The sequence below is a fragment of the Seriola dumerili genome, unplaced genomic scaffold (assembly GCF_002260705.1).
Source record: "Seriola dumerili isolate Sdu_G_001 unplaced genomic scaffold, Sdu_1.0 BDQW01000533.1, whole genome shotgun sequence".
NCBI lineage: Eukaryota > Metazoa > Chordata > Actinopteri > Carangiformes > Carangidae > Seriola > Seriola dumerili.
In genome coordinates this window covers 2,918,956-2,990,550 of record NW_019174788.1, presented here as the reverse complement: position 1 = coordinate 2,990,550, position 71,595 = coordinate 2,918,956, and the positions used below count along the sequence as shown (strand labels likewise).

General features: G+C 40.6%; 5 protein-coding genes across 7 annotated transcripts in view; 2 read left to right on the top strand and 3 right to left on the bottom strand.

The window, feature by feature from the left end:
• The first annotated feature begins 15,895 nt into the window (after positions 1-15,895).
• On the top strand, positions 15,896-19,338 carry dnajc28 (DnaJ heat shock protein family (Hsp40) member C28). Its single transcript, XM_022764349.1, has 2 exons — positions 15,896-15,978; positions 17,748-19,338. Exon 2 carries the CDS (start codon positions 17,761-17,763, stop codon positions 18,913-18,915), a length of 1,155 nt encoding a protein of 384 aa, XP_022620070.1. The 5' UTR covers positions 15,896-15,978; positions 17,748-17,760; the 3' UTR covers positions 18,916-19,338.
• Positions 19,339-19,388: 50 nt separating this feature from the next.
• On the bottom strand, positions 19,389-19,876 carry LOC111235731 (potassium voltage-gated channel subfamily E member 1-like). Its single transcript, XM_022764246.1, has one exon. It carries the CDS (start codon positions 19,809-19,811, stop codon positions 19,389-19,391), a length of 423 nt encoding a protein of 140 aa, XP_022619967.1. The 5' UTR covers positions 19,812-19,876.
• Positions 19,877-22,351: 2,475 nt separating this feature from the next.
• Positions 22,352-26,310, bottom strand: LOC111235730 (sodium channel subunit beta-1-like). Its single transcript, XM_022764244.1, has 5 exons — positions 26,268-26,310; positions 25,060-25,226; positions 24,053-24,287; positions 22,704-22,863; positions 22,352-22,397 (listed from the first exon to the last, which is right to left on the bottom strand). Exons 1-5 carry the CDS (start codon positions 26,308-26,310, stop codon positions 22,352-22,354), a joined length of 651 nt encoding a protein of 216 aa, XP_022619965.1.
• A 5,016-nt stretch (positions 26,311-31,326) lies between these two features.
• gramd1a (GRAM domain containing 1A) lies at positions 31,327-59,851 on the top strand. Of its 3 annotated transcripts, none has more exons than XM_022764327.1 (20): positions 31,327-31,810; positions 41,489-41,708; positions 42,724-42,744; positions 43,028-43,112; positions 43,339-43,442; positions 43,668-43,763; positions 44,128-44,208; positions 45,123-45,241; positions 45,785-46,100; positions 47,636-47,789; positions 49,092-49,238; positions 50,361-50,482; positions 51,214-51,356; positions 53,254-53,357; positions 53,856-54,086; positions 55,276-55,360; positions 55,928-55,939; positions 56,812-56,919; positions 57,782-57,902; positions 58,102-59,851. In XM_022764327.1, exons 1-20 carry the CDS (start codon positions 31,695-31,697, stop codon positions 58,201-58,203), a joined length of 2,487 nt encoding a protein of 828 aa, XP_022620048.1. In that variant the 5' UTR covers positions 31,327-31,694; the 3' UTR covers positions 58,204-59,851. The 3 variants fall into 3 exon arrangements, with proteins under 3 accessions (XP_022620048.1, XP_022620047.1, XP_022620049.1); XM_022764326.1 differs by lacking the exon at positions 31,327-31,810 and adding an exon at positions 33,251-34,146; XM_022764328.1 differs by lacking the exon at positions 31,327-31,810 and adding an exon at positions 38,610-38,926.
• Positions 59,852-65,211: 5,360 nt separating this feature from the next.
• The window catches only part of LOC111235805 (sodium channel subunit beta-1-like), a 13,032-nt gene continuing 6,648 nt past the window's right edge, over positions 65,212-71,595 (bottom strand). Inside the window, exons 2-4 of the mRNA XM_022764361.1 lie at positions 69,614-69,780; positions 67,967-68,201; positions 65,212-65,357 (exon numbers count right to left, since the gene is read on the bottom strand). Of these exons, the coding sequence (XP_022620082.1) occupies positions 65,212-65,357; positions 67,967-68,201; positions 69,614-69,780 (548 nt within the window). The remainder of the gene's footprint in view (positions 65,358-67,966; positions 68,202-69,613; positions 69,781-71,595) is intronic.

Genomic DNA, 71,595 nt, shown 5'->3' with positions numbered 1-71,595 from the left:
GTGGTACTTTCTGCCATGGTATTTGCTGCTGCAGCTGAGGATTAAGCAGCTGAAAAAATAAATAAAAAATGGGAAGTTAAGAACAGGGTATTGTGGTGTTCTTTGACTTTAAACACATCTCTGTTGTCACATATTCAAATGATAAAATGTCTTTATTTAATGATCCAAATGCTCTGTCCAATGCCTACGTCAATTTGACGTAGAACTTTGACAACAGGTGTGGTGCTGGTCACGAGCAAAGCCCATTAGCTGCTAAACGCTACAATGTCGTTTGACGTTACAGTAACAATTAACGTCCGGTGCCTGCTTGGTATCTGCATTTAAGTTAATTCAGTTGACACGTACATGTCAAGTTTTGTCCAGCTTTAGTTTCCAAGGTTAAAAATGGACTTTGACGCTCAATTTCGATTAGTTTTATAGTCTCCTCACAGCGTTACCTGCAGTTTCTACTGAGCAGAGAAGAGCTACAGAAGTGAAGGTAAATTCAGACAAATGACAACTGGTATAGTTTCAGTTTGAAAAGCAGAAATCAACTTATGTTCGCCTACAGTGCGGAAAATCATTATTAGCTGTACTTAAACAATATCGACTCAGTGCATACACTGCTGGTGTTCATGCTGGACGTGGAAATAACTCACCGGGTGTGTCTCTCTCCGCCTTCCTGTTTGTCCGGTTGTTTCAATTTGTGAAGGTTTGACAACATATCAAAGTTTAAAATCCTCCAACATTTCTTCTTTAGGCTCCTTCAGTGCCCTGAAACAGATGTTTGCAAGTTCATTTCCGTTGCAGGAAGTTCTGGTTTGTTTTCAGTTAAGTTAAGTGTATCTCGATATCTCCCCCGCCTCTTCGTGACACTATGGAATCATCGGAATGCCATAAAAAAGGATTATTAATATTAATATTATTATTTTTAATGATAACGATTGAACATTCAGGACTGAACTAAAAGCAGGAGAAACTATTGAATTCTTTTTGTGCTTGACTGTTGCTAACCAGCTTTTATAATTTACAATTATAGAATGTGGTCAAGAAAAGTGGAAATAAAAGTTCCTATCATTAGCTTATCACAATGATAGGCCTTGATATGAGAACGAACAATGAGATCATTTCATTTTAAAACATTTAAAAACATTATTGATATTTTTATTTAAACATGTTTGTTTCTGCTGTAAAGTTGGGCATTTTAACATGAGAGGAACATATGTAGATCCTCAAGTGGCCATTTGAAGAACTGCAGTTTGGCTTCATTTTTCAGCCCCGGAGGTTGCCGCTTGATAATAACCTGATACTAATGAGGTAATATCGGTTGATGTTTTCACAACATTCTAGGATATCGATATCAGCGTAACACCTTAAAAATCTAAATTTGTCAAATACCATATAATAATGCTGAAATGTTTCCTCCCTTATGTTCCAAAACTTCCTTTTTGTTTCAAGAAAATACCGGACAAATTATCATTTTAATGCTGTGACTTGTTACCTGGAACATGTGTGGTAGTTTCTGTGTAATAACCATGAAAGGCAGCAAAATGCTAAACTTCCTATTTCTAAGTGTTGTACACAAGGTGTTGTAGTACCAAGTTATTGAATATAATTCCTGCTAAAAAAAATCCCTTCTGTAAAAACACATTTTTTAAACTAATTGTTGCATAACTAACAGTCACAGCAGCGTAAACACACACAATCAGCAAACAGGTGAATCACTCCTGTGGTGCCTGTGGACCAGCACTCAGCTCCACTAACACGCCTTCCCCGGGAATATATTCCTACTGTGTGAGTATGATGCACACAAACACATGCTCGCTCGCTCCCTCTCCCTCTCTATATGTAGATATATGAAAAACATAACAGAAATGAAAAGAACAAGCAAACAAACATGTAGTTGCACATTTGCAATTTACCATTATGCATTGCAACTTTCTACCTGAATGTTCATACATTAGAGTTTCGGTACGACATTACACACACACACACACACACACACACACACACACACACACACACACACACAGTAGCAGTACATGTGCACATGTCTGATGGTGTTAATGCTGACAGGTTCAGGCTGGCAGCAGCCTACAGGTTATGAAAACACACTTCTTTCTAAAAGCTTGCCAGTTAAAAACTCACTCACTCTCCTCTACTTCAACATTTAATGTTGCTGTGCCCACGAGCAAGGCACTGACCCGGTGTTTACTTTGCTAGTCAACATTAGATAATTATATGAATAAATACAGTTATAGACTTAGTCGATAAAGCACCCTTTAAAACAAAGTTACAAGAGGCTACACATGGGAAAATAAACACAAACAATTCAGAACTACAAGTGGCAATTTAAAGTGCAGGAAGGACAGTACAGGAAGGTAAAAGGGAATGACAATGAATATTGTTGACATATCATAACCAAGAAAATAGAACTCAGGTGAGAGGTGATAGAGATGCCACCTTAAGTATTTATCAGGGACTTAGGAATATAACTAGACATAAGCCCTTAAAGCAATTGATATGTAATCAGTAAAATCTTAAAATCATCTGTAAACCAGACTGGATACTGTTAAAGAGAAGAAAGATCAGGGGTGGTGTCGTCTCTCTGATGCTTTTTAAAAGCCTAAAACAGCTGTTTTTCACCAAGTGAAGGTGTGAGATGCAAATACATGACAATGTTACAGGACGCTGCTAAAAAAAAAATAGTGTGTGTTCATCAAAGTTGCATAAGAGAAAAGTGACGTAATCAATAAGGCGACCTGGGTTGGAAGAGTCTGTACCTGCAGTCACTGCTCTTTACATGAAGTTAGGAAAGTAACACACAGAGCTCATAAATGAGACTGCAGTGTTTCAGGGTGACCACACGGGGGCAGTGCTGCTTAAACGTTATAATCTACAGCATTGTAGTGGTTTCCTGAAACGCTGGTGTTTTAACAGGGGAAGGTGTCTAACTGTTCTCAAAGTGAAGGTAAGAAATGGTGAGTTGTGTTTTCTCTCCTTTTTGGGGCCACTAGTATAAGGCACACAAGGAGTCTTGTGCAGTTTCTAATCATGATAATACTTGTTACTTATTGAAAACATGGTGTTACAATGAGATTAGTTGAAAATGTGCTACCACTGTTGTTTTGAGAGTGAAAAACAATGATTACGAATAAGGATCAGTAATGTAGTTTTGTACGAGTATGGAGCTGGACAATGTTGTATTTCAGTAAAATCTATTCATAAATGTATTCTTTGTTGTGATATTAAAATAAAAGATCTTTAATCAAGTAAAATATCAGCAGAGGAAAATGTTATGTCTTCAGAGTCGACTGTCAACTTTTTCTACTCTAGTAAAAACATGTTTTTCCAGTTACTGCACAGTCTCTACAGCTTCGAGAAAGCAGCGTCAGACATGCATCATCACCTGCATGATCTCAGCAGTGAAATGACCGAGCAGAGGGTGGAGGGTCTGGGTAAGGTAACACTGATGTATCTGACTGCATTTCTACCATCTGTTCCAAACTTCATCTATCTGAGTTTGCTTTTCTTGAGGGCAAGACACCGGGACAGTGATATTAATCTGACTTATCTGTTTAAAATAATTAAGAGTTGCTTAACTGATTAAGCATTTCTGGTATTAACACATTTACTCATTACTTGTTCAAGTGTGTGTGCGTGCGTGCGTGCGTGCGGCCTCCGAGAGCGAATTAAAAACAAAGGGGATGTCTCTTATAGAAGCTAATATCAAAAAGGTAAAAGACTAAACCATAACAGCTACACAAAAGACTCATAAAATTAAATACACTCTATGGGGTCAAGTATCTGTACAACAACTAATCCATTGTCTCACTGCTCATGACAGAGCAACAGAGTTTAGCAACATACGACCATACATGACATTTTATATTGGTAATGAAATGATAAGCCAACACTGGAAATCAAAGGGCGCATTATCAGCTAGTTGACATTGGTTACAAACTAGCTAAAATTAGTTAGCTAAACTGTAAATTACAGTTAAAGGTGAAGTAAAACAACTGCAAGGCTGATGGGCTAGACCTGTTTTTCAAAAGATTTAAAAGGGGGAGTCCAAGTCAGTTTAAACAGCACACAAACTCTCAACCATCTTCCACTCATACCCCTAATGATGCCAATGATACACCCTCTCCTTGTACCAATTCACAAGTCATATCAGGAATAAACACCTTCACTTTATCTGAAACCTGCGCAATTAGAAAGAATTTGATGAAAAGTAAGAAGTTTGTATTCGCCTATTCCATCATCTACGATGTCCAGTCAGCCAATCAGAAGAGAGGCGGGGAGACCAAGAAAAGACGCCCTGTTATTGCCAGAGCTCCAGACAGAGGTGTGGGAGATATGTAAAACTATATTGAGATGTTTTTTTGGTACTTTAAACCACAGATATGTAAATCTTCTTCCTTCACTGTGTACTAAATTACATACAAACCATCTGATCATCTTGTGATATTTCACAGGCCCAAACAGTGTCTTTATAAAGATAGGAGTGATCATTATCTCTTATATAAGTCCAGGCAGAGGAGGTGGCCGAACAGAAGCGGGGAGCGGCGCCGGAGTGAGGGGGGGGGGGCCAACAGCACTGGATGGGGGGCCGTGCTGTTCATTGTCTGGAGGAGGAGGAGGCAGACCCCTGCTGGAGGGCCCAGGCTGCTCCTCCAGGACACTCAAGTTAAAGGGCTGTCCTTGTCCCACCTGTACAAATGAGTCTGGCCAGCACCTGGAACACAAACAGATGATTTAGGACTTTTAGCTTCCATGAAAAGATAAATCACAGAACAGATTCCAACACACCAACAGCTTTATGACAAACTCTTACCACTGAGTCAATTCAAAAAGCTGGATGTTGGTTCTGAGTCATCAACCTCTGACTGGCCAGCACTGTCTCTCTAATGGCCACAGAATCTTTGAGAACAAATGACCACCGAGTCCTCACGGTCGCTCTGGACCACATGGCCACAGGGTGAAGAAGGCAGAGCTGGTTGCAAACGGCCTCCATCAGGTAGCTGAAGACAGCTGAAAGATAAGATCAGAGAGCAGTGTGTGTCAATATAGATCTGATATTCATTAGTGGAAACTGTGATATTGGAAGTGAATCTCACCTCTACAGACTCTCCTTCCCAGGACAGGAGGCAGAAGTACTTGGCAGTGGCTTGAGGAAAAAGGTTTTGGACCAAAAGTGAAATTTATGTTTGAATGAACTGATAATACACAATATAATTGATCACAAGCTATGAGACACATGCATGTACCTAGGGTGAACTGGTTAAGGTGGAAATCAGGAGGTTGACTCCTCTTTGTCAGCCTACGAGTCTCTGTGTACAGATGCACAACCGGTGAATCCTGAAAGCAGCCGGGGTGTCGCCTGTGTCTCCATATGTCCCGGATGCAGAGAGAATCCAGCAAAGAGACTGTAGCCCCAACACCATGTTCCGCTTGTCCATATTTTTTTCACCAATAAAGAATAAATAAAAAAATGCTAATGCTAGCTAGCTGCTAATGCTAGCAAGCGAGCCCCCACCCCACATTATGCTTGTCCATGTTATTTTCACCAATAAAGAATCAATAAAAAAAATGCTAATGCTAACTGCTAATGCTAACTGCTAATGCTAACTGCTAATGCTAACTGCTAATGCTAACTGCTAATGCTAACTGCTAATGCTANCGCCCACCCCCATGTTCTGCTTGTCCATGTTTCTTTCACTTATAGAGAATAATTTTAAAAAATGCTAATGCTAGCTGCTAATGCTAGCAAGCTAGCCCCACCCCACGTTCTGCTTGTCTGTGATTTTTCACCAATAAAGAATAAAAAAATGCTAATGCTAATGCTAGCTAGCTGCTAATGCTAGCAAGCTAGCACCCACCCCCATGTTCTGCTTGTCCATGTTTCTTTCACTTATAGAGAATAATTTAAAAAATGCTAATGCTAGCTGCTAATGCTAGCAAGCTAGCACCCACCCCCATGTTCTGCTTGTCAATGTTTTTTCACCAATAAAGAATCAATGAAAAAAAAAAAAAAAAATGCTAATTGCTAATGCTTAGCTGCTAATGCTAACAAAAACGGGCGGCTAGCTCGCGCCTCCCCCCAGCACAGGGCATTCGCCCAGCAAGCAGAGCTAGCCGCCCGGCGGCTAGCTCGCGCCCCCCCCAGCACAGCATTGCGCCCAGCAAGCAGAAGCTAATGCCGCTCCCCGGCGGCTAGCTCGCGACACCCCCCCCAGCAACAGCGCATTGCGCCCAGGCAAGCAGAGCTAGCCGCCCGGCGGCTAGCTCGCGCCCCCCCCAGCCACAGGCATTGCGCCCAGCTAAGCAGAGCTAGCCGCCGGCGGCGTAGCTCGCGCCCCCCAGCACAGGGCATTTGCGCCCCAGCAAGGCAGAGCTAGCCGCCCGCGGCTAGCTCGCGCCCCCCCAGCACAGGCATTGCGGCCCAGCAAGCGAAGCTAGCCGCCCTGCGGCTAGCTTCGCGAACCCCCCCGCAACAGGCATTGCGCCCCAGCCAAGCAGGCTAGCCGCCCGGCGCTAGCTCTCGCCCCCCCCAGCACAGGCATTGCGCCAGCAAGCAGAGCTAGCGCCCGGCGGCTAGCTCGCGCCCCCCCCAGCACAGGCATTGCGCCCCAGCAGCAAGCTAGACCGCCCGGCGGCTAGCGTCGCGCCCCCCCCAGTGCCGGCCTTGCGCCCAGCAGACAGAGCTAGCCGCCCGGCGGCTAGCTCGCGACCCCCCAGTGCCGGCCTTGCGCCCAGCAGACAGAGCTAGCCGCCCGGCGGCTAGCTCGCGACCCCCCAGTGCCGGCCTTGCGCCCAGCAGACAGAGCTAGCCGCCCGGCGGCTAGCTCGCGACCCCCCAGTGCCGGCCTTGCGCCCAGCAGACAGAGCTAGCCGCCCGGCGGCTAGCTCGCGACCCCCCAGTGCCGGCCTTGTCTACCCGACTTAGCCCCCGACTTAGCCCCCGACTTAGCCCCCGGTTCAAAATCATTTTGAGCTTATAAAGTCATGTTTACAAATAATTCCAATATTTGTAGTTGCAAATCAACCTTTATAAACCTGGAAAATAAATCTGCATGAGAAATTCAAGTTTGTGCATATGAAAACAAATTGTGCTTGTGGTAAAGAGATTTGTCTTTGTTGAGAGTGTGAATGAAAACTCAACAAATCAGTGGTGAGGTTCAACAAAGACACAGGGAAAGAAGAAATGCTTGTTGACATCTGTGTACAGAGATAAAAAGCAGAAAACTGCAAAACTCAGTGTGCAACATTCCCACTGTGTGACACTGTGGGAACTTTTGACCAGAGTTCTCCAGTTTTCTGCTCTGTATCACAACACAGATGTCAACAAATCCATTTCTTCTTTTACAGTGTCTTTGTTTAACCTCAACACTGATCGTTTGTTCAGTTTTCATTCAGACAAATACAAATCTCTTTGACACAAGCGCAATTGTTTCACATTCGCAAACTTGAATTTCTCAAGCAGATTTATCTCACAGGTTTACAAAGGTTGATTTACAACTACAAACATTGCAATTATTTGTGAACATTACTTTATGAGCGCAAAATCATTTTGACCCTAATTTGAGCCTAGGTACATAGAGCTAGTAAACAACAGTTTTTTTTTTGTTTTTTAAAAAAAAAAAAAAAAAACAACACACATCTGCTAGTAGTTCCTCATTAATCCTTCACAATAAATCATCAACCAATCAGACACAGCAAGTTTCCAAACAAGTATTTTAATCGTATTCAAGCCAAGTATATTAATCATCACATCTACGTTGTTTTCTGATGCATTTGACATGACAACTTAAATGTAATAAAAACAATATCATTTTAACTCATCTTAAACATTAGACTATGATCTGTGTGGACTAATAAATACAAATCTCTTCTACACATGCACAAACTTGAATTTGTCATGCAGATTTATTTTACAGGTTAACAAATGTTGATTTACAACTACAAACATTGGAATTATTTGTTAAGGTCACTTTACAAGCTCAGTCATTGTGACCCTAATTTCAGCCCGTATACACGTATGGGGTGGAGTAATGTGCATGACTTACCGTTTCTTGCAGGTATGGTTCTGGCCCGAGGTGGATTCTGTCATCCCTATGAAAACACAAAAGGAAAAATAAGGACATGTCAAGCACCTCCTCTTGACTATGAAATGTTTGAAGCAGTCTAAGGACTTCAGAACACAAAAGATTTATTAATCATTGACTTAAATCTCATTTAGCATATACTGTAATAACAACAAGACTTAATAAATCTAAACAAATGTACATGAATTTGTAGAAGAGATTCATATATATAAATAAAAAGAGCATACACAGTAGTGGTGAGGCAACACAGACACTGGAAGAGGACATGTAGAAGGAACATGTGATAGGACAATTATATTCAAACATGTTAGGTCTGTTGTGTGAGTATAATAAATCGTGAAGATAGATATGAATATGTAAAAATACAGTATGATTATTATGTAATGTGAATGCAAGGAAATGAAGTGAAAACAACTAGAGGTGTGGTAAGAATTCAATGGACACACACACTATATAACCAACAAATTCAGTAGTACAAATATGGATATACTGTAAAATACATATCAATATAGGCAGTGGTATATACAAGTCTTACTTTTAAAAGTGAATGTCAGCATGTTACTCACCTAGACTCTCCCCTCACTGTGTCTGGACTCTCAACTCCGTTGGTGAGACAGGTGGAGGTGGTGTTGCATCTGTACTGGCTCAGGTCCTGATAAAGACAGAGGTATGCTGAAATCTCCTGAGAAATGTAAAGAACTAGTGCACTTTCAATCGTGGCTGATCTAACAGTAAAGTGGTTACAACATGGTGAACTGATCGACCTGTCTTCACTCGGTCTAATCAGTTACAAAATGAGCCTAAAGTTACTGACGTAACTAACTGTACAACAGCCGAGAGCAATAGACACAATCCTAGTAACCGCTAAAACGTCTGTCGACAACGTCAATATCACCACCTGAAATGTTTGTCGGTAGGGTTTGTCAGTCCTTGCACTAATTATACGTTTAGCTAAGGAGCTAACACTGACTGATGCTACTCACCGGGCTAACAGGAAAGTTGCGAGCTCGGCATCAAACCACATCTCTTTACTCTCAGGAGCCAACTCCGGCGGTGGAAAGGCACATCGACATTTACTCGTGTCGCTTCTTTTCTTTGCCGTTGAACGTGGTTTCCTGTCCGGAGCGGTCCTTCGGGATGCAGATGAATATCGCCTTTTACGAGGTTCAGCCATTCCTGTGTTTCTGTGTGCGCTGCCGGAAGTCGTTCTTCTTCGTGGGACTGAGAGCAGACTTGACGCGCCGCTGACTCACACAGCGTCTAGTGTCACAAAGTGGCATTACAACACAGCACAGGTCGGGGCTGGCTGGTGCGCATGCTCATTTCAGTAGATGACTGAAATACAACAGATGGAGATCTTGATCGTGACATCACTCACACACTGTTGATAGTGTTAATTCATTTTTTGAGCATTTTATTTTGAACTAAACTTCTGGCCACATCTTATATTGCACCTTTACAGCACAACCAAAGCTGACATTTAAGTAAAGCTACATGTTCTTTGCCCACATTGCAAACCAACTTACAGTTTTGACACTTACTTAAAACAAAGACATTGAGCTTAACTTCACTGATATTGACACATTTGATGCATACAAAACATTTTTATTTGCTTTTACAGAATATAAATCTATGTTTTGAATATAAAATACAATCATGCTTTCAACATACTTACATTCAATTTGTGATATACAAATGTTTCTATTTGCCAATTTTGCATTCAGGCCAGTAGATGTTGCACTGCTCACATGAAGCATAACGATATGAACACTTTGTAGAACCACTTTGCTGAGAAAATAAAACCTCCAACGCTGTGGGACTCACATCCAGTACCAGGCAGTTGATTTCTGCAAGCAAAGAGGATACAACAGCCTGGGAAATTTTACTCACCGAGTATTTCACTTACCGACTGTGGACTGCTCACAGAGCCAGGTTTCAGTTCACAGCTGCCATGTTGGTTTCTAGCATCTGTATAAGAAGTCATGGGCTGTCTCCCCAGTCACCATATGTTGGCAGTCTTTATGTTACGACCCAGCTAGGGGAAAAGGGAAGCAACATAAAACCAGGTGTTAGTGGTAAATCAAATTTACTGTTTTAATTTATTGCGTAACCAGGGCGGTAAATAATTAACCAAAATACAAACAAGGCTAGAGGATAAATCAAGCAGGGGAACAGGAGCCAACAAAGAGCCTAACTATGCGATTCTAACCAACCCAAAAGAAAGCAAAAGAAGCAGCACCCCTCTTCCTAATGTGTCCAACAGTCTTTTTCTAAGGGTGTGATGCACAACCAGAATTTTAAACCCAGCCCAGTCCCAAACAATCACTACCAGCATCTCCAACCAAATCACAAATTACACACAAATGTTCACAAATGCGGTAGAGAGGCGAGCTGCCTATCATGTCAGCCGCCACTAACGAGGTGCGAGCCGGGCTTTTAAACTCTCTTTCTCTGATGCTTAAACGGAAGCAGCTGTGGCGAGGACCGGTAGGATCATTGCTGCACCAATAGGAGAAGCCGTGGAGTCGGAGGCTCCTCCTCTCTGCCCTGACAGGGACAAGTAATCCATCAGTTAGTGTTGAAATGGCTGAGCTTTGGGCAGCAACTGGCTGTAATAACAAGAGTTAGTAGCTAATTGCATACATATCCACATTTGGTAAATATCACATATATGAGGAGAAACCTTGTAATATTAGCTGAAGTTACTGTGTGTAAGCTACCTGTGTGGTGTAACCGCTTGTATTAAAACCATATAGACCAAGGGAAAACACGTTATAACGTGTTTTAAAATGAGTTCTGCAAAGCGAAGGTGACGTCACCGACCTTAGTGTTAACAGAGACAGCGGGTTGTCAATGTCGGTAAGTCACGGTCACTAAACGATCCCGTTATTACAGTGAACTGTCGTGTCTGGACGCGCTGTTAAAGAGCAGAGCAGCGGACGTGTGTGCCATGTTTGTTCATATTAAGTTTGGATCAGTGTTAGTCGGCTAGTTGTCAGCTCTAGTTCATTTCATTATTGATGACAGGAGTCAAAACATCTGTTGAAATGATTCTGTCTCTGTCAGAATAAAGAACATCACTGAGAGCTGAGAACCATCGTGACATGTGCACCTGCACAATGACACCAAACTGAGTATTACTTTCTATTCTAATGTTATTTCATGTAAAACGGTTCAGCAGACTGTTTATTACAACTAAGTTGAGGGAATAATGTATTTTCAGATATCTGTGATCATCTAATCAGAGTGCTGTTTCTTTTGTCTTTTTCTCTAAACAATGTGATATCGATATGATTTCTCTCTATTATAATGTGTTTTTCCATCCAGCCAAAGTCTGGATCTTTGGTGACACCTACAACCTCTTGCAGCAATGATGGAGGCCCTGCACCACCTCCACCTGCAGTTTCCACACATGAAGATCTTCTCTTGCCAAACATACACACAGTGTCTTATATGATAATATAGTATTTTTTTAATGTAACACTTGTGGCCATAACACTGTTCAGTTTTATCAGCTATGCTCTTTCTTGTTCCCTACACCCTCACTGTCGTATTACACCCTCTGCCCCATGTCAGACATACAATCACATGACTTTTGGACTCCACTGTAGCTGTAACAAATTGTCAATAGTTTAAAAGTCCGTATTTCATAGTCCTCAGCCATTATAGTTAATATCAGTGTGCTGTTCCAACAGCATCACTTATTTAGAGGGAGACTGTTACTGGAGCAAATAAATATTAACTGTCTCACACATTAGGACTCATGATGAATAATGATTATACTTGTTACTAAAAATTCTGTTGCACTGTTGATTCAACTACTTCTTTTTATTAAGCAAACTTACATATGACAGAGAAATTCAGCTTTGACTTTATCCACAACTGTATTTTGATTTTAAATAGTTACAGTTGATTATAAATTGTACACTACAGTATTTAATTAATCCATTTATTACATTCTTTTATACATTTCCAGTGTTGTAAATTGTTTAAATTAGTTAAATTAGTTTATAATGTCCAATAAAGTTATTTATGAAGCTCTTGCTTTAACTTTGTTGATGGTTTTTATAGAGCACATCTGGTATGAATTTTCACAATAGTAACATGTACAGCAATGTCTGACTATTTCTTTGTTAGTTTTAATCAACAACATAAATACCAGAAATATTTAAATGTTGTCCGACAACACTGACAATGAAGGATCAAAAAACTTGCTGATGTTAATTGGTAAATACTTTCACCTGTGGAGGTGGTGACAGTGCTAGAGATGATCCATCACTTAATCACAGTTTAATATTTATAAATTCTGTTCTTAAAAGTGTTGCTACCATCACCTGTCAACAACAGCAGAAATGAAGTTGCAGGTAAGAAACTGAACCTGTGAATACTGAAGACAGAGAATAATAAACAAACTCATCAGCAGTTAGTCTGTCATTTCATCAGAGGAAGCTGAACTGGGAGAGGTTTTCTACCATCATCATCATCACAGCACATTAGAGAACTAAGGATGTCCATGAAGTCTCCCTTCTCCACAACCAGATGAATGGAAACAAATGGGCTGCTCTGTACATGAGGTCCTCCTTCTGTTGGCACAGATCACTCAGTTTTCACAGTGTGGAAACCTTTCAAATGACAATAAAAGACAGACACTTGAGTTAAGATGCGGTGGGTCACAGTTAATCACAAATATCTATCAGCTGTCAGGATAGGTGCATGAATGTCTGCTTCAGTTGAGGACTGGTTTGAGTTTTAAATTAACAATCTTCTATATGACAAATATTTGTCTACACATTTTGTATACGTTACGTTATCTTAACTTGAACTATAACGATGTCTTGATGGACAATATATTAAAACATTAACGCTACGCATTACACTCATGCAGATCACTTAAACTGGGTCGCATGTGGAGAAACATAAACCAAACGTCGTTTGATCGATTAAAATCATCTTTTTATTGGGCTTTGACTGAACCCAGGTTGACACCGGTTATCAGCCCAGCGGGACCAGGTACCGTTAGCATAGCAATCGCTAAGTTATCAGTAAACGCTAGCACTAGCTGGCTAGCTTGGTTAGCAAGGTGCATCTTCACCTGAACTGTGATATAAACAGGGATGCTAATTCGGCTAGCAAAAAATAGGCTTAAAACAAAATGTACTTACCGGAAAAACTGAACCGCTGACTCCTGTGAGTGTCTTTTAGAACAACTGAACGCCGAACAAGATATTTTCAGGCAAACAACATTTTGGAGCTAACTTTGATGAACCGAAAACACAATGACAAGTCAAATATCCGACACATCGCTCTGACCTCATATCTGGTGTTGTGCCAAAAAGTGACTGCCTGCCAAAAAGTGATTTCCGTCCGCGGGAGCGCGCACAGCCTGTTAAAGCTGAAAAAGCGCAGTCTCTATGACTCTACAGCTGCTTTCATCTGGATCAAACAGCCATTATGAATAAATACACTAACTCTATGGCCGAGCTAATAGTGATGTTACGTATGTGTGAGACGATAAGGTTTATTTCAACAGAATTTGCGGCCATAAACATGTTTGCTGTTTATAGTGTAATCAGTCATGATATTAACGTGATTAGTCAATAATGTTATTTTTATGTTTGTGTGTTTGTTATGTCTGATATCTTTGTTAAATAGACTGTAATTAACATGATGTATGTCTGACTTATGTATGCAATAAAGACATTTGGGACTGAAAGGGTTTTCTGCCCCAAAATGACTTCAAATCATTCACCACAATTATGATTTGAAGACTATACCTTAACCAGTACTTTTCACTAGTTCACTGTGTAAAGCAGTGGTGTAGTCTAGTTTTTTCTAGTGGGTATACTCTGATTCAATTTTGATGTATTATTATTTAATTTATTATTGTTTTAGTTGCTTAAGAGATATTCTTGGCTCTGAATTTGTTCATTGCTATTTTTATGTTTTTGTGCATTATTTGTTGCCGTCATCATTAAACGAACAGGGTTACTCATCAGTTACTCAGTACTTGAGTAGTTTTTTCACAACATACTTTTTACTTTTACTCAAGTAAATATTTGGGTGACTACTCTTTACTTTTACTTGAGTAATACAATTCTAAAGTAGCAGTACTCTTACTTGAGTACAATTTCTGGCTACTCTACCCACCTCTGTCTAAATGTATATGTATTGTAAGCAACACAAGATGTACAACAGTCAGCTTGACTTTTATTAACTGTCAAGACAAACAAGTTAAAATAAAGAAAAATGAATGAATAAATAATACACTTGTACAAAACATAACGTTTCAGAAAACAAGTGTAATGGTGGTTCATACAGTGCCATGTGAAACGGTTATCTTGCAGTCAGCCTGGTTGCAACGCCAGTGTTCTTGCCTAGCATGACACTGGCACCATCAAATACAAATGAGACCCAATTCTTTTGAAGCCATTCTTCACTGAAGCCTGCAGTGTTTAAACACTTCAACAGAGCTTCCTCTATACCCGCTGCTCTTTGGCTTTCCAGCTCAACTAAATCCAGAAACATAAATTCAGGAGTAGCTCCATCTATAGAGGCTTTCACATAGACAATCATGACAGATTTGTGGCTGAGAGATGTAGCCTCATCAATGAGAACAGACAATTTGCTTGAAGATGACACAATAGTGCCAACAATTTTTTTCTGCATCTCTTTTGCTATGTGTTGCACAATTGCTGTGGAACTGTACCTCGAGTGCAGACTAGTACCCATGTTGATACCATTTTTTTGCTGAAGCTCAACAAGATCATAATGATCAGTGAAAGGTCAGTTCATTTTGGCAAGATAGCATGCTGTTCTGAATATAGCATCAGTCTCGGCTAACACAGTCTCTGACACAGTTCTCACTATATTTCCAAGTTGATCCCGTCTTCCTTTTTCTGTGAGCTCCTGAGCTATTTCGCGTGCCCTTGATGTCTCATGTCACCGAATTTTGTTCCTATTGAATAGTTCAATAGCAGCAGAAAGAGAGGCCATTCTTCAAATAAAAGCCAACTAGTGTCGCTTACACAGCAATATATTCATTTAATTAACATTTACAGCAAAACCCATGATTTTAAATAACAACAGTCTGCTTTATTGCCATTTGATAAAGAGACTCCTCACTGGTACCAAGAGGGGAGACCACATCTCCCCTGTACTGGCCTCCCTGGGTATAGGTGAAGTGCAGAATTGATTTTCAGATTATTTTATGTCTTTTTTTTTTTTTAACTCTACATGAACTGGCACCAGATCTATGAATTGTGTCCTCTCTTCCACCTCCAGACCCCTCAGATCTGCTGACCAATCACTGCTCTCCATTCCATCAACCAAACTCCAAAGCTCATGGAGCATTTTCCGTTGTTTACCCTGAACTGCAGAATATTTTTCCACTCACTATTAGACCTCTCCCTCTCCATTACTGTCTTTAAAACCTGTCTAAAGACGCATCACTTTTCTTTAGCCTTTTAATAGTCACCATGAAGACACGACTGACCACACACCAGCTTTTATTTGTTCTTTGTGCAATTTTTAATTTTAATCAGATATTCTATGGTTTTTATTAATTTACTTATATCTTCTTATTTATGTATGTGTTTTTATTTGTTAATTTCTTTGTTTTTATTTGACTACAATCATTCATAAAATAATCCAATAATTGAATCTCTATATAGAGCACTTTGTTGTTTTTAAATGTAATCTTTGAATAAATCTGTGTAGTTTGTCCACAGGGGGCGGTAATACAACACAACTGCAGAGAAATGACAGAGGTAGAAGAAGAAGCTGCTGACGTAACAACAACAAACCAAGTACAAGCAGGTGACCTGACTTTCTCTACTGTGTAAAGCTGTAGGTCATGTAACGTTAACGCTGTCCACTAATGTGCCACAAACAGGTTCGTGCTGTAGCTTTCATTCAGTTTTTCAGTATGAACAAGTGTTAAATGTCGTGTTTTCGCTTACCTCTTTCATTACCTAGCTAGCTAACCGGCGAGTTAGCCGGTTAGCTAAGCCCCGTTTTTGTCATGTATCAGTAATTCAAATGGACTTATGTGTCCTGACGACCAACATGCAATCCACCTCAAAACAGTTTTGTACTTTTAGCTTTTTCTCCTGTAATATGTGACTGTAAGTAGCTTTAGCTTTGTTGTGGACACAACAAAAAACTATTACTATACTATAATTAGTGTGCATGCAGCTATGTCTGTTAATTCTAATGTTTTGTTCGGAGACTTGGAGATCTTCCTGCCCTCTTTCACAGTCCAAAAAACATACCTAACATCGTTTTATCAGTTTGATCCTTGATGGCTTTTCCCAATTTCATGCCTCATTACTAATGTTTTGGGGTCTTTGAGGCCTCAGCTGTAAAACATGACAAAAAAACATTTCATCTCTCTCATATTAATCTCCTGATTGTTTTCTTAATGTCCAAGGCTGCATCTGACCAACCAATAGTCCAAAGCCTGTTACTCTGCTTCCTGTCATACATGACAAAGGACAGCATCAAATTCTCCCATTTGAGAAGCTGGACCCAGAGAAACTTTGCCATTTTTGCCTAGAAAAATAATTAAAGTGATTATTTGATTATCAAAATAGTTGCAGATTTTCTGTTGATCAACTAATCATTTCATCAATCAGCTAATTGTTGCATATCTACTGTACTTTAGATGTGATTGGAGTTCACACATTGTATTTTTGTTTTCTATTGGAGTTTTATAGAGTGTTAGACCTCTTTGAACCCAAATTAACTATGTAGAATTACATAAAACGTGAATGACTTTTGATACCCAAATGTAATATATGTTTGGCTGTACAGAGCACATATAACATAAGTAAATATTTCATGGTTGTTGCAAAGGAAAGTGCTTTTATGTATATTGGGCTTTAATAAGGTGAATAAAAGAAAAATATTTGAAGGGAACAATGTGATTATTTCACATGTGTATTTTCACATACAGCAAAGGGGTCTAAACAATGACGAAATAAAGCTGGGTTAAGTCAGGATTGTAATTCTAAAATCCTGTGAATATCAGAATTTAGTACCAGCACTATAAATGTGCTAAAAAAAAATACATTATTATTATTATATTGAGTGAAAAACATAGAGGTAGCCTTTTTAGTTCAATCAGTCTGTATATTATATATTACCCCCAATTTGGTGGAAACAAATGACATCAATTAGTCACGTCATCAGTTAAAAAACATCAAGACAATGCAACACAACTTGAACACAATTCACACACAAAAAAATCCACAAGTAAACCTGACTTAACCAAATCTTACATCCAAAGGCTGAAAAATTCTGTGGCCTGGTCTGTGTGAAGTTTAACAGGACTACTGCAACAGAAACTAAGGATTCCTCAAGTGTATCCAGCTACATCCAGTAGCGACAACCAGATAGCAGTAACTCAACCTCCCTAAACAGTAGATATACAGAACTGGACCTGACTTACACCTATAATTTTACCTGCTATTTTGACCACAATATATAGTCTTTATTTAAGCTAATTTGTACTACTGGTAGTCTGTTCTGATACATCAGCGCTTCCTGACAAAATGATATACTCATCTCTGTAAGATATGACGGACTGAGCTACCTTTCTTAAAGATAATTTATATGGCTGGTTGTCTTTTTTTTTAATAAGTTTGCTTTTCAAATCCACAGGAGTGTGCCAGAAATGAGTTGCACTTTCCACTTCCTGGTTTCCCGCAGTGACTTCTGCCATGCCCGTGCACTGCTCCTCTTGTCTCGACAATACCTGTTGTTCAGACCACTCAGCTCTGGTCCCCAGATCAGCCACAGCCTGCAAGAGAGCTACAGGCTTCTGCAACTGCCTGATGAGGGACACAGCAGCCCTGCACAGGTGAAAGAGGCCTACTTGCGTCTGGCAAAGCTCTACCACCCAGACTCTGGGGCTGCGACTGCAGATGCAGTGCTTTTTGCCCGTGTTGAGGAGGCCTACCGTGCTGTGCTTGCACATCAGAGCAAGAGCAAAAAACCTGACTTGGGGAAGGAAGTGGAAGATGAGGATAGGCCCAGAGGCGCAGCATTTCAGCACAGACACTACCTCAGCTACGAAGGTATGGGTTCAGGCACGCCCAGCCAGCGTGAGCGTCAGTACCGGCAGGTTCGTGTTGACCGGGCATCTGAGCAGATTTTGAACTACCGGCAGAGGGAGCACGAGAGGGCAGCTGCTGCAGAGGGAGCGCTTGTGGAACGGGACATGCGACAGCGCAGCCGGAAGATCAAGATCACCCAGGCTGTGGAACGGCTTGTGGAGGATCTGATCCAGGAATCCATGGCCCGTGGGGATTTTAGGAACCTTAGTGGAGCTGGAAAGCCCCTCAACAAGTTTGAGTATAATCCATATGCTGATCCTATGACCCACAACCTCAACCGCATCCTAATAGATAATGGTTACCAGCCACCCTGGGTTGTGACACAGCGTGACATCCGAGAGACCACTGCTCAGATCCGAAAGAGGTTACTGGAGGGGAGGGCCAGGCTCGGTGACCCTATGACTTCCAAAGAGCACAGGCAGTGGGATCAGCTGTGTGCATCTGTAGAGGAGGAGTTGATGAAACTTAACAAGACCGTGGACAATTACAACCTCATCGTACCAATGCTCAACATGCAAATGGTTCACTTCAGTTTGTCCAGAGAGATTGACCGTGCTGTGAAGGGAGCACACCAACACAGACTGGAGCAGCAGAGGGAGAGAGAGAAAGAGCGAGAGAGGAGGAAGGAAGAGAAAAAAAGAGCAAACGCTGTAACTAAGCCTAAAAATACCAAACAAGGCCTGATGTCTTGGATGCAGAATTTGCTCAGATGAAAACACTAAAACTGTTAATCAAAAGTGACCATAAAAATGTTTGACATCAGTGGTTTATTTGTTTGTTTTTTTTCACTTAAACCAGTCATTTTGGTTCATGGGGCAGTATTTCAGACAGAACTGTTCACCTGCTTTGCATACAGTCAGAATCAAAGTCAGAGATAATGGTACCACTGAACAAGTTTTACTCTGTTATCCTCCAGGTATGTGGGATTGTAATCAGGTGATAGTGGAAGAGGATGCGCTTCCCTGTGACTGTGTTAGGAACTGCATGTGTTGGTAACAAATCTCACAACATGAGGCAATTTTATGATAGAAGTTGTTTCTGTGAAATACTTATCTTAAAATACGAACCCAACACTGTAACTTTTGGTTGCTATGTGACATTAAAAGTTAATGTAATTAAAAGATCTTGTGTAATAATATTTCTGTGTTACTTTTTTTTTTTTTTTTAATCTGGGAAATGTCTCATTCTAGTCCGGCAGCTGATCCAGTGTTGCAGGGTTGCAGATGACGACGGGCTCCTTGCTACTGGCTCCGTTGCCTGCAGCCTCCCTGTGCAGAGCCTGAGCGATGGCCCTGGATGGAGTCATCACATTGGTCCAATCGTGGGCAATGTACTGGTGGTACGGATCATGAGAGCTCTCCAGCTTCTTGGAGCGAATGTAGCTGAGCATGATGCCGAAGGTGAAGAAGCTGAACATGCCAACCACCAGGAGGATGTACATGATTCCCTGAGACTGAGCGTGGGCCCTGCCTTCAGACACGTAGTGCACAGCCTGCTGGGTAGTGTGGTTCTGAGGCATCGGCGGAGACAGTACACTGGTGCTGTTGAGGCAGCGCTGCAGTAGGGAGAGCAGGAGCGACTGCAGCTCGGTGGTGTTGATGTGAGACATGGCTAACCTCTGCTGGACACTCAGCAAACTGCAACTGAGGAGGGAGGAAGAGGAGAAAGTAGGAAAAAGGTACATCTCACAGGAAAGATCATCCTCTTCTTAATCTCTGCAGAAAATATATTTTATTTCACTATTGTATGTTTTAGCCTGATTATTGTATAAATTATTCACCCCCCCCCCACTTAAAACTCACAACAGGCCTCAGACAAAAATGAAATGCATGATTTCTGAGTTGCAAATGTCTAAACTCACAAGTTCCTAGAAGAGTTGACATGTTCTCCCTTAAAATCCAGTTTGGATGCAGAAGAGTATATTAGGACATTAGAAAAAAAAAAGCTAGAGCAGAGTTTTGGTTTTATGTGAGTGAAGTGAAAAAATGAATTCCCACAAATATCTACATTATTCTTATTATTTGAGATTAATCCAGTAGAGAGATAAACCCACCTTTCAAGGATCGGGATTCAGTTCCTGCTGTTATTGCCATCAGCAAACATCGGTTATTTAAAGTCACCTGTGTCCAGTGGGACTAGAAGCAGCTTGTAGCCCAGGTTTCCCAAACTACACCTTGAGTGAAAATGCACAACTCCTGTTCTCTTAGTCACATAATCTGCCCTCCTTCCGTGCTTTTACGCAAAAGAGATATGCAGCATGTTCAACATGTCAACACGTTTAATGAAACGAGGAGGTCACGGGACAAGGTCAAAAGCTCAGTGTAGTGAGGCAGTGGTGTAGCATGACTTAAATCACCGTCCTCCAATCAACAGTTAACTGAGCTAGGATTTTATCTTTATACATCGTACCTCATTGAAGCAGTGTTAATCTGGTAACACAACATGAAAATAGAAAATATAATTTGCTCAAACGTATTTATGTTACACCTGCATGTGGAAAAGTCCATTTTGTGCCAAGTAATCAGGGATATTTAGAATTATTTGAGGGTGGGGGACAATCAGAAGACTATCATCCTTTTCTGGCTCATTTACCTCTGATGATCAAGACTGGTGTTTAATCCCAGTTTGTCATGAGTGTATGAGGTTAGTACTATTGTCTCATATGTTAGAAAACAAATCTCTAATAGTCACATTTTGCAGAAAGAGCAGGAGTATGTGTTTATTTCTGGGGACGGTGCCGGGCTGACGCAGGAGAACAAAGCTGCTTTCAGACTAGGGCTAGTTTGGACACACTGCCGCACGGCTCAGACTAGATTGAGTTACAACACTATCACCTCCAAATGTCCTTTAACTCGCCGTTATAGTGTGGGTGTGCTTCCTGAAACCTGCATGAAGTGGTATTGAAGACAAATATATGCAGACGTACATTTTTGTAGTGGTATTCTGTGGTTGGATCAGCAGGCACAGCGAAGTGCAAAGTTTGGCTATAAGAGATCAATGTTGTATTTTGTCCAACACACTTTCAAAAGAATTTTTTAAAAACACATTACACAGCATTTGCAATAGGAAAATTACAGCCAACATCATGAAAACAAATGCAGTCACTGTCAAAGTTAACACTGATTAGTTCATTAGTTTCTTCAAACTTGTTCCAACACAGTGCAAACAGTGGATGAAAAATGATTTACAAAAACATTTACTTTACTCTGCTTCACTTACAGACTTGGACAGACATGGACTAGGACAAATGGAAAAGTTTAGATTGACTAGAACATAGTTTTTTTTTTAAATAAAAACCTCCTGCTTATGTTTACCATACACTAAAGCTGCTTTCTTAGATATCCAGAATGTCATATAAATGAAATTCACTCTCATTTGGCATGATTAAGACATGGCATCAGTGAAAATTAAACACTTAAAGGCTTTATAATTTTATAATTTTGGCATTTCTGCTTGTGTTGTGAGGTCAAAACAGATGTAAGAGGAAATGAGTTGCTACAAAGGTCGTGGACTGAAGTTACCCATCATATTTACATGGTACATATGAAAACATGCTGGGGATAGAATCCATTTACATTTTTCTTTGCTTCATCAACACACATTTCTATTGATGCTGCTGATTCTATAGAAAAAATAGAGCTGTCTATAGAACTGAGGAATAATGATAAATTAAGATGTTTGTTATTGGGATGCTTTGAAGTATTTCAAATTATGCTGAATCAATAAGTCACTCGTTTAATTTTTTTATCGGTAGAAAGAACTGATTCTGAGTTCATGTCCTACAGTTACAGCATTTCAGTTGAATTCATTGGATTCCCTACATCAAAGGCCATTTGTTTCCAACAGTTTAAAGTCCTTTTTTCAAAAATACACAAACTTTCAAGTGTTTAATTGTCCAATATTACCAGTGTGTTCAAAATCAACCTTTCATACAGTAGTTGTGTCGTTGTCAGCAGAATCATGGCTGCAGTAATGAAGCTTGACTCTTGCAGAGATGGTCTTCCTAACTGGTGGATTTAAAAAAACAAACATAAAAATGCAAAGTAAAGAGAATAATATTTCATATTATCACATTTTCCTAAATCCTAAAAAGATGTGGCGGAAACGGTTAATGGTGACTTGAAAGGTAAACCCAACTCACCGGTAAAGTTACTCTAACTGCACCCCGTCACAGTTGTCCTTTGATTCTAACAGTCTGGAAACATAAAAAGAAAAGCTGAATTATTCAGCTGTGAGAAACGTCAGGGACGGAGTCATAACAACCAAAAAAATTTAACCCAAAAATGTATTTATTTTTTTAAGTTAAAACCTCATGGCAAAAACAATTGCATATCTTTTCTGCTAAATCAAGCTGACTGTGGTGAAGACAATAATTTGGTCAAGCAATCAAACATATAATGCACTGTATGTAAATGTATGGCAGTATTTAAGACCCTTGGCCCAAGTCTATTAAGGCTTATAATATGTTGGTAATATATCATGTATAAGACATATGACTCACGCTGCTTGATCCTTAAGAGCTTTACGGGCCTCCCGAGCCTCGTGCTCTGCTGAAATCTTCTTGTAACAGTAGACCAGAACCACAATGAGCCACAGCTGCAGAACCACGATCAGTACATACATCATTATCTCTGAGATCACTGCTGTCAGCTCCCGATTGGCTGGGAAAGAGGAAATAGCATCTAATCGCAGTATTTGTTGTGATATGAAAGCAATTTTGAAATGCATTGGTCTTTATCTGGGCAAGCACACCATCTTCCATCGCTCGCTGTATATTCCCAGAGAGAGAGAGAGAAGTATGTTTGGAATCACGTTAACTGGACTGAGGTTATACAGAAGTCGCTGTTCCTTGTTTGTCCCTCATCAACTCCACCCAGGCTCCACTTTATTTCCCAAGTCTGTCTCCAGAGACTGAAAGATAGTGACAAATTTCAAACTCAAATCCAAACTTGAGAACAGGTGTGGATGCCCACTGTTCCTCTAGCACCACCCGCAGGTCAAAGTACCTAATGAATCCTGCTGAATGTGTTGTTCTCTTGGTTTTTCCTTTTGTGGTATAGAGCAAAATATCTCATCAATTGTTGGATTAATTGCTGTGCAGGTTGGTTGCGGACATTCATGGTGTTTGTGAACTTTTGGTGATCCCCTCAACTTGAATCTAGCACAATCATCAGGTCAAAAATGAGGATAACTGCCTCACAGAGCTGCTAGCGTGGCTGTAGATTCCTAGTCTTGATGTTAAATCTATGGGAAAGATTCAGTGGGCCAAACATAAACAAGCTAGGCCTGGCTCTGATAAAGATTTGAGGAGACTGCTCTTTACAAAACACTCTCCACAGTGTCTTTCCTTTTGTAATGTCCAGCTCCTGAGCGATTACTTGTTAGATGGAAGCGGTGGAATGAAAGCACTGCATGCCTCATTTGACCTTGGACCTTTTTCAGTGGGTTATCGTTTAATTTTAGGTAGAAAGTTCTTCGGATCCACATGCTGACGTACTGGTGTAACTCATCCAACGACATCTCACAGATGTAGAAATGAGAGAAAGGGGGTATACCAAATATAAGGAGAAGAAAACTGACAGCCAGTGGTGGACTGTAATTATTTACAAATAGCTTATCATCAAATTATCAGTCACATGGGGTAATAATTTTTTTTCAGAATGAGCACTTTTACTTTTTACTTTTGATAATTTAAGTATGTTTTGTTGATAATACTTTTAAATGAGGGACTTTTACTTGTAACAGAGCAGTTTCACATTGTTGTATAAGTACTTTTATTAAGTAAAGCATCAGCACACGGCTTCTACCTCTGCTGACAGGCAGTCTTTTCACAGGTACACCCCACCTTACCCACAGCCACCACGCTGAGCTCCACCTCCTTCTCCACAGTGACGTGCTCATCAGCCAGCTCCAGGAAGAGGGTGCGTTGAAGGATGCACTGGTACGTCCCCGTGTCATTGAAGGTGACGTTATGAATGTAAATGGCTCCTATCTGAATATCGCTGTTTTGTGTGCCGTGCCACTCCAGACGGTTGCTGAAGTCTTCGTGCAGGATCTCAGCACTCGGGTGGTTATAGTGGAAAATCTGAGAGAAGGAAATAAAAAAAAAAAAAGGAAACGAATGGGAACTTAAAGAATATTCTTATCATTAAGGGAAGATTTTAAATCTCTTATAACTCCTCCACATTTACACCCATAGTTACAAATGTCTTTCTAAAGCAGAACTTCTTCAAGCATGTTGGTATCACTTTTAATTGGTTTATAAACTGTAATTACTGGCTCTATTACTGGTTAATGCATCATTTACTAAAGCTTTATGGATCAGTTATAAGCCATTAATAAGAATTTAATTATATATCTGGCAAAATTATTCTGCAATTTGTTAACATCATAATGGTCTTTTTTTTTATTATATATAATACAAGACATATCATGAGTGTAATAAGCAGTCAACACCATGACGGAGTATTTCCACCTTGGAACTGCAGTGAACCATTAACAGTCTCAAAAAAGTTTTCTTCACAGTTTTATTTCCCAGTACAAAATGGTACCAATGTGTTATTTCATGTAAAAAGGGTAAAATGCTCATATGCTCATATGTACAATGTGTATGTATAATACATACAGTATATAAATGTGATGTACAAACAGCATGAACAGTGCATAGAAGTAAAAAAAGTTGACTAATTATAAAAAACAGACCGACTAAAACTACACTTCCATCTTGGGTAATACTCGGCTTCAGCGGCACAGTATCAACACAGTTGCTCAGAGGCTTCATAGTTTTCATTCACAATCCGCAGCCAGGTTTAACAGACAACTTAAACCAGTTCCCTCAAAGACTTTGTTGAACTCACATGCCTGAACTTCTCCTCTCCCAGTGGTTTGAAGTGCCAGTCTACGGTGGCCCGGGCAGCGACCTCTTCTCTTCTTTTACAGGAGATGCAGCCCAGCAGGAATCCTTCTCCTGCCACGGCTTCAGTCTTGGAGTCCACCTCCGCACAGGCGCCGTGGCACTGAGATACTGTGGGAAAAAACAAGAAGAAGAAAAGGATGAAGAGATGAAGGGATAGGAGAGGAAGATAAAGGAGAAGGAAACAGGACACATGAGCACAATAATTAGACAGATTAAGGAATAAGAACATGAAGTAAACAGGAGAAAAGAATTAGGACGAAGAATATTTAAGCGTTATTAGTGACGACTTTCTATGTACTGTACCGTTTACACTCTATCCCATTTGATGGGAAAATAAATTTATTTTAGGAATGTCTCTAATCTGTTTCCAAAAGCTTGCAGCTGTTTGTACAGTTATTTAAAAATTGATGCTGCACTGTCTGTATGTTTTAGTGTAGAGCAGTGTAGAGTATATATACTATATACCTTTTAACAACAAGGCAAAGTGCTTTACATTATACACATTATTACGCTTTACATTAGACATAAAAAGGCATTAAGACATGACAGAAAAACACTAGGTAATATAAAAACAGACTACTGGTCAAAAGTTTTACAACATCCCCATTTTACCTTTTTTGTTTTTAAGTTGAAGCAGTTCAAGTCCAGTGAATTAACTTAAATGGAACAAAGGTAAGATGTAGACCAAGGTTAAAAACTGAAAGATTGTGTAAAAATCATAGAAAACAGGGATTAAGTAATTGGTTAATTTACATCTTTCCTGCAGCAATAAAAGTAAATTAATTTGATTTAATGATAAACCTTTATAAATTCACTTATCTATTACATTTACATATTCATATGTAGGGATTTTTAAAATTCATCTACATGAAATTTAACCAATCACACTAAAACACAGAAACATTTATACAGTCATTAATAAAAATGCACTTGTTACTTTGGTCATGGTCTGTTGATGTCATCTGTTACAGTGATTACAATGCAGCCATCCTGTTTTAATATTTAGAAACTGTATGAAAAAGCTCTGAGAACCGTGAAAAAGAACAAAATTCAGCTCAATTCAGTTCTAACTCAAATGTGCAACTTCAACTACTGTCAACAATAGTTTCTCATAATTAGAGGTAAGAACGTAAATGGTGTTGGGCTTACCGAAAAGACTGAGGACAACTAAAAGAGACAAGTGGAATATCATGTCTGCTGAAACAGCTTATGGCCAGCTGTTGTACAAAATGCTGAACTTTCCTTGACGTAAACCTCTTGAGAAATATCTGTGGCGACTGAGATTACTTCACTGACGTAATGCCTCAATCAATGCTGATTGATTCCATGTTCCTCGCTGCAAACCAGTCCACTAGTTAATCCACACTGTCAGTCCATTAGTTCAACAATCTTGCATTTCACAGCGGCCCGAAAAAAGAGAAAGCGTCTTAAAGCCTCGGTACACCGAAATGGTTTACTAAAAAAAGTTTTGGTCTCCGTGTTTCTCAGCAGCAGTTTTGAGTCTCCCCTGCGGTCCAGACTGACTTTAAGGCAGCTATATTTAGAGCGTGTGAATCCAGGAGAGTTGGACGTTGTGAGTGTCGAAATCCAGCAGGAAACCTGAGATGATGAGACCTGATCCATAACTACAACATGACCGTCCAAAGCCAAAGACTACAGCCATGTTTCTTCTGATTTATAGACATTTTAGAAATTCTAAGGACTTGATTTGTTTTTCTTCTTCAGTATTGCATCATTAGAATTATTTTTGAAAAGTAAATTGGATATTAATGACTAGCTTGAAGTGTCATGCAGGCTTTGGTTATTACCATTTTTTGCCTTTACATTATCTTTGCCAAAAAAGTATTCATACTCTTCTATGCAGTGGCGTATTTATTCAATCTTTAGAGAGGAGCAGCAGGTCTGACATGTAAAATCATGCCTGACATATTTTGTTAAACAAATGTTTTCAGACAAACACCTGCTCAGAGTGGAGCAAGCAGCCATGCAGGGCTTAAAGGGATAGCTACACATATACAGTATTTATTTATTTATTTATTTTAATTTTGTCTGTCTGTTCATAAATGCTCCGTTCTCCAGCTCCTCTCCACAGGTCAGAGGTCACGGACAGGTGGCAGGGATACAGTGTCTTGCTGAAGGACACTTTAGCAGAGATGAATCGTCTGCTCCAGAGTTTTGCGTGCTAGGTTGGTAGAGTGCGTGAAAGCATCTCAGTGAGTCAGCCAGTCAGTGCTAATGAAAATACATTTATAAATACATAGATTTGTTCTGAGTTGCTGCTACTTTTCCTGTCATTCAGTGTTGCAAACTGACTTCACCTGGTCTCTACGCTCCAAGTATTATTACAATTCTTATTATATCTTTTCATTTCTCTCTTAATTAGTCTTATTGTTATCATCATTATTGTATTTTGTTAAGAATAAGCTCCCCAGTCACCGTCATCTTAATGAATGTACCTGTAAATCTTTTATGCTGCTCGGTGATTCTTACATATATGATACAGTACTTTATGTCAGACCTGTGGTTGCTGTTGCTCTGTCACTGTTAGCTACAGTTTAAGGTGTAGGATGGGTTTAAACCTGTGTTGTCTGTGTCAAAGTGGCATGATCAGTTAAAACCCAGTGCTGTGTTCTCAGAAGCTGCAATTTAAACCTTAATTGTTTATATTTTTGAGTTTATACTGTATTTGCTCATTTGTTGTGAAGTTGTCTGAAAATGTTTCAATTTTTTTCTGCACGTCAAGTAATTAACAACAGAAAACCTTGGGCAAGGTCGTATTATTCCACCACAGGACTACTGTAAAGCTCCAACTAATAATTATTTTCATTATCAATAGGTCTGACAATTATTTGCATTAACAAGTGATTGATTGTTCAGTGTATAAAGTGTCAGAAAATAGTGAAGAAAGCACATCATTATTCCTTGGAGCCCAAGTTAAGATATTTAAATAACTTGAAATTATGGTGTAGCTGCTCATCGTTGTACTTTCCCTGGAAATGATGTGCAACAGAAACATGCCGGTCAGGGAAATGAGAGCTATTTAAGTTTGGTTGTTGTTCAGGAACCATATAATGATTTGAATGGTGATACACATTTGAAATGTTCGAAAAAAAGTTGTCTATTTTTCTTGTCTTTTATTTCAAAGTCTGAGTGGGATGTTTGAACATTGACTTCCTCTTTTCAGCCTTGGTTTGTAACACATCTGTTCTTAATGTATAGGCTTTTTGAATGTGTTAAACTGACAATTTACATTCGTGTTATTTCATCTTTATCTTCTTCTTTTGTGAATCATACATGGTATTCACATGGATTTGGGGATATAATTATCCTCTCAATATGAAGGTGTGTGTGGACCTCTAAAGTGCTGCAGCAAAAATAAATTATATCAATAAATCATTTACTGACTGATTTCACATAGATTTGACTAAGTACTTCCCTTGTTCAGTTACTAAAGCTAGAAAATGTCACATTTTGTACCTGCAGTATATATTTTTTTATTCCTATTGGTTTTGATATCTCCCATCCAAAGGTCTGACAGTTAGTCAATGCCAGGTAGTTGTCACAAAAACAAGGCCACTGAAGTCAAGGCTGACAAAACAGACATTGACTAAAGGCCTCAACTTGCGTGCTGACTACAGTGACAAAAAGATTCACGTGGTAGATAAAGCCGGCGTGTTGACGTGATGAATGTAACGACTTGTTTTTTTTTTTAAGGGGGAATGGCTTGGCACATGTCAGGTTAAATTAGACATGTCCCACTCTGAGGTCGTACAAACAATTTAAAAAATGATCATGCACAGTTCACAGGGGTAGGATATAAGCTGTGTTTCTGCCAGCCACGGTGTGTGTATGTGCTTGTGTGTGTTTGTGTATTTTGGCTGCGTCGGAGGTCAGGGATGTTGTCATGTGATGTAACCAGATGACACAGTTGGGGCACTGAGCTCTTGATAAGGGTCCTTGCCTCTTTTAACCTTGTGGTAGCCGATGAATGATAATGACAACAAAGATCAGTCAGAGCAATTTTGGAAAATTACACACATATGAGGAAGAGAGGGTGAAAGAAAGACCTTGGGTTGCCACACTCATTGATTGGGGAAACTTCAAGGAAATGTTGACATATGATAAACCATGTGTATGTGTAATGTGTGTGTGTGTGTGTGTGTGTTTTGTGTATATTGGAGTGGGCTGTGCCTCTGTGACCCTACACACGCATACACAGTGAGTGGCACACCTCCTTTCTCGCAGTGCTGGTGATGTTTTTTATTTTTAGCACAGATCGAGTTTCCAGTCCCCGATTCAGCAGCCAGAAGCTCTCAGCGACACAACTCCCTTTACCCCGCAGCGGTCTCTTTTGCCTGGCTGCATATGTAAGACCGACTGCAATCCTGTGTTTCGAAGTGGAGCCGGTGAAGTGTTGATTTCAGGAGGCAGTCGCACGGAGTGAGGAGACAGAGGATGCCTGGTAAACCTATGGAGAATGTGAAATTGCCAAGTCATTGTGATGCTCTGCTGTCGATTTGAAAGGATACAGAAGCAACTGCTGGCTGAAGATTAAAACTGACAAGCAGGTAAAGGCAAATTCATTACAACAAAAGATGTTCAGGATACAGGATATATGTTGCTAAATACTGTATATTTAAAAAAAAAAAAAAAAGATGTCTTACTTTGCCTCTATCAGGGCTGCAAATTCTTATTTTTGTTTGTCGCCTCTAAAGTTTAGTCGCTGAAGTGTGATAATATCTGCCCTAATGTATAAAATGTGTGCACAACATTATGGAAATAGGACTGAAAGATGCAAAGTGTGTGAATATTTTATGTTGGGGTGTTTTAGAAACGTGATAAAATTAAAGTAGTACTTCCTGTAAAGTACACTAAAACTGCTGGGTACTAATCCACAAGCTGAAATAATTATTCAATTAATCAATAGTTGATCAACATCATTTTCAAGCAGAAATATGCTTGTTCCACCTTTCAGTTGTGAGGATTTTCTGCATTTCTATGTCTTATGCTGGTAAACTGAAGATCTTTGAGTTTTGAATTGTTGGTCAGACAAAACAAGCAATTTGAAGATGTTACTATGAGCTTTACAAAATTGTTTAGGCCATTTTTCATTAACGTGAAATAATTTCTCTAATAGTCAGAAGGTTTTCTATTATTTTCTTGATTAATTGAGAAAATAACAATAATAATAAAGAATCAATAATGAAATGAATTACAGTGCTAAAATCAACTTTCGGTTTCGCTGTATAAGCTATGTGTACATTTTAAACTAATATACATCTATCTGTTAAAATATCCACATTTATGGATCATTGCACCTGAAAGTGTCTCGTCAATGTTTGCTCTTTTGTTTTCAGCTTCAGACAAGGTGACCTGTCATTGGCCTTGTTTACTGTATGTGTCCTGGAGGAGAGGATATCCAATATCTTACAGGCTGCATCCTACTTATAATAGTGCATGAGACCATATGGAGCAATGCTGCTGCAGGAGGCAGGAGGTGAGATGAATATGCCCATACAAGCCACGCCACATTGCCTTCTTGTTGCTACCAAATAATAATTTCTGCTTAATAATGAGATACAGGATGAGGCATAAGCCATCAGTTCATAAATAATGCCTGCACACATCCTTCTTAGACACAAGGGGTCGCAGTGTCTCTCTCCATTGATTTTGGCCACATAACAACTCCCTTCAAATTAACTCTGAAAATATGCTAAATCTGTGGATTTCCATGTTGGTGGTTCGCGGTATTCTGAATAACGCTGTTGTGCTGACCTCATGTTTACGCTAGAAGAAAGTCCCGTCGATGCATGACACTTCTCCATTTGTTTCTATTCGCAATAAAACAGCCTATCTGTAACAACAGGGTGCAGATCATGGGCCGGTTTGTTTTAACTCAATCAGAAAATTAAAGTTGATGTAGGATAAAACAGTTTTTCGATAGATTTGGTTTGTTTGTTGTAAACACTCCTCTTCTTCTCGCCACATCCACTGAACAGTTATTTTCCGGGACTGTACCACAAAGTTTGTCGGAGGGGTGTTCGACTTGTTTTGCCGGTGGCTGTGTATAGGCGATTACGTAATAATAAACGTTTATTATATAATTCTTTAAAAAATGGATTTTAAAAGTAAGGTCGGTTATGCCTTATTAAAGATGTGTAGCAGGGATAATACTTTCTCTTGATGAGATTTGTCGTAACCCCCCACGTACTAAATAAATCGCCCGATTGACTGACTTCGTTGCTTTTCGCATTTCGACAAAAAACGTATTGTCTGTTAACTTTAAACTAAGTTAGCACGCCAATAATGCTAAGCTAACTTTCGTTTTGAGCTTTGAAATTAAATTGATAACAGTGTTTTATAGCGGGGTGTTTTTAAAGTGAAAATGGAAGACGTCGGAATAGCACTTTCTCCGGTGGACATGAAAGCATTCTAGCGAGATAGTCATCTTTTGTGAGCTGTCGGCCTTCAGAGATCGGAGGGGTAACGTAAGCTAAACTTGTTTGTCTTTAGCTTTAGCTGGCTAAAGGCTAACAGTTAGCTGCAGCCGGCGGATGCTCCTTCACGCATATAATAATGGTTATGTGTTCCTGTGAAAAAGTGGATTTTAACATTGCGCCCCGCAACGTCGCTCGGCTTGTTTTCGAGGCCGAGCAAGATAACAGAAACGGAGGAAACTCATCCAATGGGAGGTAGGAGCTCCAACTTAAGTTTAACCAGGCTGTAAAAGTTTTTGTGTGCTATGTTATTATTTCTTTCGGCAAACCTTTTTTTTTGTTTTTGGGTGTTCAACTGCGCACATCATCATGTCAACAGATATAGCTTTGTTTCACATAACTGCAGATCACTGAAGCGATGTGTTTGTGAAGCCAAAATGAACAGCATTAATGTTATGTGATGAACTTGACACCACCGGATCAGCTGTTCCTGCGCACTGGCTTCACGCAGCAAGAACATGATTTGATTGTACCTCAGTGTACTGTATCTGAATTGGCTGTGGTCGACGTGTAATTTTGTACTGTTATAGGCTAATGTGGCTTGTGTTTTATGGCTAAAAGATGAGGCTGGTGTTAGCCAAAGAGTGAAGCCTACACACGGATTATGGTGGATTACTCTGGACAAACAAGTCTGTGCCAAGATTGTTCTTGTTCAAACAGATCACAGCAAATACTGTCAGACGTGCTTGGGCCCTTGCCTTGGAAGTGCCTGCTTTGAAGGCAAATAATAGAGTGACACACACATATTCCTTCCCTGTTGGAGGACACATCTGCAGTATGTTTTCATGTAGTTATGACCTTGGTACCATATAGTGGCAATTAGACCTTGTTATGAACTACTATTTTTAAAGGGTGTGTTGTTTATGTCTGTTACAGTGTCTGGTAGCTGGTATGTGAGATTGCGTGTTTGTTCTTTCTGGCCAGTTTTAGTAGGTCAGCATTTGGAAATGCTGGCATTTAGATAGAACACCTGCTTTTTTTGCTCAGGGAACTGATCTGTATGGGCTTTCCTTGCAACACACAGGGGATGAAATCTCTCATTGTGTCTGGTACTGTACACTGATAAACTAACAGTGACTGGTGTTTGTCAGAACCATATTCACAGAGTTCCAGCTATTTCTGAGTTACTTGAAGGGAGAAAATCTCAAATAATGCCACCAAAATAATAAAACAATATTCCAAACCTGCATTCTAGTGACATGAACTATCTGTCCATAAAAAAAACATCTTATTGACCGGTGATGAGCAGGAACAGTATTTAATTGCAAATCATCATCTCTGAATAATATGATATGATACCTCATATTCCCAGAATTGGCAAAGCAAAGACGAGCCATAAATAGCTCTAGTCTTGCAATCATTCGTTTTAGTGAGAGAGTTGAACAAATAATATTTACAGATGTAGTCAGATGTAGGCCAGCCTTTTGAATGCAAAGTCTCTGCTCTTTTCACTCCTCAGGTAGCTACTTCCAGACTCAGATCTGTCTTTTTCTGAGACCTCAACTCTTGCAAAGATGAGCTTGATTATGCAAGTGCAAGCTTGAAGTCTGCCAAAGGGAGAGGAGGAGAGAAGTATTGAAGAAAGAGTAACACCGGACAGTGCAAGTGCTGCAGAGAAGGACGGGGTGGGGACATTAGCTAAACACACAAGATGGATGAGAGAGCATTTTAGTCACTCTTAGCCAACATATGTGCAGATTGGACAACTGGAAATGGATTACCTAAAGATAAGGCCTGTTAAATTATCTGACAAGCCTCCTCCCAGCTTACTGTTGCATCATTTTTGACTGTGAAGAAACACCCACACTGCTGTCATCTTGTGAATCGCTCTGTGGTTTTACCAGTTATGGGGAATTTTACTCGCCTGATGTGAAGAAACCTTAAATTCACAAGAAATACAGGGAAGACTTAATTTTTTATTTAGGATTAGTGTTACTTAATAAGTCAGAACTGATTTGCCACATCACAATCAGCCATGGGTCTGTCTCAGATCTAAAGATGCCATAAGCCCGTGTTGGTGTCCTTGACGTGACTATAAGAGAAAATTAACCCTGGAAAGCTCTGAAAATGACTATGTCCTCTCCTGTGGGACCACAGGGTATCACTCTGGCTCAGCCCATCCCTGTCCCAATGCTGACTGTCCTGCCCCCCTCCTCAGATACAGAGTCCTGGTCTCGCTCACCTAGCCCTAGACTGTCACGCTTCAGCCGCCACAGTCGATCCCACCGCAGCAGAACCCGAATTAAGAAACGAAATGAGGAAGAGCAAGATTGCACTCTGAAGCGAGGTAAAACACCACAAATTGTAATAGAAGACACTGCGGAGAAGGGCACCATTGGACACAGAAGCCCCTCGCCCTCCCCCTCTGTGGCCACACAGATGGAGGGGGAAGAGCAAGGTCAGGACAGCCCTTCGCAGGACCTCCTCCTGCCACCATCATGCTCATGGTCTCGTAGTCCCTCTCCTAGCCGCCGCTCCCGTTGGTCCCTCAGGAGCCTGCTCAGCAGAGACTCTGACTGGGACAGCTGCAGGTTAGTGTGCTGGATTCATCCCAAACAACCAGCCAAAGATTTAACATACTATGATGAAATAAATAATAAAATGAAATGCTAGTGTGCACAATTTCTTTACACCCTCATGAGAAAAGGGCCCAAACTAAAGTGTTTCTTTTTCTTCATTCATTCAGTTGAAGGCTCTTTCCTTGAAGATGAGCTCACTTATCTTACAGCAGCAGCACCACATAGGGTTCAATGGCTTGGAACAGAGCGTCCACACCGTCAGCACTATGTTTGACGCTCTCATGGGCATTCAACGCTTATAGCTCTGTAAAACCTCAGCTAATTTGCATTGAGGCCTACTGAGACCAGATTTGCCTGCAATGACTGACTACATGAGTAGCCTCTCATTTGCGCATGTTGGTGGGGAACAAAAAGGCCTTACATCTGACAGATTTACGCTTAGTCCACTTTTCTCAAACGCCACACAAGGTCAACTATTTTGGAACAGGGTGGGGTTAATTAGCTAATGGCTAAAACTACTGAGGACAGATTACACAGTTAAAATCCTGATTAAGCTGAGTTGATTCATGGTACGCAGTGACGTCAGATAAAAAAAGCAGGCCAACACTCAGATTGTAGAATTTAAGTGATGAAGCAAGAAATGCTCACACTACCCTGCACTAAAAACTAAAAAAACATGGATAATACATATCATACGACCAGCTATTTACTGGTATTTTGGAGAATAATGTAAGCTTTTAGAATAGATGGCCTCTTCAAATAAGCATAACAACAAAACTATGTAAACTGTAAACAAAGAAATTGAGACTGCTCTTGTAGCAGCAAGGAAAAACAGAGCTGGGTCAGTCACAAGGAGCTAGAGGCGGGGTTCATGCGCCATTTATCCTTGCTCTGAATCATGACATCACCTTCAGCCAATGGGAGCGGGCCCCTAGTCTGATGATGTCATGCGAGTCCAATCAGAGGAGATTCTGGGCACCACTGCAGTGGGCTACAGAGGGCAGGCAGAGGGTGATTCTCTCCTGTGCTCCATATGAACAGCTGTGCCCTTGTCCTCTTCATGTACACATCATTTTATTGATCCAGTTATATTATTTTGCTGGATATTAATGAAACTTACTATCCAGATCTGCGTTATTACCCTTCTAATGGTGGTTTGACAATTGGCTTTTATAGTGAAGAGCTAATGTGTACATATTGCTTAAAACGCAAGTGAAAGTTAGGGTTTAAACAATGTAATTTTAAACAATGTCAAGTTAATCCTAACAAATATGCACCTCTTCAGTGAAAGGCTCATGTTTTATTTTGTCATAGGATGACTCACACATAAAACACTTGACAGCTGAGGAAGCCATTATTGCCTAAAACCATCCTGAAGATATTTCTAGCAGTCTTTGAAGTGTTTGTAGAGCATGACAACCTACACAACCAACACAGTTGATTTGCATTTGTCAAACAACCTGGACAAGGCTGTAAAGTTTGCCCCAAAGGTGGGGCACTAAGTACCTCCTGGGCCTCATGGCAAATGTTTATTGTTCCTGTTAAACAGTAGAAATTTGGTTTGCACATAAACTCAGCTGTTGGCACAAAAGCCATTTGATGCAGTGGATATTCTTTTCGAACCACAGACCATCTAACCTTGACTTTCATAACATCCGTGGGACGTTGTTATTGTTATTGTTATTTTGTAAGAGTTTTTAGTTCCGGCTCCTTATCGAAACAGTTTATGATTATGTTGAAGTTTGTCTTGATCGTGGCTTAAGCCAGGCCTGCTGCAAAGGCTTTTCAGACAGGCTGTTGCACAGCAACTTACTGGTGTCAGTCTTCATAGAGGGTGTGAATCCAGTGGACACTAATCAAGGGTGATTTATCATTGATAGTATTCACAAAAGATGCCAAAAGATCTTCTGAACACAGTGATGAGGTTTTAGAGCTGTAGTTGCCAGCGGCTGCACAGTCCAACTTCTAAGCTACTGTTGTAGAGCAGCGAAAAATAATTGATTTCCGGGAAAACTGCATTTTATCTGGGTGTGAAACTATAAAGTTCATTGATAAATTACGTGGTATTGGATTAGCGCATAGACTTGCGTACTTGTTGATACCCGAAACTGTATTGTTGGAAGTATCAAAGGCATTTCCGATACTAGTATGGGAACAACTCTGTTTGTGAGGACTAAATCTAGTCAGGGGTCTACTGACCTGCTAGCTAAATTGTTTTCTATAGAACACTGGTCAGTTCAGGCATAGCTGCATTGGATGGGTTCTTCAGTTTCTAGATGCAACTAGCACAAATGCATTTTCCACAGCACAGCTGAAAGGGCAATTCCGCTTTACAAAGTGACGTCGTTGTACTTATTTTGATGTAAACATCTTGTTAAATTGTCATAAGAATTTATCATGTGTTTACCTATATGAATATGTAAACTGATAGACCTCTAATTTTAAATATTGCTAATATGTACAGCTCTTATCTATTGTCATGTCTTTGAATTTAGAATTTGTGTGTGTCAGTGTGCAGTGGAGGAAAGTCTTAAGTGCAATAAGAAGCTTGTAAGAATTTTTTTCCTATCAGATACCTTATACTTGTTATTGATGACACATCATAGCACCTTTTTTATGTACAGTTTGTTTGAAGCAACTCTGATCAGTCGGCTCTAAGGTTGATTCTGGAGCAGATGTTTTTTATTTTCTGTGCACTACTGTATAATTAATTTACGTGCAAGTATTGGACAAGTAGAAACACTGTAAAAAAAAAAAAAAATTGTCAGTTTCTGAGATAAAATCAAACTTGCATCAACATAACTGCAAAGGATGTTACACCAACACAGAGTTTGTAAGTGTGCTCTCTCTTTCACTTTCCGGTTTACATAGTCTGCACTCAGATGGTGCATTTACATGCACTGTCTGATTTATTAATCCATTTTTTTGACAGTAACAACAACCTGATTACACACATTCTTCTGAAGTTCCTTTCACTGTTGCTGGTCAGTATCTCATGTCCAGCACCATTGTATCAGCTTTGAACCTTGAACCGTTTTTGTTATAAGCTTTTATAGTCATGTTGATTGCTTTGTTTTTTGTAGTAAGGGGTGGTTAAGGGGTTAAGTTTTTTTTTATTTTGCGCTGTGTAAATTGCCAGAAGCTACGATCTCCTAATTAGCACAAAGACTCAAAAAATCTGTGCTCTCGCATAAATTCACTTGCACTGCTCTTCTCTCTCTTGCTAGGAGAGCAGGCGTATCTGTAGGCAGGAAGGAGAAAGGTGCAAGGGTAGAACATTAACATCTCGTAGTTTATACCCCGTATTGTAAAATGTACATCCTGTACATCTTTTTTAGCTTTTCTTTGAAGCTGCATTCCTGTCTCTTTTCTCGATGCCCACTTGGCCCGTTAAACTCTGACATTATTATGGGCCATTGGTGAACCTCAGAAAAGCAGATTACAGAGAGGGAGACAGAATGGTTGGAGATGTGGGCCTGGCTCAGCCCAGCGTGGATTATGATGTGGACTCTAATCCAAAGGGATGGACAGAGAGATTGAGGGTTAAGGGATTGGGTGGGCTCTGGGCTTTGGCCAGGTGGATTCACTACAGTCAGCTATGGTCTCTGTATTTACAATGATAGTCCTATTTTAGCTTGTTTTTTTTTTTTATAATGATATATACATAGTGAACATAGGGACGAACTGGTATTGCAGACCTACATATGGTACCAGTTTGTTTGAATCACAGGTTGAAAGGGGGCTTTAGATCTTAAACTAACTACCATTTTTATCATTAATTAGTCTGCTGATTATTTTCTTGATTGTTTGGTCTATAAAATCTCAGAAATGAGTCACGAGAGCCTATGACAGTCTCCGAGAAGCCAAAGTGATTCCTTCAGATTGCTTATTTGGTCCAATCAACAAATATATGCATTTGAAAAGTCAGAACCAGTGAATTTTTGGCACTTTTCGAAAAACCATTTATCAAAAATAGTCAGTTTATCCACTAATCATTTACTCATGAGGTTCATCAATCCATTTTAAAACATCTGTTGTGTTGTCTTGTTGGAAATGCTACTGGATTCCCAGAAATGAATGGGATAATGAACGAGAGATTAATGCTGAAGCTGGTTAACGAATTGAAGCAGCATATAGAGTCTGCTATAGTTTTATATGCGGATAAAGGCATTCACGTCAGAGATAACGCTGTTGGTAAATGTTTTTGCGGTCGGCTGTCTGTGAGGTTTTGGTTCCTCTTAGTTCAGATAAAACCCTTCAGTTTCGATTCTGGTTTATCATCCTTATCGGTGCCCCCAGTTCATCGCCACCTCACTATAAAAGCAAGGCCTCACTCAACACATGGAGCCGCCTCCTCCTCCTCCTCCCTCCCTCCCTCCCTCCTCCCTTCTCCTCCCCTTCCCTCCTCCTCCTCGCTCCCTAGTGGCAAAGGGGATTACGGATGGAAGCAGAGACAGCAGCCCGTTACCGGGTACTGCAATCGGTATAGGGAGCAGCGGTCTGTCCGGTACCTGGCTGCTTGGGCGTCGGACACAAGGGGAAATTAACATCTGCCCCCGGGCCGGTGGGACGATGGGTGCATTTCCACCCCGACGCTAACCGAAGGAAACGAGGCAGAAGAGCGGACATACACCCCTGTAGCGTCTGGCTTGCTTAAGCTGCACACACACCAGGGACACCGGTGCCATATTGATACAATAGAAAGCAGCAACGCGCGCGCGTGTGTGTGTGTGTGTGTGTTTTATTTTGTGTGTCTATCAGCTGGATCGCAAACGCCTCATGACATGTTCGAGTAAGTGGCATAAACAAGAGTCTCCGGTAGTGTGATGGATAGCATGTGTTGCACAGTGATGTCTGCCCGCGGTCCTCATATACCGTTCATGGGCGTTTGTTGTGATCAAATGACCGAATCCCACTGATAATATCTGGATGTTACCGGCATGGTTCACGGTAAAAACACAGACGTGCAGCCAAGGTCTGTTATTAGCGGTGATCGTTTTGTTTACCTTCATCCTGTCGGTGCTCATTCGTTCACACGGTCTGCCTACAGCCCCCCACCCTCTCCATCCCGTTTCACTGACCATAACATCAGCCTTGTACAACCTAGTGCTTTTCGATCGAGTTGTATAATTCCTCTTTAAGACTCGTGCTTCATTTTGTCTCGCTTCTCAGGTGTTTGTCCCGTTATAACGTCGGGTAGCCGGTGTGTTAGCTTCCCATTAGCTGGCGATCTGTGCAAGTTCTCCTCGCTGTAATGTGTGCTAGGACAGAGGGCAATATAAAGGTGAACCACACCACAGAGGCAGCTAGAGGTTTGTGTCGAAAATTCTGGCAGTGCTGCCGGTTAGCCTTTTACATTCGTGCTGCAGACGGATTTAGCACCGGTTTGTAAACACATGCTGGCTGACACAGATTCACATCAGCCTGTCCTGGTCACACTCGGTCGCACTGACTGACAGCGCCTATTTACAGCGCCCGCTGCTCTGATGTACGTTTACCCAAAGATAGCTTAATGCAGTAGATGAGCTAATATATTTTCTGGGTTTATCTTCCTGTAAAACGAACTTGGTGATTTTTAGTTGTGGCTTCACTGCTCTCTCTCCCTGCCACAGTGGTGTTGCCTTTGAGCTGGTCACGGACAGCTGTTTCCAAGTTTACAGCTGTGCTCATTTCATATTTTCCCCCCAATTTTTTTCCTTTATTTAATCAACTAAATGGTAAAGTCTCCCTTTCAAGAGGGCAGCAAGAAAACATTAATAGAAACAACATTGTCAGTCTAAGATAACTGCCACACACTATAATAGAGTATAGACAATATTCAGTTAAAGTGCACAAAAAGATGAGTTTCTAAAATGTCTAAAGTAAGGTAAAAAAAACAACAACAAAAAAACATTGAGCATGCATGAATTCACCAACAGGAATTAGCAACTAAATTATCAACAATATGGAAAACTTTCATGGCATAGATTAGGAGGGGAGATGGTAAAAAAATCATCTCAGATTGTTGATTGAGAAATTAGTTACAGAGCAATGGTTAATATGGGAATACTTTGAGGAATGGGGTGAGTGGAGAGCAGTTTGGCTCAAAGGGACTAAACAAAGTGTTGAATTCTTGTTTTGGCTTCATTAATGAAATTATTAATTGTAGGATTCATTCACATCTGATTCATGGTGCCCACTTTAGATCATAGAATGGGCGATGATAAATAGCTGTGTGTGCGTGTATGTCTGGAAGACAGAGGCAAACTTCTAAGATGACTGATGGTGAATGCGGCGGTTGTTTTACTTACAGAGGAATGAGTTGCATTTTCATGGGTCACTGACCTGAACATTAGATGCAAGTGGTTCGGGAAACAGTAGGATGCACATGAAGAGGTCAGAAGAGACTGCAGCATGTCGGAAACATTTATTTGTCCATTAAGTGTGTAGCATATAAGATGACCATGGCCCTGATGAAGGCCAAAACCCGAAGGTCTTACAATGACGTTGTTCTTTATACAGCTGTTGCTGGAGTTTTGACCCCTCCACACTTGGACATAGGTGAAGCTGTGCCAGTAATTCCTGCTCTGAAATGTAAAATATAACAAATGCCAATTATAAGTTGCTCATTTTGTGTTTCCCAAAGGTTTTCAGTTCGCGTTAATATGAAAGAAAGAAAAGCAGTAGTTATTACATGAGGGCAAACTTGTCAGCAGAAGATTGGTCGATTGTCACAGTTGTCATTAATTATATTTCTGTCAGTTGATTAATGGATTAATTGGCTAATCATTTGAGCTCTAGTCCACACTGTTAATTCAAAGTCACGGCAACTATATAGCTGTTATATATGTCAAATGATGTTTTTCTGTTCTCAGTGAAATGTGTATCTCTGTCTTTACTCAAGTTCACCAGGAGACAAACCTAAATGAAAATTTGTTATTACAGCACAAACTCTCCGAGGTTCTGACCGGGTAGGGTTTTATTCAAATGGAAATTGTAGATCATGTGTTTTGTAGTTACATTTCTTGATCGGACTGTCTTAAGACATATTACTAAACAGCTTTAAATACCCTCACTGTCTGCTGCTGTACCAGTCAAAATGAGTTCAGCTGATAACACTGTCCTTAAATAGCCTTTCTTTGGTCTTCACTAGGCAGTTTGAGATGGTATGCTATTATTAAAAAGGAAACGCCTCCAGCCTTTCTTTAAAAAATGACATTAAAGGCAGGACAGAGGGAAATTTAGCAATGAAATATGAAACTGTTTCCGCGGTTCCCCCCTGAGCTAATGCGCTCTCTCTCTCTCTCTCTCTCTCTCTCTCTCTCTCTCTGTCTCTCTGTCTCTCTGTCTCTGTCTCTGTCTTTTCTGTCTCCAGTACAGCCAGTAACTCTCCACGCAGCACCCCTGGCAGCTCTCCTTCCCTGCGGCGCAGGGTCCTCGGGGGTGGCAGGGCCACTGAGACCGAGGGAGGAGGAGAGAAGAGCGCTGGTGGAGGAGGTGGAGGTTCAGATAGCCCCCTACCCTCCATACCCTCTGCCTCCTCCCTCACATCCGCCTACCCACTTGCTTCTCGCCACTTCAGCCGCAATGCCAAGGTACCTCAGAATATCCACTGACCAAGATATTTTATAGATTTCTGCTAAGCTTAAATCCTAGTCAGTAGACATGCAGACACAGAGAGATGAGGCTAAAGGTGAGAACTTTCTACCTGTGTTCCAGTTTAATATACAGTATGATCACTGTCTAATCTTTACGTGTGTCAGACTTAAGTCTCTTTCCTGTGATCCCAATGAATGACGTCATGACTAAATCAAAGCTATTTCAAGGCCATTTATTCTACAGTTTTGTGGCGTGTCCTCATCAAAGACTCAAAATCAATTTCTTTATGACTTTGCAGAGCTTGAACAAAATAGCAAACAGTTGTGCGTGAATGCACCGCTCTGGCAGAATTTTTAATCAGATCAGTCTGCACTTTCAACAGCGTTTTCAGTCACAATTTTGAAAGAAATTCATGATAAATAAACAGCTTAGATACCAAAAATGTTTCTGGGTGGGTGGGACATGGCCTCCCACACCAGGGATTGTAAATGTTTGTTTTGTAATTCCTTTACCTTCCATTTTAGCCATGTGAGCTGTTACAGTGTTGACCATTCCTGTCAGCAGACTGTTTTATACTATATAAATGTTAGCATGTTTACTCCCTGTAAATGAACCTGTGTGCCTGAGGGTTTTGTTTAAGCATTCACATATCTATTATTTCAGGCTCTTTGTTGTGGAAACAACAGCTTTTTAAAAAAAAAAAAAAAAAAAATACCAACGACTGTTCATTACAGCTAGTTAGTGACACATACCTTTCTAAAAATGAAGAAGTGCTGATAGTTTTGACAGCTCTTGAAACTGCCAAACCTCAAGGTTACTGAAAACAGACTGAGCTTAAGGACTGGACAGGCACAATCGCATGCATTCAATATCAAAGAGGGCTACTTTACCAGAGCATTGTAAGCTCATAGATTTTCCATATCTGCTGAGAATCAGTAGTGTAAACTTTTTATTCCTACAGAGAAACTTTAGCACTGTTCATTACTAAGCATGCTTCTCTTTTCTCTACAGAAAATGCAGAGCTGGTACAATGTAAGTATATATTAACAGCCCCTCATTATGCATTTTCACTCCAGGGTACTTGCCTTGCTGATGTTTGTCTGTTTTTTTAAGTTTCATGCGGGTGGAACCAGTTGACATAGTAAAATGCTAATCATTGGAGTTGATTTTTTAGTGTTTATCCTTTAGATAAACACTGTTTTTTTTTCTCACTTGCTTAGCCTAATATCCCAGTCTAGCCCAGGGCTACTGACTGCGACGCAAGGGTAGCTGTGAATTCGAATACCACGTTCTCCTTTCTTTTTCCTGTCCTCAGGTTCTCAGTCCGACATACAAACAGCGGAACGAGGATTTTCGTAAACTCTTTAAGAAACTTCCTGACACAGAGCGACTTATAGTGGGTGAGTGAGACATAGAAGTGCCAAAGACATGTTGGCATATGATGAACTCTGTTGTGCCCTGCTCATGTTGGGCGAGCTACACTTGTGTAGCCGTACGCTTGAGAAGATTAAATGCTCATCAAAACCTCATACCTTAAAGCAAACCTTTTGAATTGGTGAAGTGATACAAGCAGATGTTTATCAGTCTACTGACCTACCTATCTTCTGTTCCTGTTTCTTTCCTCAGACTACTCTTGTGCTCTGCAGAAGGACATACTGCTTCAGGGCCGCCTTTATCTGTCAGAGAATTGGCTCTGTTTCTACAGTAACATCTTCCGCTGGGAAACCACTGTAAGTCATGCACACACTGTGTACACATTTACACGCGCACGGTCAAACACATGCCCGTTGTAACCTGGTTAATGTCACACCTGCAGTCAGATAAGAAGTCATTTTAATGGACATGTTTGCAGATCAATATAGATACTGCTCAGGCCCTTGGTGAGATAAGACTATCACACACAGAAATGCACGCTGAAGCATACACACAGTGAGCCTCTGTCCCTCTCTGTTCAGATCACTATCCTGCTGAAAGATGTGACCTCTATAACCAAGGAGAAGACTGCTAAGCTCATCCCAAACGCCATCCAGATCAGCACCGACAATGAGAAGGTCAGACTCAAGCACAGATAATAATGGGCCGTAGTATTTTCAATGAACGGGAGACTTTTAATTTTACTCCATGGTGTATTAACACACTATCCTTTACAGTATATTTTTTATAAAAGCATGAAAAGTGTCAGCTGTTGATACTATTCACTTTGAATTATCCTTTTTTTTTTTTGCCAGTGAAGCAGTATGAAATAAGCTGACTCAACTTCTGCACTGAATGTGACAAAGCAAACATCCCAACAGAGGGAAACCATTCGTCAAATCCACTGTCACATTTTTCTTCTCTCTCCCCTCTTTCTTTCTTCCTTCCTTCCTTCCTTCCTACCCTCCCTCCTTCCTGTCCCACTGATATTTACCCTCTCAGCATTTCTTCACATCTTTCGGAGCAAGGGATCGCAGCTACATGATGATTTTCCGACTGTGGCAGAATGCGCTGTTGGACAAGGTACAACCTCCTCTCCCACCGCCCTGGTGGTTTATGCTGCTGTCTGATGTGACACGGCGAGTAGTTAACATCTTAGAATAGAACACAGCGTCAAGAAGCAGGAAACGGCCATAAACACAGGCTCGAGAGAACAAATCACTGTTATTTGCTGAGTTTGAATACAGACATTTATTTGAACAGCGCTGGTGCAGAAACACAGCAGCTTAGTATTAAATGGCAACACATGGCAACTGATGGTGAGATGAAACTGCACATGCGATGGAAACATTACGTGATGTTGACTTTATACCGGTGCCTGGAAATGACTTACTGTTTCACCTGCAAAAGGCTGGCTAACAAAAACTAGGTAGCTGCCACGAACAATCATCAGATGCTATGTTGTGTTTGCAATCAGAAGTGTAAACTTCAAACTTACTGTTTTTTTTTTAGTGATATGATGGAGTAAATTTATAGATCATCACTGAGGTCAGCACAATTTCAAAGTCTGACAGAAAGTTGTGACTAATGTGAAACGTGAGCCTTATGCATTTATTCCCTGTAATGGCATGACTGGTTGGATATCCCCATTTTCACTCTTTCATATCATATTGACTACTTAAGCACCACATCATTAAGTGCTGCCATCCTGTTTACAGTTAGAATTGATTGCCATCCAAGGGGCCTTAGGAACCAATATAAACTCTTATACACAATTCTGCACAATTAACAGAGATGTCCAAGACTAGTTAACACACCTCACTGTATCATGTGGTCGGGGTTAGCCGCATTAGCTATACACTCTGAACCAACTGTGTGAACAGGTGCTACTAAACCATAGATGAATGCAGGAAATGGAGAGCTGTGGATCTGCTGTGTATCATCAAGTCAGTCATTTCAATTTGATCCATTGAATGTTGTGTGTATTATTTTCACAGTCTCTGTCCCCTAAAGAGCTCTGGCACATCGTACACCAGTGTTACGGCACTGAACTGGGCCTCACTAGTGAAGACGACGACTATGTCTCCCCCACCGCCGAACACATGAACGGCCTACTGTGAGTGCTCATGTGTGAAAACATGATAATATGTCGGGCAGTTCATGTTGTTTGAGAGGCTTATATTGTTGATGCATATGTGGATGCTTGTCGACACACACAAAAACACACTTTTCACTAAATTCTGTTGATTGTCTACATTGTAATTTTATTGTGGTTACTTGCTGAAACAGAAAAAGCAGCAGAAGAAACATGCTCATCAGGTTCTCAGGTTGCACATTTGTGTAAACATGACCAGACCAACCGACATGCATGTGGCATGAGGCCTTAGTTTGCTTTTCCTTTAACCAAACATGCAGATCCTCGCTAACTAGGAAAAACATGTTTTTGGTGCTTACACTATACAAGTCATTAATTTTAGATTTATAAACTTTTGTTTTTAATGTCAGCTAGCATAATAAATGCATTAAATTCCAGGTCGGTTAAAGATTTCCTAAACCTGTCCCTAAGTTCTCTAACAAACACTTTCTCTCACGGTCTGGTTTTCCCTGTATGTGTCTCTGGTTCACTCAGTCTCTCACTTCCTCTCCCTCCTTTCCCCAGGCCAGGAGACGAGTCGGTGTCGGTCACAGATCTGCTAGACCTGAGCTCAGTGTCAGTTCCCTCTACCGGCAGCTCTCCCCCTCCCCTGGTGCCCTGCGGTCCAGCCAGCCCATCCTCTGCTACAAACCTCGGGGGCTCCTCTCCCCCTAACTCCGCCTCCTGTCTGCCCATAGAGATGCCCTCCTCATCCGGACGCAGACTCAGCTCTGACCCGCTCGAACCCAGCCCGCCCAGCTCCCACAGCTCATTGCCATCCACCACTCCCACCAATGCCTCCGCCTCTGCCTCTGCTCCGGCCTCTGCTGCTGCCTCCTTTGTGAGTGTTCTTCTTGACATCCACATTAGTTAGGCATTAACAAGGCGATATCATGTCTTCAATATAGTATAATGCACAGTCTGATCACATGTGAGGATCTATGATTTCATGTACTTGAGTTGTACAAGAATAATAAAAGACTTGCACTGCCTTCAAAGCTGTTATCGTAATGGATATTAAAAAACAGGGTATCCCATATTGCTATGGACGGTCTGTGCATCGCCTCTGCTTCATTAAGTGGAGACTTCAACTTTAATAATCAGCTGCAACACAGATGGAGCAGAAAAATCTACTCACATAATTAATCTGCTCCTGCTTTTTGTGTTTCAAGACATCAGCCTGAAATCTGCAGCCAGCTGGCATTAGCTACATGGCAGAGATGGACTGAATACAGTAGAATCCACACACTGCTCCTTTGACTCCCGTGGCTTCCTCTCTTGTAACCAGAGATAATACCACATCCACAAACACAAACCAAGAGCTTAGATCAATGTGCAGTCTCTTTTCAGTCTGTCTCTCCCATATGCGTGACCGTGAGATTCACTACATGAAAACCAGAACCAGCTACCCGCCAGGAGAACAATGATTTCTAGAGTTTGGTTTTGACTTGATACCGCGAATGTAGAAGCTATTATTTTCATTTTTCTTTTTGCATGAAAATACCCTTTTTATGCACCTTGGAATAACTTGATTTTCACAATGGAGACATTTTATACCATGTGCAAAAACAAAATCAAAACCTAAAACAAATGATTGTGGATTACATCTGACAGAGTCTGTGTTTGTGTAATGTCCGTGTCTTAGCAAGTAAATAATCGTGTCTAACCAGCTATGATTCATGTTGTACTTGCCAAACAAGTCTGATTTGTATACTGGCTAACATATCCAATACAAGCCAACATTAGCAGTGCTCGGTAGTGCCTTTTAACACTGAAATTGATGCACTACTTTAATCTGTCTGATGGAATTGTTCTCCTCAATAAATAATCTGAACCATGGCAGGTTCATTAGTATAGCACCTTTCAAACACAGGGGCCATGCTTAGATAAGGCAAAAATGATAATAATTTAAAAGCACAAATAAGGAACCTGCATGCACAGTGCATGCCACATAACTGCAGCATCCATGTGAATCCAGCGTGGGACTTCTAATCTTATGCAAACTAATAATACAAATAAACAAAAGCATTTTTGACAAAAATCATGATGTATATGTTTTTAAGTGAGGAGTCGTGGAAGAGTGTGTAGCTGTTTAGGTTGGCTCTTTGTCCAATCAGTTCTGCTTAAAAGCAGCTTCTGTGGTTGTCTGTGTTGATCAAGCCTAAGCAAAGCTACAGTGAATAAATGGAGTGCTGTGTTGACTGTGTGTCGGCTTCAGACACGGCTGCAGTGGTATGTCTGCTCAGGCTGCGTCAACACGAGGTCAGCCCAGCTGAGGCCTCTTTCGTCTCAAGTCATATGACAATGGGGTGATTTCCCTACAAACCTCTTGCTAACTGTCCTCTGGTGTGTTTTTTTTCCCCCTCACTGCACCAGAATCTCGAAGAGGGTGGGGACAGCCTGTCTGAGTCAGCCAATCACATGCTGCCCCAGCCAACGACCAGTCTGGGAAACCTCTCCTCACTGGACATCACCAACGATGAGGAACTACCCACAGACCCCAGCAACTCCTCTGACACGCAAGAAGAAAGTGAGTGTTGTTTGGGTTTGGATACAGACCGCCACAAGAACCCAGTCGAGATGAAAAAGTGTAAATGATATAAATATTAGATGAGATTAGGATAGCAATATTTTAACAGTAACTTTTTTTAAACATTATTTGATTTTAGTGATGTGTATTGAGTTGACTGAAACTGAGGGAATACATCTTGAAACTTATTTTGCTTAACTCTTGTGATGTCTGTTATGCTGCTATGCTAGAGTTTTAAACTCAACTGTCTAAACTTGTGGTGTTTTCTTAATTTACTATATTCATTTAAGATTGTCGGCTTTAATCTGATTGTACACTAACTTTGTCTTTACGTGCTAAATGTTATTATAGCCAGTTATGAGTGCTGCAGGGATGATGTGTTTTTGTTGACCAACCCGTTAGCGTAAACCTGGTTCCCTCGACAGAAAGCTTTTGGATTATAGCCGAAAATAAGATGTGCGACAAACAAGAGTTTCTGATAGCTTCACGTTTTGTTCAGCGAGATAATCTTCACTCATGAACACCACTTTTGTGATTTTTGAAGCCTAAATAGAATCGCCAGGGGTAAAAAGCTAATATTAGACTGTTAAGGAACTACACCACGGTCGCATGACTTCAACGTTAGCACCACTAAAGTTCCTTTTTGAAGACACATAAAAGCTCAAAGAAATCATGAGTGGGTTTTTTACTGACTTATTTTGTTCTCGTAGAATAAAACGTGAAAATGTCTTGAGCTTGTGTTAACTACAGACTTTATTTCAACCATTTAACCAAAAACCCATTCAAAAAACCCATAAAGTTCAGGAAAAGAGAACCGGAAGTGCAGAAATATGAATTTATTCCCAGATGTCCTTTGGAAGTTTATGTCCACCACAGCCAAAGATACTGTGCGTGTCATTAAACTCCAGTTATATGCATGCTGTTTTTGGCAAAGTCAGATGATTAACCTGAAAATTACCTCAGAGCTGACAAGATAATGATATGATTGCCTGGAAGTTTAATATTAAGTGCAGAGAGCATATCTCAAAAGATTTTAATGTGTAAACCAGAAACTGCTCAGTTTACTTTCATCCATTCAGGAATAAGCAAAGACATACAACAGCAATTTATGCTAGAGCAAGTGTGATTATTATGATGTCGAATTTACCTCTAAAACAAACATAATTTAATGTCTCAGTGTTTACATTAGGATGCATTTTTAGAGCGATTAAAAAAAAACAAACCAAAAAAGCCCCACTAAGATAACTGGAAAAAAGAATCTAAAGAAAAGTAAATCTTTAATGTTTTCTCCTTGACGTTAAGGTGAAGTGGAGTCATTCTGTGCGGACCTGAGCGGGCGGCTGCACATCAACACTGCGGTCCGCATGAGCGTAGACAAGCTGCACGACTTGCTGTTCTCTGCTGACACACACTTCATCCAGCACCTCTTCTCTCAGCGGCACTTCACCGGTAGGTGAAACACACACACGTACGTATATGTTGGTTAAAACTTTGTATCTGCTTGCACACGCTGTTAATGTGAAATTCCAAATTTTCTCTAGGGTTATACCACTCCCATTGATTTAAACGATGGGATATTGAGACACTTTTTGTTCTGTTGTTTTTTTGTTTTTGTGTCATTGAGCCCATGTTTGACAGATCTCTGCGAGTTCTTTCTCGTGCTGTGAAACTGTGTTTAGCTTTGATGATTATGTGATGTTCCTACATTTTCCAGAATGCAACTTGCATTGACTTGTTGCATAACATTAAGTCCAAGAGAGCGAGTTTTTCCTGTTGATACGGTGACGGTTGAAGCCCGGTAATTGTTGTTGCTCTGCTGTTTACCGGACCGTTGAGGCTGCAGTCTGTGGAAAAATCACTTACACTTCCATTCTTTGTGTGTCTCACTACACCCTGATGTTCGCTATCGAGGTCTCTACTTGTTTTAAACATTTTGTTGCTGATGTTTTTCTTTTTGAAACTAGTTCTTTTGAGAGCTGCCGTGCCACTCGCTCCAGCTGATAAATACAAATGTGATAACTCACCCCCCACCCCTCAGAGACACGCTGTATTGTGCCACTAATGAGGGTGCCACACTAGCTCTTCATGTGGTGTTATCTACCATTTATGATTGGCTTTGCATTGTCACTGTACAACTACTTTATTTTATATATCTGAAGTCATCCTTGCATAAATGCAGTGTGTATTTTAGACATTTCTCTAGTTTAAATGAGGCCAGAGACAAAGCTGTGGAGTTGATTTGGCCAGTGGCTACCCCAGCCAGAGGCCCAGCCCGCTAGGGAACATTGTGTAGCTCTAATTGGGGCATTTCATTCTGTTTTTTTTGTTTTTTTGTTTTTTTTAAGAAGGGAGTGTTTGACCCTCTCTTTCTCTCTCTCTCTCTCTCTCTCTCTCTCTCTCTCTCTCTCTACCCTCTTCAACCTCGCTGGATCTCATGGTCTCTCTCCTTTTCATTCATTAATTCTCATCCTCTCTTTTGCGCTCTCATTTTCACAAAATATCTTGGAACTTGGTGTGTGTCTCTTCTTCTCTCTTCGTCTCACTCACGTCTCTTTTCTCCCTCTCTCTCAGACTTGTCGGTGGGTGAATGGCAGCAGGACAGCAGCAGTGGGAATACCAGCCGTGTGCTTAGCTACACCATAGCCCTCAACAACCCCCTCGGCCCCAAGACTGCCCCTGTGGTGGAAACGCAGGTCAGTCCTTGACAAACACCGGCCTTTTGTAGTTTAACTATTTAGCCCTGTGGCACTCAGGTTCTGTTAAAGGCAAATAACTGGGCAGGAACACTGTGCTTACTCAACCTGAACTGGAGTGGAACTTTCTGTACAGTTGTATTTGGGGATCTTTTAATTTTTGCTTCATATTGGTTCCAGTTCTGGGCCCAGTTAAGGTTTCAGTGTGAAAAGTGATAATAAAAACAATTAATTGTACACATCATGAAAACAAGTGAAGAATTTAATTCAGAAATAACGGATTTGGAAATGATGTTACTGTATACTCAAACCAAACCATTGTGCTGCCATAAAATTAGAATTAGTCCTTCAGTTACAAAGTGGTAATATTTTAGGCACCAGTTTTCCCTCAAAGCATTTTGAACCGTCTTTGTTTTCAGAATTAATGAATCCCATTTTTCTCTAGCACTGATGTTAATTTCCTTGCTGTGGTTTTATACTACTGCTTTATTTATACCGAGCAAAAACCGACAGCTTCACTGCTGTGACAGGGTAATTTAATGATGTACTGTATATACAGTGGTGGTGGTTTTTTGATACCTCAGCAATCTTGGGTTTTACTAGTTGTCATATTGATTTCTGCTTCTCTGGAGCACAAACTTATTTACACTAATTACAGAACAGAAAACTGTAGAAACCAAGAGGTTTGCACACCATTAACTGACTACCTCCACTTCTCTTTTTGCCTCCAGACATTGCATAAGAGCAGTGCCCGGGGCGAGTGCTATGTGGTGGACTCAGAAGTCATCACCTCTGGCATCCCCTACCAGGACTACTTCTACACTGTCCACAGATACTGCCTCACCTCCATCAACAAGCACAAGAGCCGGCTCAGGTAGGTTTGGTGTGGTCTTATCCACGCGGGTGGAATTTTCTATAACTTCACACACACCCATGGACTGTGAAAACAATATTAAAACAGAGGAGCCACGAGCATCACACTTAATGTTACAGAGAGAATTTAACAGAAGCTCTTTACATTTGATCATTGTTTACACATGCGCTGTCAGGTCCCAAAATAAATGATGCAAACTATAATTGAGTGGCTAGGTCCTTTACCCTGGGGACCAGACTCTCTCATTGGCATATGAAATAATCCCATCAGACCTGTCCCTCCCTTGTTTGATCTAGACTCCCTTAGACTTTTTAATACCAGTCCAAACACACAACAGCTAGAGGTGTTTCTTTCTTTCATCACTTCGCACTTCTGCATGGGCAGGACATTACTGGCCAAACATATTGTACATCAGTTGATGACACATCAGCATATTTCCAGTATTTCCAGCGATGGGGTTTTTATTTTTGGCAACACAAATCGTGATGTTGGCTTCTCAGGATCAAAGAGCTGTGGCATCTTCCTTAGCAATGTTCAACAAGAAGGAGACAGTCGTTTCTCCACTGACACTAGCCTCAATAGACTATTATCCAATGGGGCCACAAGACATGTTTTGTTTAAGTAAGGGCTTCGACTGTCTCACACAGCCCTTACATGGGCCTGTATCCCTATATGCCTTTTCATTTGGAGCCTTTTTTCCCCACTAACAATCTGATATTATCTGAATCCATAAAGGAAATAACTGAATAAATTAATAGACTAAATATATTTAATTCTGGTGTAGAGGATTTTTCTTTAAATTATGAAAATTTGTCCCATAAACTCTTCTTCTAATTACTTTCCGTTCAAAAAGTACAGTATAGAGACTGATGAAGTTGCACCATTGGTCAGCCAGTGTGTTGGAGTTTCCCCATTGGCCATTGCTCTTTTGCAATGAATTGGCTCGAACAGTTTCTATTACATCATGGGTGTGTGAATGTGTGTGGGTTTACAGGAAGTATTGCCAACTTAGCACCTTTGTTGTTAGATTTACCGACTTTCCAGACCCAACTTTTTCCACAAAAAAAAATAAATAAATAAAGCAACCAGCAACAAATCTAGTGACTTTTTGGACAAACCTAAGCTACTTTATGTAGAAGAGCGTTACCAGTAATGCCCCACAGATGGCTTGGAAGCGACAGCTAGTTACCATGTAGTCTTAATGGGCTGCGTCTCAGTGAAGATTTCATACTTTTTGTTCTCTGACAAGAGAAACAGGAAAACATATAAATGAGAACTGCTTTATTGGGAATTCAGCTGTCAAAATACTGTATATGTGAGCACAGAGAGCAAGAGAGAAGCAAACAGATAAAGGCTGAAACCGGCTGACACTAGGCAGAGTGCAAATACAGCGCTATGCTGTCATGAATATGCTAATTAGTGTATTGTGTCATCTAGCAACATTTAGCGCCTTTTCCAGCAGGTTTTAGCTACTTTCCATTGAAGGTAGTTGTTTACAGCGGTTCCACAACATTTTTCAACTTTATCCACAATTTCGCACATTGAACATCCACGGTCCAGCCTTATACTAGGGTTTGACCTAATCTTGTATAGAAAGCATCTGTAATAGTCTAAACTATGGTGTGCTGTGATTGGCATGTTGTGCATGTTTTTCTGATTCGCTTTCTTTGGAACATGGATATCTTGATCATTTAAAAACTTGGAGATGTCAGTTAGATTGTCCAGTTTCTAAATTAATTTGCAGGAACTTTTTTTTTTACACAGGTTCCTGCTTGTTGTCAGGCACTGAGTGAAAATAATAGGAAATGAATGATATAAACAACATGACACACTGATCCACACATTAGATTTTCTATATAGGTTTTAAACCCGGTGTGTTTGTTTTTCCTCTGCCCAGAGTTTCCTCAGACATCTGCTACCGGAAGCAGCCGTGGAGCCTGGTGAAAGCATTGATCGAAAAGAACACCTGGAGCGGCATTGAGGAGTACTACAGACACATGGGTAAGTCACATGGTTTGCCTCCTCCACCGTATCTTTCTATACACACGACCTGCGGAAACGAACCCATTCAGGCATACTTCCCTTGTGTAAATAACTGAACAAAAGCAAAGTGAAACTGCTTACGCAGGCCACAGTTGATTATGAAAGCCAAATCCACAGTTCATGTTGGTATGTTAATGCAGTCCAATTACTGTTTACAATCGGTGTGAGCTACTTCTGTTTTCTCTTTTCAATATAAATGGATGTCGAGAGACAGTTCATGGTTTATTAATAGAACAGAGTTAAGGCTACAGTGAGTTTTTGCACCAATGCCACAATTTTTTCGTTAGCTTGATTTGAATTTCTTTTTTTGTTTTTGCTTATTGTGACTTCACTTGGATGTTTGATAATACTGTTTTCACATTCAGTCTGTTTGGCTGTTGAGCCATAGTTAGAGCACGCTGTGACAGTTTGATCAGTATTTTAAATTCCTCCACCTATTTACTTTGCCCCGTGCAGAGAGTGAGGTGTGCAAGCTGGAGACGCTACTGCAGTCTGAGGTCTCCGTGGTGACCACAGGCGAAGCAGTGGGAGCCGATGCTGCCAAGACCCCACCGGCCCTGCGCCGCCGCAAACGCACCTGCTCTCGACGGCAGGGCGAGAGGGAGAGAGAGAGAGATGGAGGAGGTGTGGGCAGCGGGGAGCGAGGGGACAGAGGAGTCGGAGAGGAGAGGGAAAGGAGAGAAGCCAGTAAGTCAGCCGGGATACAGTTGTTGAAGGGCTTTGGGTCCGTGCTGGGATTTCAATCTGTGCCACCGACGTTGACAGCCAATCAAAGCCTGATTCCATCTTAGGTGCAATACTGCCCTCTAGTGGTTCTGTCTGTACTTCTTCTTTGAACCTTGAACTTAAAGGTGCCCTGTGAAGTTTTCAAGAAGTAAAACAAAACAAACGCAGGTCTTCAAAAGTGTTAAAACACATTAATTTAGTTTTCTTTAAAAAAAAAAAAAAAAGCTTTATAAAGTATTAAAAATTTTCAAGAGTCTTAATTTTTTTTCCTTTTAACCTTGGGCGTTAGTGGTGGTTATAAAATGTTTTTTGTTGGTGACTTTAACAAAACTTTGATGAAAACCTCCAGCACTATTGTTCTATTTTTTCATCACATCCATTTTCTGCTGCCAGGTCCAGGTCATATTTATTGATTTATTATATTATGAGGAATATGGCAGGAAGTAGTGATTGAAATAAATGAAAATAAACTGACATTTATCTGACATATCGCACATATTGCACTGTAGATAATTCTAGGCCTTAACATCCCTACTGCTTTTATATACGTTGGTCAGTGTGACTGTGAAACATGTATAGAATCTATGTGGTATTAAAAATGTCTTAAATTGAACATGGTGAAAAGTTATGCTCGACACTGAGTGTTACTCACCAAAACACATTGTGTGTATTTTTGAGGTCAAACAAAAGTGTTGAATTAATTTCCCTCCTCATTAAATATATTTGCAAAAAAAAAAAAACTATTTAAAATCCTGCATTGTTTACATCCACATTTGTACTCATCTTCTTCCCACTTGTGAACCATTGGTAGGACTGTGTATCACAGTGTGTGTCCTCATGCACATGCATGTGACAAACGATACAGGAGCTGCTGCAGAGCACTACAACAGGTTGCAGACTCCACAGGGAAGCTTTTAATGGGATGTCGAGAAATTTTGAGAGCAATTTCCAGACAAAGTTGGGGACTTAGAAAATAAAAGTTAAATTCATAAATGGATAATTTTACTGAAATAATTACTGTTTTGACTCATGGAAGAAGTATTTTAAGGGCCTGGAAACATTAAGATGTATTGCTGTTGGAAATGTACATCCAAAACACAGTGGGAACCCTGATCCATTCCTTTGCTTTTCTTTTTTGTTTTATTTTTAGGTGCTCAGTATATAAAGCTGGGAGAGCGTTCACGTGGTGGAGGACACAACAGTATATCGACCATCCTCCTCATCGTCAGCTTCATGTAAGTTCAAGTGTGTGTACTGTGTGTTTGTGGTCCTGACACCAGACTTTCAGATTCTCAGTTCTGACCTTCCCTTCTGGCTATTTTAATAGGATTTTAATGTTTAATTTGAATGTTTTATGTTTTACTGCGCACTGGTCATATGAATCTTATGTATTCTTAACTAATCATCTCACTCACAATGAGTAAGTCAGAACAGAGATGAATGTTTCTAAATAGATAATAGAGATTCTCTGAGTGTACAATTATAAAGTGGAAAATCAGTAGTCGACACTTAAAAGCATGTGTGTGTCCTTGCATGTGGTCCTCCTCCTTAGTAATACAATACACTCTTTCCTATATTGTGTAATACAGTGCAAATTTAGGAGTTCCCATCTGATCAAATCCCTGGTTTGATTGTATAGTTTTGATTATATTAGCTTTCTGCTGTCTTGGTTCCATCCATGTCTGAATGCTCCCTCATGCAGACATGTTGGATATCGATCTTCTGCATACTAACAGCTTCACAATGCCTTTCTCGCTATTTCTCTTCTTTTCCCTCCTTTCTGCAATACTTCTTGTGCATAGGATCTGTATCAGGTTCGTATAAGAGGCTTTGATTTTATACCAATGGCTGTATAAATATGAACTAAGTATGAAAACGATAATTTTCTCACAGGAAAAATCCACCATTGAAATCTGTTGAGATTGGACGCCTCATGTCTTTAAGGTTTGCTTTGCATTTAGCCATGAAGCACCTTTACGCTGTTGTGTATGATCACTGTATATCAGGGGTGATTCTGTGACTTCTGATGCACTGTGCAGCGGCCCGGGTTCGAGCCGGACCCGTGGCCCTGTGCTGCAAGCCACCCCCTCTCCCTCTCCCTTTCCTGTCTCTCTCTCTCACTGTGCTTTCAGAATAAAGGCAAAAATAACTATAAAAAAATTAAAGAAAAAAGAACAGGTCTTAACTAAATTTCAGATGAAGGTAGAGAGCTATAATAGAGCAAGATGTTTTATGGCTGCATGCATTCTGGTCTATGGTAGCTACTGCCAGTGGAGAAATTGTAATTTGTGTCAGAAATGTGTGATTGTTGACTGATGTTGCAGACTGGTGAGTCTAGGAAAAAGTCTTAATTCTGCTATTAAAATTGAGGTAACTGGTCACAACATCTACATTTGAACGTAGAATACAACATATACCACATATATCAGCAATACGTTGTTTGTTTGTTTTTGACACTGGTATTTGCGTCAGGATGGATTTTTCCTGTAACAAAATTACAGTGTGATATTATTGACAGCTGGGTTGTGTGTAAATGGACCTTGAGGGCATTTACAAACCCTGAAATATTTATGTCTGCTCATTTTGTTCCATTAGTTTCCTGTTTATATCTGAGTGATGCTTTCCATTGCATTTTCACACCAGTTAGTAAATGTTGAAAACTCTCTTCTCTCTCTGTCCCCGTCAGTCTGGTGGTGCTGGTGGCTCTCAACATGCTGCTCTTCTACAAGCTGTACGCTCTGGAAAGAGCGGCCCATACACTGGAGACGTGGCACTCCTATTCTGTTGCTGACAGGTAAACACGCCGCACTGTTTTCCATACAAATGTACGAGACGCTCTGTTATCTCCATTCCTCACCCAGCGGGACCGTGGTGTTAATTGGTGTTTGGTCTCAGGCTTATGGAGCTATTCTTGTGGGATCTGAGGCCGTAATGTCCCTCAGAGTTTTAAGTTACCGCAGAGCGACAGAATGATCCATTGCCTTTTCAAGGTTAAGTAGATGGAAATTAATTTGAAGCAGCTGTAATCAATATTTTTTGTGAATCACACGACTGCTTGTCACTTGTAATGATGAACCCACAGAGAATTATCACCCGACTCTACTGAGCGCTGCGGCGTCCTTCAGCCCATTGTTTTGGTTTTCTGACCCGCAGCTTAAGTGTTTTGATTCACTCGCTGCTCTCATCAGTGTTTTTTTTTTTGGCCACAGCTGTTTTCAGTGAAAAAGCTCTGAAACACAAATGTAAACTACGAGCTCAGCACCAAATGGCAGACGGGACAAAGTTAGCAACGAGCTGGTGAACGTAGTGGAGTGTTCAGCAGCTAAAAAGCCATGTGTTTCCCCCAGGAGTCGGCCGAGAGCAAACGAGCTAATAGGAGCTTAAACATTAACATTCATTAGATGGACATGGACATTAATGTTCCTCTGTATCTGCTGGATGTGTAAACAACAGGCAACTGGTTACTAAAAAGGGAATATATGTCCACCTAGCTTGTTTCTGCTGCCCCCTAGTGTAGGATTAGGAATGACTACTGGCATACAAACATTTTAATGACTGTGCACTTGTCTTGTTCTCTCTCCATACCTCTTCATCTCCTCCTTCCTCCTCCCTCTCTTTCTCTTCTCCTCTTGTTTCCGCCTTCTTCCTCTCCTCAGTCCTTTGCCCCAGACGGCCGGGGAGTGGGCTCAGGTCTTGCAGCTCCAGAGGCAGTTTCACCAGGCTCAGCTCAGCAAGTGGCAGCAGATCCTGCAGTCCTCTGTCACACTTCTCGACCAGGTTTGTGGTTTTTTATCTTTTTAGTCTGTGAGGCGAAATGCTTGTAGTGCACACCTGCAAGGGGACGCATGTGCGCAAAACACAAACTGCCTATGCTCATAATTTCCTAGATGTCTTCACTGCATTATGTAATCCAGCACGTCTGACCTGACCTCTCTCTCACCCCCATCTCATCACCCCGACCATGTTTATCTCCCAGATGAAGCAGTCTTTAGAAAAACTCCACCGGGGTATTGTGGTCCCAGAGGTGCAGCAGGACCCGCCCACTGACACCCTCACAGACCCCCTGACTGAGCCCTGAGCACTACCTCTTCTGGTCAACACCACTCCGACTGTTCCCCACATCTAAATACACTCTGGCGGACCCCTCTTTTCCCTCCCTCATTTCCAAATTGAAAACCAGGTTTGGAACATGCGGGAGGGGAAACTACATTACCCACAACTCCTGACTGACTTGAAATGGCAACGTTCGCCTTCAGCCTCAACCAGTAACAACTTCAGTGAACTCTCACTCAGACTGGAAGCTATCAGGACCACAGCAATAATTTACCTACAGCTGCAAGTCATCTGTATGTCGTGTATGGAAACAGGCCACTGGTGGGCCGACTCACGCCATCCGCTCCTCAAGAATCATAGACACATTTCAAAATGGCCAACCGTGTTTCAGAATAACTTTAATTCCAACCTCCTTCCCAATTTTATGACTATCACAGACTTCGGTTTTCTCTTCTGACCTGCGACGTTTCACAGATTCAGTGATTCTGGAAAGTGGGTGCTCCTCCCTCCAAGTCCTGGGAACAGTTAAGATACCCTTGCCTCTAGTGAATGCCTGCTGAAACAAAAAGGGGAACACCACCTGCTGGGTGGATGTGAGGAAGAAAAACACGTAGGAGGAGAAAAGAGAGTGCTGACGGGGAGCAAGGACGCCTCTCTCGCTATGTCTGCCAGAGATTTTTTTTTTTTTTTTTTCTTTTTTTCTTCTTCTTCTATGTCCGAGTTGCGACCCGCCAGAGGCCATCAACCCTCTGCGAACGGGGACGAGGAACATTTCAACACCAGACACTTTAGTCTTCACCCTGATTTTTAGATGTGAATTGTACATCTGAAGATAAATCCCAAACACACTCCCACTCCTCCCGTTCCTGTCGGGGTTTTATCTTTTTTTCAAAATCAGTGTGTTGGGTTGTTTGTTAGGGCATCAAGCTGTTTCTCGGACCGTTACAGTATTTATTATTACCAATGACTTTTGACCTGAAGTCCTGTCCTGCTCTTAAGAAGTCATGTGGTGGGTATTTTGTGCTCTGATTTGCTGTTGCGGTGCGGACCAAGAGGAGCTACAAGAGAATAATTACTGGTCACAGCAATAATGACAATAGTGATTCTAGTACTTTTTGAATGTTTCAAACAAAGTAGTATATAATTATAATAATAATAATAATGAGGATGTGCGTGAATGTGTGTAGAAGCAGTGAAAAAACCAAGCAAAGAAGATTTTGACTTGAGAGAAGTATGCGTGTGTGTTCATGAGGAGTCCTCACTGTTACATTTTCAGATGTTACATTTTCATATTAGCGTTTCTTTATATATATATATATATATTTTCTTTTTTTGAGATTAATGTTTCAGGTTTAGTTGCTCACTCTTTGTATCACAGAGCCAGACTGTAACAGTTCAGGATTTACCGTAGACTTGATTAGGTAGAAACGTTAAAATATCACAACAGTCAGCTACTTATGGGCCAGACATTTCAAAATAAAAGGACCAACCGGAACTTTGCAGGCCCAGGTGGAGAAAAAAGGGAATCTGTTTTGCAGTATTGTTTTGTTTTGTTTTTTTTGTGTTTGTGTGCGTTTGTAAGATTAATTTGAGTAACTTGTCTTCTCTTTTTATTGAATTCCTTTTTCATTTTCTATCTTTATTATTTTGTCATCTTTATTTGTTGTTTATTTTCAGCCTGTCTTCTTCTTCTTCCTCTTCTTCTTCTTCTTCTTCTTCTCATCACTCAACCCCCACTCTTCCTCTCTTTCCTCTGTGTGCTCCCTCTTCCCATTCACCCGCTCGCTCTCTCTCTCTCTATTTCACTGAAAATAGCGGCTACAGAAGCATGTGGGCCCTGCTGTGCATGGCCATCCGCGGATAACAAAAGGTTGTAATATTTATTTAGGGAGGGAGGGAGGGAGGGGGGAGGGAGTCTGGGGTGGGGGAGAGAGAGAGAGAGAGACAGCTGAGGAGCGGGGATGAGAATGTACTGTAAAGATGTGATTGTACACCACGCCATGGAGAGAAATGAAAAGTTCTAAAACATGCAACAAGTCCTCGCTCGTCTTTGAGTCTGTGTGTGTCTGCACCTTGAAAAGCATTTGGGTCAAATAAGGCTGCGACTGGTAATTAATTTTATTGTCAGTGTGTCTATAATTTTCTTAATAGTTTGGCTGACAAAATGTAATATATATATATATATATATATGTACAGTATAAGAGAAATTAGAAATATTTGTCATTTTTGCTTGGTAAATGGCTGAAACGATTGATTACCAAAATAGTTTCTGATCTCATTTAAACTCTAAATAAACATTGTGCAGCTAAGACAAAGTAAGAAGCCTTTGCTTGATTAAATCAGGGACAAAACCGGCTCAACATCACCGGGTTTAGACAGTGATAAGACGTCGGCCTCTGTAACTCAGCGATCTTATCCAAAGAGATATTCGGTCATGAGATAAAACCACTGACTCGGAGTAGATTTTGTGGGTATGATTTGTGCTAACTCCGTGTTAACTTCTCTAAACCATCTTTCAACAGATCGAGGTAGTTGTAGTCTACGCAGATGGTCTAGAAAGAAAGTTACAGTAGCTGGCGTAGATCACGGAGACACCGGTAATTAACGGTTTACTTCCCTGAGCTCAAGCAGCCTTAGACACTGCTTGGTGGAGAGAGTTTAGTGGGAGAATACTGGTCATGATGGACGATATCAAGGCTTGTTTTCTTCCTATCAGGTCATTTTGCTACCATTTCTTCATCGTACAGGATGAAAAACCGTCAGCAGCAGTGACGAATCACATTATACATACAGATTTTATCAGTTATTTAATCAGCTTTTCATATTCATGCTCCATTAGCTTATCAGTCAGTAAAAGGTTTTTTGATTATTTACTACTTGCTTCATCAGCTAAATGTCAGAAAATTGTTTTAAAAATGTCCAGGTCAATTTCCCAGCGCCTGAGCTGACGTCTTCAAACTGTGTGTTATGCCAAGTCGTGGTGGGTTTCGGTCACACACCCGGAAACCAGCCAGTGATCGACATAAAATGAAGGGCAACAGTTTGATAATAGATTGATTGTTTAAATATTTTTTAAAGCAGAAAGAAAGAAAGAAAGAAAAGTACCAGCTTCACAATATGTGAATATTTGCTAGTTGATAACAACCGTGACTGTTGGACAGACGAGACATCTAAAGATTTTAACTTGGGTTTTTGTGAATAATGATGGACATCTTTTCTCTATTTTCTAACATTTTATTTATTGTGAGGCCCCTTTGTGTCTCGGGCCCCAGGGCAGATGTCCACTTTCAATATTTAAATACAAAATTTACAGTAATATAAAACCAAGAAAAGCAGATGATGAATTTCAAAGAAAAAAAAAACAAAAAACAGTGTTGTCGACCACATGTGGCATGAAGTTCAAAACGACTAAAGACAGAAGGAAATAGGCGCCTTTCTCTCTTGTTTGACTGTTAAAATAAGGTGCTGCTGAACATACAAGGCTAATTATGGCTTAAAAACAACAGGCACCCAGCTGTTGCATCACCTCACCCCTCCATTACCACCCTTCCAACGCAATGAGCAACTGCTTTTTAAACTTATTTTTAGCTTTTGTGAGCGTCAGAAAAGAGGCAAGACGTGTTGACAAATCTCAACTTCTTTTTTTCTCTCTCTCTGATCCTCTGACCATTTCAGGATTATGACCGCTGTGCCCGACACTAATTTACTATTGTATGAATCTATTTTTGAAGAATTCGGTTTCATTCCCCTTTTTCTAAGAGAAAAAATGTAAAATGTATAAATACGCTGAGGTGATGTCCTTAGTATTTTTAATGGAAATGTAGGGTTTTCATGTCCTGAGGAAACTCAACAAAATTATACATGATGGATATTTCTTTGGTTCATTCCAGTTTGTCTGCGACCTCTGACATGAATTAAATATGCATCAGAGTGAGAGTCCCTCCACCTCGCTGCATATCAACCACCTACGCGTCTGCCGCTTACTGCATGTAAGATCAAACAAATGTGAATCAAGCCAGACACGAGGTGATTTTCCATGTATCACTTTTTTTTCTTTTTTTTTTTCTTTCTTTACTGATTTTTATTTTGACAAGCACATTCCCACATCTACACAGGAAGTGAAAACGGCAGTTTTAGTTGTGGCTGAAAGAAAACACGTGGACACAAGCAGACCAACAGTGTGGGGAGCAGCGTGGTTATCGTTTCACTGGCTGGTTCATCTGCGCAGGAAAAGACGTTAACGATGATGTAAACTGATGCAGACCCAAAAATGAATCACTCAGTAGGCAACATACATTTCTTGAATGGCCTTTGAAAGAGATATCACTCCTATCTTTTTTTTCTGGCATTTTTTAAAGATTGAAACTATTTGGATATTCTGTGTTTGTACTTAAAAAAAAATCATGTTGCTTATTCCATCAGCAAGCATGCAGTTATTCTGCATTAATTTATCAGTTTGTGTGTGTCCCCTTCTCAGTATCTCAAAATGTATCAAACTGAGTTTTGGTACAAAGGAGATGAACAGGAAACATGCAACATGGCAGTGTTTGGCTGCCATCTAGTGTTCACCAATGTTTCAATAACTGGTCGTCTGAAGAGTGACGCAAGTGCAGCTGCTTTTTCCTTTTTTTTCTTTTTACAAACACTAAAGGTTTGTAACAACGCTTCAACTCTTTGCTTTTCCCTTTTGGTTTCCACTGGCTTCACCCTGGGAGGCACACTGGACAGATTTTGTGGTACATTTGCCCACGGCAGTTTGATAATAGCAATTTGCCAAGCCCTTAAGTTTCAACAAAGACACTAAGACATTTGTGTGAAGTTACACATCAGTTGGAAAGTTTCCACTGTAGACAAATTCAGCCGATACTGACACTTTCATATAACGCCTGTGTGGGTATTGGTAAAGCTGCATCATTTTTCTTCTTTTTTTTCTTTTGTTGTGATACAAATAAATATTGTGCAGTCATCTTCTCATATGTCACAGGAAGCCACACTGTTAGCCGCACATGCCATTTAAATGTAGCCAGAGATTTTCTCACCACTAAAACTTCTAAACAATTTTGAAGAGCAAATTAAAATGAGCAGCGAGCCCGCTGTGTTTAGCCAGTTGAAACAGGTCGGTCAACATCAACTTTTTAACACTTTTCTAGCTGATTTCTGTGATATGAAAAACATCACTAAAACACAGTCTGAGAATTTAAGAGACAACAGTTTCTAATTGCAGTTGCTTCCCCAGTCCAATGTGAGACATTAAAACCACGACTTGCACAATGTTTTTCTACGACTTGAAACACTTGACAACACTTGAAGTCTTTCTCGAACATCCTCCAGTGACGAGCTCAACACTCATCACAATTTGCATTTAAAACAGATAACATTTCCCTCGGTGAGCAGACGTGTGAAGGTGATGGGCGATCACTGCAGAAGTGACTGAGTACAGCGATTTTCATCTGATGTGTGACAATCGTGACTCATTGGTTTTCACAACTGCTCCGAAGTCGACAGTTCATCTCGTATTTTCACATCTGCTTAACTTAAACCTGCTCTCTAATTCTGTTTGTTTAAATGTCTGAGGAAGAAAAACTAAAAGTTTGGATGTGTTGTCAGTTCAGATATCTGCCAGCTGTGCGGCTCACTGCTGAGATGATGGACCTGCAATTAGGATTTTTTCCCTTGTGTTTTTCATTGATTGCGTCTCATTTTGATCTAAATGTTTTTTTGTTTTCTTACATTTTTAGGCTGATTTTAATGAAATTCTGAGGAAAAATACAGAATACATTACATTTTCTGGCAGTAAAAGTGTTCAAAATGAAACACTTAAGAGAAACTATTAGCTGTTGCAGTGCTGTGTCCTCTGTAGTTTTGAATAGAGTTACATCACAACAGCAAGGAAATTAGCAGTAAAATGTAGTCATACTAGTATTTCAAAGTAAAATAAATGTGTTCCAAATATTCTTTTTTGATGTTTTTTGTGCAAATGTTTTGATTTACCATTAAAAACATTTTATTTGCACTAAAGCTTCATAAACCTACAGAGTAAACACTTCTGTGGAACCCTGACGTCAACACACGGTGTGCAATGAAATGTAACGAAACAGTTTTTCTTTAAAACATGTGACACGACATCTCAAGCTTGTTGTCAGTCATTTTGATAAGTTCGTAAGCATGCAAATAGTGAATATACAATTTAGGCGTATAATATACTACGTGTTCAAATATTATCTGTGCATACTTGTACACCTATATACAGTCCCTCTGTCCCGTCGAACCGCGACCTAATGCATCCGTCCTGACCCTCAGAACAGGATACAGTTCAGTCTTTCTCATCCTTTTTGCAGGAAGTCACTTAAGTAGCCTTTCTGTGAAGATCTCTCTCCTCTGTGGTTCCGCTTTTCCCATCATGTGGAGAGGATGGCAGGAGGTGAGTGATGGTGAGAGGAGAGGAGGGCACGAAAATGGATGTGAGATTGCTCAAGGAAGTCTTGAACTCTTCCTTGACCTGAAGTAAAACACACACAGCAGTCAGATAAAATGAATCATGTACAAGACGGGGTAGAGCTATTTAAACAAGTATTATGATTTGTAAAATAAACAAGAAAGAAGACAAGAAGAAAGTGAATTCAGAGATCTATAGTGAGACTCCAGACCTACCAGTGCTATTCTGCCACTTGTTCACCTGCACAATTATCTTTACTTTCCGATGCTATAGCTAAATACTCGGCCCTGAAGGAAAGAGTGGTAGAAAGGAGAAAAGGAAGAGAAAAACAGGCAGTTAAGATCAGTGAATCACAATCAGAAAAAGATATTAGTTCAGTGAGAAAAAAGGAGAACGTTTGGTGATTGAAAACAGCAGATTGAAACAGATTGAAACAGATTGAAACAGATTGCGTTTCCATTTTCCAAACAATGACTGGGAGGGAAAACGGCGGCCAAAGTGGACGGTGGGAAATCTGGACGTTTGGATGAGAAGGACTGGTACTGGAGAGAGGCTGGCTGCATGTGCGCTTGTGTCTGAGTTTTTATCGGTGTTACTCACGCGCTCTCTCTCAGAGCTTCTTCTCCAGCTGCTGAGATCTTCCTGTAGCAGTAAATCATCTCAACCACCAGCCAGAATTGCAGCCCGATGATGGAGACATACATCATCACCTCAGACAAGATGGATGCCATTCCCCTGGTGACTACAGAGAGGGACATAAGGTAAGATATATTGTATCTCTGTGCTTAAGGAAAGGGGGTTGGGTTTGATTTTGTACCTTTAAAAAAGATGAAGGCAGCCCAGGCCATACATTTTTTAAACGACATGAGACATAATTCATGACCTCCTGCCCTAAATTACATTGTGTCACAATCCATCATTTCCTGAATGCTGCTGCAGATACAGTCAACCTACAGTGTCCGACATCCACAAGGGTTCAATGTTCTGCAGTGAAAGCCCCACAGGTTAAAGGTTACTGCTCATTGTATCCTTGCAGTGAAAATAAAACACCTACTAACCTGCTAACTTTGTTAGTCTGCTGTTCGATGCTGGGAACATCGCGTATGGCAGATTTTTTTGTGCTTTTCTTGCTGTGAAACAAAAATACTGAAACTACTGCCACCCGGAAAAACAAAGATGCTGAAAGGCCCCATTGAGCTAATGAGACCTTTAATGAATTCAAATGACTCTTTAAACCCTTTTTTTTTGACCACTTGGGGGCTGCACAACAAACTGTGAACATAACATTAACATATTATCACGTCACAGAGCTGATATGGTGAACTTGCTAGCAAACAGCTTTTTACATATGCAGCAGGTTCGGAGCAACATTATCATTCATTCAGAGTCATGCTTCTGTCCCCCTGCCAAATATAAGTCAGGTACTCACTCTCTTTTTGGCTCTGTTTTGGTCTCTGTCAACATTGATTCTTTATCAGTTTGTCATCATTTGGTCCATCATTAATATAAACATATTGATTTGAGCAGCTTTAGCCGTAGACTCTGACTGAGCAGCAAGGAAACGCCAATTGTTTTCTGGCCGTCTCATTACATGGTGAATATTAGGTGATACATCTCTTTGAACAGCTGTCATAAACATATTCTTGCTTTTGATGCTTGTATTTAAGTGTTATTTCTACGGCCTGTCATTTTAAGCTGTGGATTATAAATTATTGTGTGTGTATTATTTGCATTTAAAATATTAGTTTTATTTCATTGCGACTTATAATTTTAATAGGAAACATTAATATAACTGTGGTGAGACATCAAAAGCTAAGTAATAAAAATATCACTATAACTTTTAATTAAAGAATGAATATTATTATAGTGAAATATTATAGTGGTTAAGTGTTGTATAAATAATTATATTCTGCTATTACAAACACTGCAAGAATATTCTTGGGAGTTTTGTTCTTGTTTATATATCCATGGAAAAAACACTCAACAACACTGCAGCTCTATAAATAGGCTTGGGAATATTTGAGCTGTGCTTGCATGTCTGTTTATCCTTTTGTTAGGTCTGGGACTCTTCACAAAGCATATAGAGGACAGTGTTTGACTAACACACACACACACACACACACACACACACACATATGCTTTAATACTGTGTTTATACCGTGACAACAGAGCTATCCTTACCTCTTAAAGGAAAACTCCTACCGTGTGTTATTAAATGTCACCAGTCTGTGACGCTGAGCTGTGATTCTGTGTTATAATACTTTTAAACCTGCTGCATCTACTTCTACTGCAGTTAGATTAAATGTGAAAATAACTTTTCCAACAGTGTTTCTCCTCAAGATGCAGGATGTCTTGTGACTGCATTGTAATGTGGATCTTTAAGTTGGTATCTCTGTCTCTTTTACTACTGTTTTCTTCTGCAGTGAGTCTTTTGCTTTCACATTTTAGGGACATACACCAAAACCTGACATATATTGTTAAATTAGGTGAAAACATTTTTTCTAATTAACCGGAGTCTTCAGATCCAGTCACTGCCATTCATTCTCAGAAAATGTTTTTTAAACCTGTTTGATATTTGCCCCATTGAAATCATTAGCGTGCTGCAGGAGGGAGACATGGAATAAATGAATGAACAAAGGAGAAGAATAATGGTTCGCAAAAAGAGAAAGTGTTTGATCGTATGTGTAGAAATTGCTGGGAGCAGTTTTTCCTTGTTGCTTTAATGAGACAGAAATCAACGGCAGATTTCAGTGTGAATTTTAGCAGCAGTTATCACAAGGACTGAGGAGACAGACAACGGGTGTATTCAGACAATCGGACAGCGAGTGGCTGTTTCCGCAGACTGCTTACTGATGTAGCTATGCTGTCGGAGGAGTAAACAACCACCTACAGAGGTGGTTTCAGCAACTGGATTTCAATGTGCCTCGTGGATATATTTACACTTAGCCAGCTGATCTGATCCACTCAAGATATACAGGGGTAAATGAGGTCAAGGTTTGTGGTGTGAGAGCCGTAGAGTGGTAGACAACTGAAATGTAGGGGAAAAAAAGTCCTACTGCTATTTTGGCCTTTTCAGCACAAACTGTACTGCATATAAACTGTGCAAGCTGATGGTTTGTTTTGGTATTAGACCACTCAATAAATGACCTTCGTGCACAGTTTGTTAGGCCGTCTACTGCCCACTGTGTGTTGTCTAGTGTTCAAATGTCTCAGTGTGACATCATGTTGTCCCAAACCATAAAAATGGATCTAGAAATGCAAATCAGTGGTGATGTCAGTGGTTTTGGCTAATTTAATTGAACTCTTTCCTTCTCAAACATGCAGCACAACATCCCTCCCCTCTGCTCTTACGTCGTGGCACCACGTTAATGGTGATATTCTTGCGAGCGTTGGTTTGAAACTGGTAGTTGGGGTACATGAGGATCCGGTTGAATATGCACTGGTAGGTTCCCGTGTCGTTGTAGGTCACATTGAGGATGTAGATGGAGCCGTCCTGCAGGTCCCTGGTCTGCTTGCTGCCGTTCCAGCGCAGACGGCCGATGAAACGTGGGTCAGTGGTATTGCTTCCATTATCATACGTGTATATCTGGAGGAGAATAACAGGATGGGAGGCAAAGCGAAATAGATTCAGCAAAGTGATCTGAAGGTATTCAGATGTGAGGCCTCAGAGGCCTCATGGTGTTCCTGCATCTTTCTAACCATTTGCTAGTCATGTAAGCTTTGCATTATGTCACCTTTGACCTCTTACACATCAGCACCAGGGGACTGTTAGAGAATAGCTGTGGTCAAGGTGCTGAAGTGCCACCAACTGCAGTTCTTCGAGTGGCCACTTGAGGCTGGCTCCAAAAGTGAGTCCAGCCCCAGAGACTCCCACGTTAAAAATGACTTTACAGCAGAACTAAACATGTTTACAACTGTATGGGTGGTGAATTTTTATATAACTCACCCGTTTAAAGTTTATTAAGGCTTAAAGTTCTGCATAATCGAGGGTGCTTTGAGTGACAGACGAGTGAGCGTATGCCTGCCACAAACTGGCATCCATTGAAGCCCCGGCTCCACACACGCCCCACCTCTTTGCCCATTTCTGGATCAGCTGAGGGTTAGGCGGAGTCAGGCCAAGATGGCGATGGCAGAGCAGCCCACTCTGAGCTTCAAAGGCGCTCTTCAGAAACCTTTGTGTGACGTCACAGAGGCTGCGTCTGTCTTTTTACAGTCTATTATTCAGATTAATTCATTATTTTTTACTTTTTTATTTACACATGTAAATAAATTCAACTGCAACAGAAAGCTGCTGGGAATTTTATTTTATTTTTTTTTGGATGCTGTTAGATGTAAGTTGATTTTTCTGTGTTGAAATGAATATGTCAAGTTTGCTTTTCGGTTTTCCTGTCATACTTGAGGACAGACAAGCTGGTCTCCACATCACCAATGCTCCTTATTAACCCTGTTATTGACCAGGCTGCAGTTACGCCCTCACTTATTCACTTCCTGGTGAGTTAGTGGATACAAATTCTAAATGACAGCTGAGGGCTAATGGGATCTCTCCTATCAGCCCATATACCATAATGGCCTCTTTACTTTGCTTTGCCTGGTGAGGACTCCTTAGGTAAGCAAAAGTGCTGCCTTCCAGCCAACACAAAACAGGGGGCAAAAAAAAGAAAAGAAAAAAACCCCTCATGAAAAATGCAAAACTGTGCACTCTCTCATGTTAAATGCATTGTAGCTGTTTCCCAGAAGAGAAGACAAACAACATCATTGTGAAGGATGTTTGGGGATTATTTTACTGCTTTATCTGGACACCTGATAACTAAGCTGTTTCCAGTCTTTGTGCTAAGCTACGTTAACCAGCATCAGGCTGTAGCTACATATTTACAATGGAGTGAGAGACTGGTACCAATCTGCTCATTTAACTATCAACAAGAAGAACTATTCCTTTAATTCATTAATAAGTACTGCTTTTGCAAGGTTTGTCTTGTAATATTTCTTGTTACTACTTACATGGGAGAAGTTGGATTCATCCAAAGCCTTGAAGTACCAGTCAACAGAGGCCATGGCGGGCACCTCGCCCCTCATCTTACAGGAGATGCAGCCCAGTTTGAAGCCTTCATTGGCCACAGCCTCTGTGTCTGAGTCCACCTCCACGCAGGCTCCACGGCACAGAGATGCTACAGAGTGAAGAGGGTGAAGACCACACAGTGAGAAACCCGATATTATCACTTTTTTTTTTTTTTTGCTCTCTGTCTATTTGCAGGCCACAGGTTTCAGAGGTAAGAGCCGTGGGCGGCCATCATCCTCTTTTTCATGTACCCATGACTCGCGGGGGAAGGTTGGCACAGGGGCAGAGCTCTGGTGTTTGGCAGTATCTCAGTACTTGCAGGCAAACTGTCTAAACAGTACTTTACAAAACAATGTTAGCTACTGTAAGTTGTGTATTTTTGCGTGCTTGCTCCCAATGCTCATTGCATGCGTGTTTTTTTTTTTCTTTCTTATCGGGCATAGCTTTATTCTTGCATTTTTTTTTATTTCCACTCACCATTTCAGTTCATAGATTGTTGTGAATTTGAATAATTTGGCCTTCAGTTTTGTGGTAATTTACATTTCAGGTGTTTTTAATCTGTGAAGCTGAGGGGAAATAAAGAGGTTGCAGTGAGCGATACTATTTTCTTGCATTCTGTCAATTGGTATCTGAGCTAAATTCATATATAGAAGCGTGAGTCTATATATGCCATCATCATCATGACACATACTTCTCATCGGCCAGGAGTTACACACCTGTAACTCCAAATGTTTCTTTCTCACACTGCACCTTGCAGTTTCCACTGAGGCCTCAGCATCGCTCTCAACCAATGATCGTGTGCTATTCTCAACTTTGACCTCTGGGGCAGCTTTTGTTTCGAATTGTAAGATGGAGGGGGAGGGAGATGAGGGAGAGGACAGGAAACACATAGCACAACGCTGATCAGATGAACTCTAGAAATCCTTATAAGTTTGGTTGAGATTCACAGTGGCTGCACGTCGTCCATATAAACAAATATAGAACAGCAAAGCTCGATTTTTTTTTACTCCCTGGGATACAAACATTGCAGCGCCATAGAGAGACATTAAAAAAAAAAAAAAAATTACACAAATAGAAATGCCACCACACTGCAGAGAAAGAGATGGAAGGGGAGGAATGACGGAGGAAGGAAGAAAGAGAAAGTTAGCACAAGCTTCAGTAGTAGCCATTTCTACAAAAGCGTGGGGAGATGGGGGAAGCAGGGGAGGAGAAGCCTAATGCTGGCTGAGGCACTGCGGAGAGAGAAGAGGGAGAGAGGAGAAAAAGGGGAAAGAGGAGAAAAGAAGGTTAAGAACATAATGCAAGACTTAACAAGCCCAGAAATATAAACCCAAAAGTAACCAAGGTAACTGGCTCCACTGCTATCATATTCTACTATAAGAGACGGACCCGTGCATTTAAAAGCAAACACAGACCCGAGCCGCCCAGCTGGACCCGAGATCGACTGAACCCGAGCCTCAGCCTGACTGAAACTGGTTTCATTCCAGCCCAGGCCGCATTCGAACAAGTTATCGTCTGCATTTTGTTCCGATGGAGAAAAAAATACAGCATGTGCTGATGAATAATTTCATCAGGCCGTGCTGGATCCGCTGACCACCTGAAGGTGAACGCCAGTTTCATAAAACTTGGCCATTGTTCTTGTTCATAGTAATGACACTGTTCTCACTAGGATAGTCGCTGAGATCTGGGAAAGCAGCAACATCTCTGAACAGACATCAGTCACATGACCACACAGGTCATAGGTTGAAATCAAACTTTTTTTTGTTGTTGTTTACTTTTTGATAGTAGGAACTGTTGACTTGTTTACAACCTGTCTACAAGGCTGTGTGCATTGTTTCATGCACCATCAGACTGTGTTGTTGCCCAGTCGTGTTCCCAGATCTCTGTAATTATTTTCATGAGAACAGTGTTTTAATAAGGGATT

Bases quoted from the DNA above. Each gene is read 5' to 3' on its own strand.
- dnajc28 (XM_022764349.1), top strand. From the start codon at position 17,761: ATGAGTTGCACTTTCCACTTCCTGGTTTCCCGCAGTGACTTCTGCCAT.
- LOC111235731 (XM_022764246.1), bottom strand. From the start codon at position 19,811: ATGTCTCACATCAACACCACCGAGCTGCAGTCGCTCCTGCTCTCCCTA.
- LOC111235730 (XM_022764244.1), bottom strand. From the start codon at position 26,310: ATGATATTCCACTTGTCTCTTTTAGTTGTCCTCAGTCTTTTCG. The intron at 25,227-26,267 runs GTAAGCCCAACA...TTTTTCCCACAG, and splicing joins AGTTGTCCTCAGTCTTTTCG to TATCTCAGTGCCACGGCGCC. The intron at 24,288-25,059 runs GTGAGTTCAACA...TCCTTCTCTCAG, and splicing joins GAGAGGAGAAGTTCAGGCAT to ATTTTCCACTATAACCACCC.
- gramd1a (XM_022764326.1), top strand. From the start codon at position 33,683: ATGACTATGTCCTCTCCTGTGGGACCACAGGGTATCACTCTGGCTCAG. The intron at 43,764-44,127 runs GTCAGACTCAAG...TTACCCTCTCAG, and splicing joins TCAGCACCGACAATGAGAAG to CATTTCTTCACATCTTTCGG. The intron at 54,087-55,275 runs GTAAGTCAGCCG...TTTTATTTTTAG, and splicing joins GAGGGAAAGGAGAGAAGCCA to GTGCTCAGTATATAAAGCTG.